This window comes from Physcomitrium patens, chromosome 6 (assembly GCF_059467195.1).
Source record: "Physcomitrium patens ecotype Gransden chromosome 6, ASM5946719v1, whole genome shotgun sequence".
NCBI lineage: Eukaryota > Viridiplantae > Streptophyta > Bryopsida > Funariales > Funariaceae > Physcomitrium > Physcomitrium patens.
In genome coordinates this window covers 15,433,255-15,505,343 of record NC_143415.1, presented here as the reverse complement: position 1 = coordinate 15,505,343, position 72,089 = coordinate 15,433,255, and the positions used below count along the sequence as shown (strand labels likewise).

The following is a 72,089-nucleotide window of genomic DNA, read 5'->3' as shown; positions in this document are numbered from 1 at the left end:
AAGGCGCGATTCGATAAGCAACATCGATTGAGACCAAAAGCAATCGAGGAAGGTGACTGGGTACTTGTTTATGACAATAGTCTGGATAATCAACATAGTACTTTGCGGAAATTTTCAAAACATTGGTTTGGACCATATGTTGTAACAACTGTTCATGATAATGCGACTTACTCATTACGGGAGTTAGATGGTACAAAATTGAAAATACCAATTGCAGGGAAGAGAGTAAAAATATTTAAACGAAGACACGCAGAGATGAATATGGAAGACCTTAATGAAGGTACAGAGATTCCGCAGCAAGAAGATGAAAGTGATATGGATAATGAAGGTGACGAAGACGAACTGGACAAAGACGTAGGGGATATATTCTGAATCAAACAGCAATTGGGTAAATTGGTGCATACCGGAGGATGCACAGGTTCAGAGGGGGTGGATGTCGTGTTGTAACACGAGTATACAGTGAAAATAAAAAGAAAGGGGGATTTTATTAATATTCAGTTATCTCGAATATTGGGAGCATCGACCAACTCCAGTACAAATACTGAGTGGTCAGGTTTAGTGACTCCGTTACAGTCAGCCGGGGCATACTGGAATGCCCCATTCGATTCGAATAACGGGAGTCAGTAGGAAGAGAAGGACCAATTTGACCCAATTACGGGAACATCCAGGTTATTACGGGCATCTTTCCCAATATAGGACCTGAATTGGTCGGGCGACTCAATGAAGTCCCGATTACGGGGTTCGATTCTGTTTCAGGCTGTCCTGTTCTCTGTGCCGTCTCAGGGAACGTTGTTTTCGGTAAATGGATTTCTTAAAGGTAAAAACGGAGGAGAAAGCTTGAGGTGGGAGCCAATTCCGGATCTAAGACGGAAGATTGAAGAAATTCAGAGGATAAGGTTAGGGGGAATGGGAGGTTTTTGAAGATCAAGGGAATTAGAGAGAGGAGCTTCATGCTTCGGGTCGGGGAAGGAAAGACATAGGATTTGGATTTTTCTTCTTCGTAGAGTTTTGGGGAAGACTGAGGCTATCGCTGCTGAAGTCAGTGTTGTACTGGTGAATCGGGATTTTTAAATGAAGTGGGTTTGAATACTCTTGACTGTTTTGTGAAATCGAGTTACGTCTGTGATTGAAGGATTAAAAGGGTGTCTATAGGATTGAGTATGCGGAGTGAATGAAATTTATTGGGTTAATCTAACAAGACAGTCAGTGGATACAAGATCGTAAGTACAAAGGAGTATTGAAGGTTAACAGTTTGGGTTGTACGGGGTTCTCTGTAACGTCTAGAGACCTACCGGCTGGGGCAAAAAGGACTCCGACAAGCAGTCGAAGAGCACCCGTATAGATTTACGGTACATTGTTGCAGTCGTTTATATTCCAGCAGTCAAAAACTGATAGACTGCTTGACTATCGACGAATCTCCATACTACCTTCTACAGCCAGACGCCCGGCGCGTTCTCGAGCAGGAAAGCACGTAATACGACACCGTAAGGTCGATGACGAGGAATTTTTGATCTTAAACAAATATCACATGATTGTACAAAGTCTTTGACTGACTTCCACATTTGTGGCCACCAAAAATCTCTTGATATGAGTTCCAAAGTCTTATTATATCCAAAGTGCCCTGTTGCTGGAAAGTCATGATGTGCTTGAAGAACACGTAAACGTGCTTCTCCTTCTGGAACATATAGGCGTGTCACGGCCATAATCATGTAAGCTAATAATTACATATAGAAATAGGTAGAAGTAAGTAAAAGTAGATAAAAGTAAGTTAATTGTATAATATTTAATATAGAAGCTTCCTAGAAACTTCCTAGATGCTGCTTTGACTTCATAGGTATCTTTAATTGACTTTTTGGATTAGAAACGTGGTCAACAAGTTGGCCATGTGCGACACATGTTGTTAGCTTGAAGATCAAGCTAACTATGTGGCCCACACGTAGAAAAACTTGCCTTGTAAGTCAAGGCATGTGTCCTACAAAGTCAACACATATTGGAGGTCCTATAGAACGTCGCCACATAGCCCCTAGTTAGATAATATATATAGAGACAAGAGTGAAGGCTTCTTCACTCTTGTCAACTCCTTTCTTGCTTCTAGTCCAGGTTCAAGAGTCTTTAGTTTCTTGTCTTGTGGCAATAGCCATTCCAGTTTCCTTTTAATATACCTACTTGTTTATATTTTGACTTATTATATCGAGATAGCCTTTTGGTGTATATTTTTCCTCATCGAGTCTTTGTCCTTGACAGATTGACAAGAGTACACTTACAATATCAGAGCTTTGTTTTTTCTTGAGTAAGAGTGGATTACCCCTTTCTCTTGACAAGACATAAGCGTATTAGAAGTTTGCGGATTACCCACTTCTAAACTGATATTGTTCTTAGTATCTTCTTTGTTATCAAGTCTTTCTTTTCTTTTGTCTTGAGCAATATCAAACAAATTTTTCTTCTTAGTGTCATTATGGCAGAGCTTGTTGAAATGAAGAGTGCAATGGCACAAATGCAAGAGCAAATGAGGGAGTTAATGCTTGCGATGCATCAACTCAATTCACCAACACAGAAAAGAACAAGAATAGCAGAAAGTGGAGATATAGAGATGATCGGAGCTGCTTCAACATCTACAACAAATCACGTTCCTTCTCCAATTGTACAACATCCTATAAGCACTAGAGAACCAAGAATTGCCTTACTTGAGAAATTTGATGGTACGAGATCAAAGTTTCGAGGGTTCATCAATCAAGTACAATTGGCAATTGAACTTCAACCGCAAAGCTATCCAACTCCAGGATCACAAGTCAGGTTTATTGGCACTCTACTTTCTGGTTTTGCATTATCGTGGTTTTCGTCTTTTCTTGAATAACGAAATCCAATATTGGACAATTTGGAAGCTTTTTTGGCGGAGTTTCGATCTATGTATGGTGAACACGATGCAACTCGTGTTGCTACAAATAAGATCCGAATTCTGCGACAAGGAAATCGCTCAGTAACAGTATATGCTTCACAATTTCGACAACTTGCAATTGACATCAAGTGGGATGATGCTGCACTCATCAGTCAATTTCTTTATGGATTGCAATACGAAGTAAAGAAATTGATGCTCAACTTACCTGATCCTCAAACTTTGAGTCAAGCAATCGATTTTGCGGTAAAATGTGATAATCGACTTTTTGAATTTCGATCTGAGAATCATTCACGGGAACCTCAACGTTATTACTTAATGGCAACATCAACATCTTTGCCAAACGTACATTCGGAAGTAGAAGACATGCAAATTGACGCGGTACGTTTTAAACCTCTAACTGAGCAAGAAAAGATTCGTCGTCGTCAAGAAGGATTATGTTTATATTGCGGAGAACCTAAGCACAGTGCTCAACATTGTCCAAAGAAACGACGCAACTATAAAATAAGGGGTACGACGGTCAAAGAAGACAACATGTCGGAAAACGGATTCGTCCAGCTATAATAGGGACCGTGCAGCTGGAACCTTGTACAATTCCTAATGAAGGTCCTATCCTCTCCTCAGAACCCTCTCCTTGTTTTATAATAGACTTATATTTAGGACCTAAGAATTACAAAGCCTCTACTTTATTATATTCGAGAGCCTCAGCATGTTTTTTAGATGAACAATTTGTTAAAAGTCGTAAAATACCCTTTGTACAGAAACCTAAACCAGTACATGTAGAAGTCATAGATGGTCGTCCCTTGTCTTCTGGAGATGTCACTCATGAAACTCATCCTATAAAAGTAACAATAGACGGTCATGATAGCTACATAGCTTTTAACATAATTAAATCCCCGTCCAATCCAGTTATTTTAGGTTTATCCTGGCTAGAAAAATATAACCCTCGAATAGATTAGAATTCGCGTAAACTTGACTTTTCCAAAAGCGTTATTAATAGTTCTACGAACCAAGTAAAAAATTATAAGTCTAGTACAGTAAAACCCGTACTGATAGGTGCAAAAGCATTTATACACGCAGCAAAAGAAGGATCAACTTTTGCTATTTATGCTGCACCTATTTCTGAAAACGTAAAGACTTCAAGTAGCATTCCAAGTCAATATCAAGAGTATCAAGACGTTTTTGAGAAAAAGAATGCAGATATTCTTCCTCAGCATCGTCCATATGATTGTTCAATCGACCTCAAGGAAGGAACTCAGCCACCATTTGGACCAATTTACAGTTTATCGCAAGATGAGATGGCTGAACTCAAGACATATATTGACGAGAATTTAGCGAAGAATTTCATACGCCATTCAAAATCTCCAGTAGGAGCTCCAATTCTATTCGTAAAGAAAAAAGATGGATCTTTACGAATGTGTGTTGGTTATCGAGGACTCAACAAGATCACAATCAAGAACAGGTATCCATTACCTTTGATATCAGGACTCCTTGACCAGTTGAATCAAGCTAAGATCTATACAAAAATAGATCTAAGAGGAGCATATAATCTAGTACGGATCAAAGAAGGAGATGAATGGAAGACTGCGTTTCGAACCAGGTATGGAAATTTCGAATATAATGTCATGCCCTTTGGACTCATGAATGCACCAGCTGCTTTTCAACATCTCATGAATGATGTATTTCGTGAATTCTTAGACAATTTTGTCGTCTGCTATCTAGACGATATCCTGATCTATTCCAAGAACGTCGAAGAACATGAAATACATGTTCGTCAAGTATTACAAAAACTTAGAGATACAGGATTGTACGCCAAGATGGAAAAGTGTGTATTTCACACTACTCAAGTTGACTTTTTAGGATACATCATTTCAAATGATGGTCTCATGATGGATTCTAAGAAAGTCCAAACAATCGTGGATTGGAAGATTCCAAGGACAGTAAGAGATGTTCAATGTTTCTTGGGATTTGCCAATTACTATCGGATCTTCATCAAAGATTTCTCACGAGTTGCAGCTCCACTTACACGCTTGACTAGTAAAGATAAATTTCAATGGAATCAAGAAGCGGAAGCAGCATTTGAAGCCTTGAAGACATCGTTTGTCTCTGCACCAGTCTTATATCGTGTTGACTTTTCCAAGGCATTTTTTATGGAAACAGATGCATCAGATTTTGCCTTGGGTGCGGTTTTATCACAAATGGGAACAAATGACAAACTCCATCCGATAGCTTTTCATTCAAGAAAATTCTCAGCAGCCGAGATCAATTATGAGATCCACGATAAAGAACTTCTTGCGATCGTGGATTCCTTTCAAAAATGGCGTCATTATCTAGAAGGCGCTTTTAGTCCAGTCACTGTGTATACAGATCACAAGAACCTCGAATATTTCATGTCAACACGCGTGTTGAATCGTCGTCAAGCTCGTTGGAGTATGTCTTTGTCAAGATTCGAGTTCATTATCACTTATCGGCCAGGAAAACAACAAGGTTTATCCGATGCCCTATCTAGACGTTCTTATTTTGCACCAAAAGAAGGAGATGCAGCTTTTGAGCAACAAAGAACGGTCCTCTTGAAACCGGAGCAATTTCATCTCCGAGCAATGAAATCAACATTGACTGTTGATTCAACTTTTCTCAAGCAAATCCAGTCCAGTATGTCCTCAGACCCTCTTGTTTATGATATCGAGAATAATTCTTTCAAGTCTCATGATCCTTCTAAGTTTGAGTTCAAGAATAATCTATTATATTTTGAAGGACGCCTATATGTTCCAGAAGGAGAAGCACGTTTACGTGTTCTTCAAGCACGTCATGACTTTCCAGCAGTAGGGCACTTTGGATATAATAAGACTTTGGAACTCATATCAAGAGATTTTTGGTGGCCACAAATGTGGAAGTCAGTCAAAGACTTTGTACAATCATGTGATATTTGTTCAAGATCAAAAATTCCTCGTCATCGACCTTACGGACTTCTTCAGCCATTACCTATACCAGAACAACCATGGTCTTCTGTTTCTATGGATTTCATCACAGATCTTCCAAGCTCAAGATCTTATGATTCTATATTTGTGATAGTAGATCGTTTCACCAAGATGGCACATTTTGTGCCATGTACAAAATCTATCACAGGTGAAGAAACAGCTAAGCTTTTCATTGATAATATCTATCGCTATCATGGATTACCTAAAGATATCATATCGGATAGGGGAACTCAATTTGTGTCAAGATTTTGGAGGACCCTTTTCAAGATTTTAAAAGTGGACATAAAACTATCTTCGGCTTTTCATCCTCAAACTGATGGACAAACAGAGCGCGTAAACCAAGTCTTGGAGCAATATTTAAGGTGTACTATCAACTACCAACAAGATGATTGGACAACCCTTCTGCCATTGGCAGAGTTTGCTTATAATAATACGGTACATTCTTCCACGCAACAAACACTTTTCTTTGCCAATTATGGCTATCATCCACGACTTGATACTTTTGATTTTTCAAAAGTTGATAATCCTGCAGTAGAAGATATGGCAAATCGGTTGTCAGAGTTACATGCAATAATGAAGACACAATTGAAGGAAGCTCAAGAACGACAAAAAATAAACGCAGATCTATATCGTAAGGAGCAACCACAGATCAACGTCGGTGATAAGGTATGGCTACTTCATCGCAATATCAAGACTACTCGACCTTGTGACAAGTTGGACTATTGTAGGCTTGGCCCCTTTTCTGTTTCTGAACAGATCAACCCAGTCGCATATCGGTTACATCTACCAGAGTCAATGAAGATCCATCTTGTATTCCACGTATCTCTTCTTGAACCATATAAGACAGTGGATATACAAGGAAGAAGACAAATGCCATCGCCTCCTATAGAAGTAGATAATAATGAAGAATTTGAGGTGGAAGAGATATTAGACTCAAGGCGGCGCCGAAATAAGCTGGAATATCTTGTTCATTGGCGCGGATATGATATTAGTGAACGCACATGGGAGCCATCCAGGAATCTAGCAAATGCATCAACTAAAGTCAAAGTTTTTCATCAACGACATCCATCAAAACCAAGATGAAAATCTCTCTTATAAAAGAGACAAGATTGAGGCAAGATAACATTCAATTTCCTATCCTTGTTTGTAACTTCTTTGCATTTGTGACGCTAATTAGTTGGAGAGCCAACAAGCAGCAGATTCAACTCAAGAACCTTCGTTTGCTGACCTGCCGGACGAGACATTACGATTGTCACAACCTTCAAGACGACGCAATCGAGATGAAGATCTTCAAGAACGACATGTTCTTCCTCGAACAGATGGTGAGATACAACGCGTTTGGTATCATGATTTGGGAAGGGACTCCCGATGTTTGGTGATTTTGCTAGAGGTAGGAACAACTCCTGATGGTGTTCCAAATATTCTATTCGAAGGAAGTTACGAAGGCCTCAACAATGATCAAATAACCGAGTGGTCTTCCCGCCCTGGTATGGGACACTATTGATGGTTGAGAGGCCCTATCAATCATCTTCGAAGAGAACAGAGATCAGAGTATGTGGCGAATACAATTCGTCGCATCATAGATTTCCTCAACATATGATGACCGCTCCTCGTGGAACTCGTCTCTAGAAGGGGGGGTAATGTCACGGACATAATCATGTAAGCTAATAATTACATATAGAAATAGGTAGAAGTAAGTAAAAGTAGATAAAAGTAAGTTAATTGTATAATATTTAATATAAAAGCTTCCTAGAAACTTCCTCGACGCTGCTTTGACTTCATAGGTGTCTTTAATTGACTTTTTGGATTAGAAACGTGGTCAACAAGTTGGCCATGTGCCACACATGTTGTTAGCTTGAAGATCAAGCTAACTATGTGGCCCACACGTAGAAAAACTTGCCTTGTAAGTCAAGGCATGTGTCCTACAAAGTCAACACATATTGGAGGTCCTATAGAACGTCGCCACGTAGCCCCTAGTTAGATAGTATATATAGAGACAAGAGTGAAGGCTTCTTCACTCTTGTCAACTCCTTTCTTGCTTCTAGTCCAGGTTCAAGAGTCTTTAGTTTCTTGTCTTGTGGCAATAGCCATTCCAGTTTCCTTTTAATATACCTACTTGTTTATATTTTGACTTATTATATCGAGATAGCCTTTTGGTGTATATTTTTCCTCATCGAGTCTTTGTCCTTGACAAGGCGTCCTTCAAAATATAATAGATTATTCTTGAACTCGAATTTAGAAGGATCATGAGACTTGAAAGAATTATTCTCGATATCATAAACAAGAGGGTCTGAGGACATACTGGACTGAATTTGCTTGAGAAAAGTTGAATCAACAGTCAATGTTGATTTCATTGCTCGGAGATGAAATTGCTCCGGTTTCAAGAGGACCGTTCTTTGTTGCTCAAAAGCTGCATCTTCTTCTTTTGGTACAAAATAAGAACGTCTAGATAGGGCATCAGACAAACCTTGTTGTTTTTCTGGCCGATAAGTGATAATGAACTCGAATCTTGACAAAGACATACTCCAACGAGCTTGACGACGATTCAACATGCGTACTGACATGAAATACTCGAGGTTCTTGTGATCTGTATATACAGTGACTAGACTAGAAGCACCTTCTAGATAATGACGCCATTCTTGAAAGGAATCCACGATCGCAAGAAGTTCTTTATCGTGGATCTCATAATTGATCTCGGCTACTGAGAATTTTCTTAAATGAAAAGCTATCGGATGAAGTTTGTCATCTGTTCCCATTTGTGATAAAACCGCACCCAAGGCAAAATCTGATGCATCTGTTTCCATAAAAAATGCCTTGGAAAAGTCAACACGATATAAGACTGGTGCAGAGACAAACGATGTCTTCAAGGCTTCAAATGTTGCTTCCGCTTCTTGATTCCATTGGAATTTATCTTTACTAGTCAAGCGTGTAAGTGGAGCTGCAACTCGTGAGAAATCTTTGATGAAGATCCGATAGTAATTGGCAAATCCCAAGAAACATTGGACATCTCTTACTGTCTTTGGAATCTTCCAATCCATGATTGTTTGGACTTTCTTAGAATCCATCATGAGACCATCATTTGAAATGATGTATCCTAAAAAGTCAACTGGAATAGTGTGCAATACACACTTTTCCATCTTGGCGTACAATCCTACATCTCTAAGTTTTTGTAATACTTGACGAACATGTATTTCATGTTCTTCGACGTTCTTAGAATAGATCAAGATATCGTCTAGATAGCAGACGATAAAATTGTCTAAGAATTCACAAAATACATCATTCATGAGATGTTGAAAAGCAGTTGGTGCATTCGTGAGTCCAAAGGGCATGACATTATATTCGAAATGTCCATACCTGGTTCGAAACGCAGTCTTCCATTCATCTCCTTCTTTGATCCGTACTAGATTATATACTCCTCTTAGATCTATTTTTGTATAGATCTTAGCTTGATTCAACTGGTCAAGGAGTCCTAATATCAAAGGTAATGGATACCTGTTCTTGACTGTGATCTTGTTGAGTCCTCGATAATCAACACACATTCGTAAAGATCCATCTTTTTTCTTTACGAATAGAATTGGAGCTCCTACTGGAGATTTTGAATGGCGTATGAAATTCTTCGCTAAATTCTCGTCAATATATGTCTTGAGTTCAGCCATCTCATCTTGCGATAAACTGTAAATTGGTCCAAATGGTGGCTGAGTTCTTTCCTTGAGGTCGATTGAACAATCATATGGGCGATGCTGAGGAAGAATATCTGCATTCTTTTTCTCAAAAACGTCTTGATACTCCTGATATTGACTTGGAATGCCACTTGAAGTCTTTACGTTTTCATAAATAGGTGCAGCATAAATAGCAAAAGTTGATCCTTCTTTTGCTACGTGTATAAATGCTTTTGCACCTATCAATACGGGTTTTACTATACTAGACTTATAATTTTTTACTTGATTGGTAGAACTATTAATAACGCTCTAGGAAAAGTCAAGTTTACGTGAATTCCAATCTATTCGAGGGTTATATTTTTCTAGCCAGGATAAACCTAAAATAACTGGATTGGACGGGGATTTAATTATGTTAAAAGCTATGTAGCTATCATGACTGTCTATTGTTACTTTTATAGGATGAGTTTCATGAGTGACATCTCCAGAAGACAAGGGACGACCATCTATGACTTCTACATGTACTGGTTTAGGTTTCTGTACAAAGGGTATTTTACGACTTTTAACAAATTGTTCATCTAAAAAACATGCTGAGGCTCCCGAATCTAATAAAGTAGAGGCTTTGTAATTCTTAGGTCCTAAATATAAGTCTATTATAAAACAAGGAGAGGGTTCTGAGGAGAAGATAGGACCTTCATTAGGAATTGTACAAGGTTCCAACTGCACGGTCCCTATTATAGCTGGACGAATCCGTTTTCCGACATGTTGTCTTCTTTGACCGTCGTACCCCTCATTTTATAGTTGCGTCGTTTCTTTGGACAATGTTGAGCACTGTGCTTAGGTTCTCCGCAATATAAACATAATCCTTCTTGACGACGACGAATCTTTTCTTGCTCAGTTAGAGGTTTAAAACGTACCGCGTCAATTTGCATGTCTTCTACTTCCGAATGTACGTTTGGCAAAGATGTTGATGTTGCCATTGAGTAATAACGTTGAGGTTCCCGTGAATGATTCTCAGATCGAAATTCAAAAAGTCGATTATCACATTTTACCGCAAAATCGATTGCTTGACTCAAAGTTTGAGGATCAGGTAAGTTGAGCATCAATTTCTTTACTTCGTATTGCAATCCATAAAGAAATTGACTGATGAGTGCAGCATCATCCCACTTGATGTCAATTGCAAGTTGTCGAAATTGTGAAGCATACACTGTTACTGAGCGATTTCTTTGTCGCAGAATTCGGATCTTATTTGTAGCAACACGAGTTGCATCGTGTTCACCATACATAGATCGAAACTCCGCCAAAAAAGCTTCCAAATTGTCCAATATTGGATTTCGTTATTCAAGAAAAGACGAAAACCACGATAATGCAGAACCAGAAAGTAGAGTGCCAATAAATCTGACTTGTGATCCTGGAGTTGGATAACTTTGCGATTGAAGTTTAATTACCAATTGTACTTGATTGATGAACCCTCGAAACTTTGATCTCGTACCATCAAATTTCTCAAGTAAGGCAATTCTTGGTTTTCTAGTGCTTATAGGGTGTTGTACAATTGGAGAAGGAACGTGATTTGTTGTAGATGTTGAAGCAGCTCCGATCATCTCTATATCTCCACTTTCTGCTATTCTTGTTCTTTTCTGTGTTGGTGAATTGAGTTGATGCATCGCAAGCATTAACTCCTTCATTTGCTCTTGCATTTGTACCATTGCACTCTTCATTTCAACAAGCTCTGTCATAATGACACTAAGAAGAAAAATTTGTTTGATATTGCTCAAGACAAAAGATAAGAAAGACTTGATAACAAAGAAGATACTAAGAACAATATCAGTTTAGAAGTGGGTAATCCGCAAACTTCTAATACGCTTATGCCTTGTCAAGAGAAAGGGGTAATCCACTCTTACTCAAGAAAAACAAAGCTCTGATATTGTAAGTACACTCTTGTCAATCTGTCAAGGACAAGAACTCGATGAAAAAAACAGTTCAGACAAGTAAGCCTTCACTCAAAGAAAAGTAACAAAATATGAATAATAAGTATGTATATTGAAAAGAGAAACTAGACTGGCTATTGCCACAAGGCAAGAAACTAAAGACTCTTGAACCTGGACTAGAAGCAAGAAAGGAGTTGACAAGAGTGAAGAAGCCTTCACTCTTGTCTCTATATATATTATCTAACTAGGGGCTATGTGGCGACGTTCTATAGGACCTCCAATATGTGTTGACTTTGTAGGACACATGCCTTGACTTACAAGGCAAGTTTTTCTACGTGTGGACCACATAGTTAGCTTGATTTTCAAGCTAACAACATGTGTGGCACATGGCCAACTTGTTGACCACGTTTCTAATCCAAAAAGTCAATTAAAGACACCTATGAAGTCAAAGCAGCGTCTAGGAAGTTTCTAGGAAGCTTTTATATTAAATATTATAGAATTAACTTACTTTTATCTACTTTTACTTACTTCTACCTATTTCTATATGTAATTATTAGCTTACATGATTATGGCCGTGACAGCTTATTTTGAAAGCTACCAACACATGATTAACTTATTGACCAAGTTTCTATTCTACCAATCAACTACAAACATATGTAAATTCAAAGCAACATCTATGAAGCTTCTGTAAAAAATATTATAAAATAAATCTATTTTTAATTACTATTTAATCATATAGATAAATATCATAGTAAATATATATGTGACATGAAGTCCATTCTACATTGCAAAATCTAAGTCATTCTTCTAGTTCTTTACAAACAAGAATTATTAAATCAACCACAAGTTTGTTAAAATCTATATAAAAGAAAAAGAATATAAATACTAGTGTAATTGACATCACCAAGCCTACCTTATTTCTATTAATATAAAAGCTCTTAATTCTATTGAAGAAGGAATAGAAAGGACTGATGCTCAAGAATAGCAAAAAACAATCAATGTTAAAATTACATCGTTAAATAAGAATAATACAAAAAAATGATAAATTTACTTTCTAATAAAAAATCAATTAGTTCAAAGTGGATTTTAAAAATAAAAACTAAAGGTGGTAGAAGTATTGAAAAGTATAAAATAAGGCTAGTTGCAAGTGGTTTCACCCAAATTGAAGTTATTGATTATATAGAGACATACTCTCTTGTAATCAAATTTAACTTCATCAAATTTTTTCTTACTTTAGCCACTCAGTGTAATAAAGAAATATATCAATTAGATATTAAAATAATATTTTTAAATGATTTTATCAAAAAAGACATATATATGATTACTCTTGAAGGATTACCTTTTACACATACTAATAAGGTATGTAAGTTAAATAAATTTTTATATAGGCTTAAACAATTATTTAGAATATGGTATCAAAAATTAGATTAATACTTAATTCTTCACAAATACCAATGTTTAGAATCATATGTAAACATATACATCAAAAGAAATAATAACAACAAATAAAATATCAATACATACTTCAAGATGATATTTTACATGGTTATTCTAATGGCGACTGAGTAAGTCACAAAGACACCCCTTGCTTCACCTTTGGATTTTGCTTCTTATTAGTTAGAGGAGTTATCTCTTAAAGCAATAAGAAAAAAAAATCTATTGCTTTATCATTCACAAAATTAAAATATATGGTTTCAATAAAAACAACAATTGAAGCCATATAATTAAAAAAAATTATTATATAAACTTGGATTTTTTCAATATGAATCAACCACCATATATTCAAATAGTCAAAGTGCCATTACTTTCAATGAAAATCTCAAATATCACTTTAAAAGCAAATACGTGGATATACAATATTATTTCATTAAAAAAAAGATCTTTATTAAAGAAATCAAATTGCAATATGTACCAACCACACATATGATAATAGATATATTTACAAAGTCTCATCTTAAAGAAAAACATTTCTAATGTCTGTTTCAATTAGACATGTATCTACTTCTTCTAAATATAAAATAAGCAAAATGTTCTACGATCATTTAAGCCTTATTAGTCTACTTAAAATAATAAGACTTTATACATCTATATTTTGATACATCATGGAATGTGAGACAATCTAGTAAGATAACTTACTCCAATTCCATGAAATATCAAAATACAAACAAAAAACTTATCTATCCAAATTTCCAAGAGAAAAAAAAAGCAAGACATGTCATGACGACCTTAGAAATACCCTATTGCAAAGCTTCTAGTTGCACCTATTGTTGAGCCTACCATTGCACCTGTTGCAGACCTTGCCATCAAGATGATTATATCCATGGCCAATTTTGTATAGACGCCTGCTCTAGAGCCTGTAATTGTATCTATATTTGTAATACTTCCTTCAATAGCAGCAACACCTCCTTCAATAATAATTAAGAAACGTACAAATAGAAAACAAGAGGCAATAAGCAAATCAACAAAAGAAGCCACATACCTTCATAGAATTGAAGTAGTAGTGGGAGAACTCTACAAGAGCTCTTCAACATCGCAAGACCAAAAAAGAGATTGAAATCTTGAATTTTTCACACATATCCATTTTAAAAATGGATGAACTCTTAATATGGATGAAATTTATTTTGAGAATAAAAATTAATGTCCTAGTGGGAGTATTGAAAGAATTATTCTATATAATAAGGTAATGTCAAGGACAAGAACTCGATGAAAAAGTAATTCAGATAAGTGAGCCTTCACTCAAAAAAGGTAACAAAATATAAATAAACAAGTATGTATATTGAAAGAGAAACTGAAATGGCTATTGCCAAAAGATAAGAAAACTAGAGACCCTTGAAACTAGACTGGAAGCAAGAAAGGAGTTGACAAGAGTGAAGAAGGCTTCACTCTTGTCTCTATATATACTATCTAACTAGGGGCTACGTGGCGACCTCCAATATAGGACCTCCAATAAGTGTTGACTTTGTAGGACACATGCCTTGACTTACAAGGCAAGTTTTTTCTACGTGTGGGCGACATTGTTAGCTTGGTCTTCAAGCTAATAATATGTGTGGCACATGGCCAATTTATTGACCATATTTCTAAAAAGTCAATTAAAGATACCTATAAAGTCAAAGCAACATCTATAAAGCTTTTAGAAAGCTTCCATACCAAATATTATAGAATTAACTTATTTTTATCTATTTTTACTTACTTCTACTTATTTATATATGTAATTATTGGTTTACATGAGTATGTCCATGATATTACCCTCCCTCCCTTTCTAGGGGCGAGTTCCACTAGGAGCGATCATCATATGTTGAAGAAATCTATGATGAGACGAATTGTATTCGCCACATACTCTGATCTTTATTCTCTTCGAAGATGATTGATAGGGCCTCTCAACCATCGATAGTGTTCCATACTAGGGCGAGAAGACCACCTAGTTATTTAATCATTGTTGAGGCCTTTATAACTTCCTTCAAATAGAACATTTGGAACACCATCAGGAGTTGTTCCTACCTCTAGTAAAATCACCAAATATCGTGAGTCCCTTTCCAAGTCGTGATACCAAACGTGTTGTATCTTGCCATCTATTTGAAGAAGAATACGTCATTCTTGAAGATCTTCATCTCGATTGCATCGTCTTGAAGGTTGTGACAATCGTAATGTCTCGTCCGATAGATCAACAAATGAAGGCTCTTCAATCGAATCTGTTGGTTATTGGTTCTCCATCTCTCGAGCGTCACAACTACAAAGAAGTTATAAACAAGGATTGAAAGTAGAATGTTATCTTGCCTAGATGTTATTTCTTTTATAAAGAAGGTTTTTATCTTGATTTTGATGGATGTCGTCGATGAAAAGCCTCCACCGCCTTTGCTACATTTGTAAGATTCTTTATTGGCTCCTATATACATTTATTAATATCATATCCGTGCCAATGAACAAGATATTCTAATTTGTTTCGGCACCGCCTTGAATTTAAGACTTCTTCTACTTCAAACTCTTCATTATTGTCCACTTCTATAGGAGGAGGTGGAGCTTGTCTTCTTCTAGGTATGTCCACTATCTTGTATGGTTTAAGAAGAGACACATGGAATACTAGATGGATTTTTATTGATTTCGGTAGATGTAAACGATATGCGACTAGATTGATTTGTGCAGAAATAGAAAATGGTCCAAGCCTTTGATAGTCCAACTTGTCACAATGACGAGTGGTCTTGATATTGTGACAAAGTAGCCATACCTTATCACCCAAGTGGAATGATGGTTGTTCCTTTCGATAGACATCCGCATTGATCTTTTGTCATTCTTGAGCTTGTTTTAACTGTGCCTTCATCGTTGCATGTAGCTCTGACAAATGAATTGCCAAATCTTTTGCAATAAGATTATCAACTTTTGAAAAGTCAAAAGTATCAAGTCATGGATGATAACCATAATTAATAAAGAAAGGTGTTTGTTTTGTAGAAGAATGTACCATATTATTGTAAGCAAACTCTGCCAATGGCAAAAGAGTTATCCAACCATCTTGTTGGTAGTTAATGAAACATCTTAAATATTGCTCCAAAACTTGATTAACATGCTCCATTTGTCGATCAATTTGAGGATGGAATGCTGAAGCTAGTTTTATATCCACTTTTAGAATCTTAAAAAGAATCCGCCAAAATCTTGATACAAATTGAATTCTCCTATCTGATATAATATCCTTGGATAATCCATGATAATGATAGATATTGTCAAGAAAGAGCTTAGTTGTTTCTTCACCAGTGATAGATTTTGTACATGGTACAAAATGTACCATCTTGGTAAAACGATCTACTATCACAAATATAGAGTCATAAGAACTTGAGATTGGAAGATCCGTGATGAAGTCCATAGAAACAAAAAACCATGGTTATTTTAGAATAGGTAATGGCTAAAGAAGTCCAAAAGATCGATGACGAGGAGTTTTTGATCTTGAGCAAACATCACATGATTGTATAAAATCTTTGACTGCCTTCCACATTTGAGGCCACCAAAAATCCTTAGATATCAACTCCAAAGTCTTATTGTATCCAAAATATCCTGCTGCTGGAAAGTCGTGACAAGCTTGAAGAATACGAAAATGTGCTTCACCTTCTAAAATATATAGGCATCCTTCGAAATAGAGTAGGTTGTTATTGAACTCGAATTTAGAGGGATGATGAGATTTAGAAGAATTATTCTTGATATCATGAACAAGAGGGTCTAAAGACATACTTAATTGGACTTGGTTGAGAAAAGTTAAATCAATAGTGAATGTTGATTTTATTGCTCGAAGATGAAATTACTCCGGCTTCAAGAGAACCATTCTTTGTTACTCAAAAGCTGCATCTCTTTCTTTTGGTGCAAGATAAGAACATCTAGACAAGGCATCGAACAAACCTTATTGTTTTCTTAGCTGATGAGTGATGATGAACTCGAATCTTGATAAAGACATGCTCCAACGAGCTTGACGATGATTTAATATGTGTGCTGATATGTAATACTCAAGGTTCTTGTGATCCGTATATACGGTGACTGAACTGGAAGCGCCTTCTAGATAATGACATCATTCTTCAAAAGAATCCACAATTGCAAGAAGTTCTTTGTGATGGATCTCATAATTGATTTTTGTTGTTGAGAATTTTCTTGAATGAAAGGCTATTCAATGAAGTTTATCATCTGTTCTTATTTGTGACAAAATCGCACCCAAAGCAAAGTCTGATGCATCTATTTTCATAAAGAATTCTTTGAAAAAATCAACACAATACAAGATTGGTGCAGAGACAAATGTTATCTTCAAAAATTCAAAAGAAACTTCTATTTTTTGATTCCATTGGAGTTTGGCTTTACAAGTCAAACGTATAAGTAGAGCTGCAATTTGAGAGAAGTCCTTGATGAAGATCTAATAGAAGTTGGCAAATTCCAAAAAACATTGGACATCTCTTACCGTTTTTGGGATCTTCTAATCTATAATAGTTTGAACTTTGTTAGGATCTATCATAAGTCCATCATTTGAAATGATGTAACCTAAGAAATCGACTTGAATAGTATGGAATATATACTTTTCTATCTTGATATAGACTCTCGCATCTCTTAATTTTTGTAACACATGACGAACATGAAGTTCATGTTCTTCTGGATTCTTAGAATAGATCAAGATGTCGTCTAGATAATAAACCATAAAATTATCCAAAAATTCTCAAAAAACATCATTTATTAGATGTTGAAAAGCTACTGGTGCATTTGTAAGTCCAAAAGGCATGACGTTGTATTCAAAATATCCATACCTAATTCGAAACATAGTCTTCCATTCATCTCCTTCTTTGATGCGTACTAGATTATATGCTCCTCGGAGATTTATTTTTGTATAGATCTTAGCTTGATTCAAGTGATTAAGAAGTCCAAATATTAAAGGTAGTGGATACCTATTCTTGATGGTAATCTTGTTGAGACCTTGATAATCAACACACATCCACAATGATCCATCTTTTTTCTTCACAAATAGAATTGGAGCTCCTATTGGAGATTTAGAATGGTAAATGAAATTCTTGGCTAGATTTTCTTCAATATACTCCTTGAATTCAATCAATTCATTTTGTGATAAACTGTAGATTGGTCCGAATGGCAGTTGTGTTCCTTCTTGAAGGTCAATTGAACAGTCATAGGAACGATGTTTTGGGAGTGTATCTGCATTTTTTTTTTCAAATACATCTTAAAATTCTTGATATTGGCTTGGAATGCCACGTGAAGTCTTTGCACCATTAGAAATGGGTGTGGCATAAATAATATATGGTGATTCTTTCATAGCAGCATGCAAGAAAGCTTTTGCACCTATAAACACGAGTTTAATTGAACTGGACTTATGACTCTCTACTTGATTAACTACACTATTAGTTATACTTTTAGAGAAAGTAAGAGTTCGAGAAATCTAATCTATTTGAGGGTTGTATTTTTCTAACCACGATAAATCTAAAATGACTGAATTAGAGGGAGATCTAATGATATTAAATACTACAAAGCTATTATGATCATTGATTATTACTTCTATAGGAAGGATTTTGTGAGTAATATCTCCAGAAGATAATGGACGACCATCTATGACTTCTACATGAACAGGTTTAGTTTTCTTTATTAAAGATATGCTATGTCTTTTAGTAAATTCTTCATCTAAGAAACATGTTGAGGCTCCTGAATCTAACAAGGTAGAGGCTTTGTAATATTTAGGTACTAAAATAACATTTAATGTAAAACAAGGAGAGGGCTCTGAGGAGAGAATAGGACCTTTATTAGATGTTGTGCAAGGTTCCAGCCGCACGGTCTCTATTATAGCTAGACGAACTTGTTTTTTGACATATTGTCTTCTTTGATAGTCATATTTCTCATTTTGTGGTTGCATCGTTTCTTTGGACAATGTTGAGCAGTGTGTTTTGGTTCTCCATAATACAAACATAATTCTTCTTAACGACGACGAGTCTTTCTTGCTCAGTAAGAGGTTTGAAATGTACTACATCAATTTACATATCTTCTACTTCCAAATATATGTGTTGAAGAGGTGTTAGTGTTGCCATTGAATTTTAGTAACGTTGAGGTCCACTTGTACGGTTCTCAGATTGAAATTCAAAAAGGCAATTGTCGCACTTCACAGCAAAGTCAATTGCTTGACTCAATGTTTGAGGATCAGGTAAGTTGAGCATGAATTTTTTTACCTCATATTGTAATCCGTAGAGAAATTGGTTAGTAAGTGCATCATCATCCCACTTGATATCAGTTGCAAGTTATCGAAATTATAAATCATACAACGTTACTGATCGATTGTCTTGTCGTAAAATATAGATCTTATTGATTGCAACACGAATTGCATTATGTTTTCCATATATGGATTGAAACTCAACCAAAAAAGCCTCTAGATTATCCAATATTGGATCTCGTCATTCAAAAAAAGATGAAAACCATGATAATGTTGAACCTGAAAGAAGCGTACCAATGAATCTAACTTGTGATCTTGGAGTTGGATAGCTTTGGGGTTGATGTTCAATCACAAGTTATACTTGATTGATAAATCCTCGAAACTTGGATCTGGTACCATCAAACTTCTCGGGTAGGACAATTCTTGGTTCTCTAACACTAGAAGGGTGTTCCACCATAGGAGAAAGGATATGATTTGGTGCAGATGTTGAAGCAGCTCCAACCATTTCTATATCTTTACTTCCTGCCAATCTTGTTGCTCCTTGTAGTGATAAATTGAGTTGAGGCATCGCAAGCATTAACTCTCTCAATTACTCTTGCATTTGTGCCATTGTACTTTTTATTTCAATAAGTACTACCATGATAATACTTAGAAAAGAGAAGATGTCTAATATCACTCAAGACAAATAGAAGAGAGGACTTAAGAACAAAGAAAATACTAAGGACAATATCAATTTAGAAGAGGGTAATCTGCAACTTCTAATATACTTATATCTTATCAAGAAAAAAGAGTAATCTACTTTTAATCAAGATTAGACAAATCTCTGATATTGTAGGTGTACTCTTGTCAATCTATCAAGGACAAGAACTCGATGAAAAAGTAATTCAGATAAGTGAGCCTTCACTCAAAAAAAGGTAATAAAATATAAATAAACAAGTATGTATATTGAAAGAGAAACTAGAATCGCTATTGCCAAGAGACAAGAAAACTAGAGACTCTTGAAACTAGACTGGAAGCAAGAAAGGATTTGATAAGAGTGAAGAAGGCTTTACTCTTGTCTCTATATATACTATCTAACTAGGGGCTACGTGGCGACCTCCAATATAGGACCTCCAATAAGTGTTGACTTTGTAGGACACATGCCTTGACTTACAAGGCAAGTTTTTTTTACGTGTAGGCCACATTGTTAGCTTGGTCTTCAAGCTAATAACATGTGTGGCACATCGCCAACTTGTTGACCACATTTCTAAAAAGTCAATTAAAGACACTTATAAAGTCAAAGCAGCGTCTATGAAGCTTCCATATCAAATACTATAGAATTAACTTACTTTTATCTACTTTTACTTACTTCTACCTATTTATATATGTAATTACTAGTTTACATGAGTATGTTTGTGACAGGTAATTTCATGTATAGAATATTACCTACTATTTACAAAATAGTCTACTTATCTACTAAGTATTTACGAAGAGTTGTGATTCTTGGTGTCAATCTTCTACACACAATGTATTCTATAACATTAATCATATATTAATACATATAATGTTTCCAAAAGTGGCGATTCTTGAGATTCGGGAGTACTTGAAGTCAAAAAGCTCCCCTTCCTGATAATCAATTCGTGTTTGATAACACTTCCCTTGTATCGAGGTTTTATTTTTCCCACTATCGTTCCTGCTGTGTCTGTGAACTCGGTGATTTCGTCTGCCTTTTGAAATTCGAAGGAGTTACGCTTCGATTCAACAACTGTTTTCCACAGGGAGGGTGAGTTTTGCGAATGGCCCACCACGTACCGGTAGAACCTGAAAGTCCACCCAGGGACGCATCGAAATGTCCTACATGACTGACCGTCTTAATTTTATGTGAAGTTCATCCTCAGTTGATTAAGGACATTGAGTGCGGAGGATACGAAACAAGGAATGCTGTGCATGGCTTAAGGAGACACTGAGCATCTTTGCGGTTAATATGTACTTTCAATTATCATCTATCGTAACCAGCAAGTGTTCGCAATATTGCAAATATAGAAAAGCGAATTCTGCTGCTTCACCTGCTTAAACTGTTTTCAATGTGATTGTCATGAATTAGAAAGACTTTAGAATTAACAATTCGATTGCATGGGCTCCTGATTGCATGAGCTCCTGATTGCAGTCGACGATGAAGCTTGTTCCACTTTTACGGGTGTGATGAGTGTCTGATCTGCTCGCATATGGGACGCAGGGGTGCGGCAGCCTGACTAATCCTTTTAGGTCCGTTTAATATCCACGTCAGTCCAAAGTCCATGGAATCCGTATGGGAAGGCATATTTTGCAGGCAACTGTAACCGGGCCACAACAGGATTCTCGCTTCCGATGTTTCTCGCATCCAATATTACCAGGTAACAAACTTCCTCCTCTGCAGAATACTGCAAAGAGACAACTCCAGATCCTCAGGATGGTGAAAATGGCATCACAAAATATTGTTAGACGACGAAATATAATATACCTTCCACTGCATTTGGGACTAACCTGTACAACAATCAAGTAACCATCGTCTTCGACGAAGTCAGGGCTTCCAGGTGGTGCAGATCCTGCTCTTGGAATAAAGGTAGGTTCACCCACAAAATTCCTTGGTCCTGCCCACCATGATTGGATCTTTCCATCTGGAGCGTCACCACTAATTTTTAAAACCGTGTCAAATGGAAAGTAAGGTAGTGCTTTTCTGCGTCCTGAGGCGCCCACTAAATAAGTGTATTCATTCTTTGAGCCATACAATTCCGGATGGATGGCTGGAAATTCACATGCACATGTATTGTTCTCGAACTTCTCATATTTGGTTTCGATTTCATCGCCCTCAGTGGATAACAGGGTGGACACACGGATAAGTTGGACTGGATTCTTCATGCTGTGTGATGCACCTCCGTTCATTTTGTTCATCATTGTTGGGTCAAGCCATTTCTTCTGCCATTTATACCCTGCAACAGCCAGAGATGCCTCAGTCATCCACGAGACTTAGAAGAATTCATTAGGGGATAAAATTATTTTAAAAGCTGAAATGGAAAAATCGATTTGGTACATACCAAACATGTTACTTAGGGAAAACCAATCATAGGAGCATGCTGTTCCATCAAGAGTAATTCGGAGGTTTCCATGATCATCTGTTTCTTCAAAAGAGTTGGCAGTATGTACGAACCAAAGTCGCTCTGGGACCTTGACAGGGGTTCTCCAATTCCTCTTGGAACTGTTGGTGACGTTTATCTCCCTGGGCAGGAGATACATGGGTGTGTACGGGAGAGCGTCGTCCAAAGCTAGGCAGTTGATCATCGGTTGCATCCCAGCAACGGATTCTAAAAGATTTGCTGCAGAATGGCTCACAAAAGCAAGGAAGATTAATTTGTGCACAAACTTAGAAGAAATGAGAGCTTCACGGATGGAGCTTCCACATAGTAGAGACAGACGTAGTTTTCACTGATCCCACATCCACTAGTCATGTTCCTATGTGCATCTTTCGAAGGTAGATAAGTCAAATCATCGCATTCCAACAGAGAGAATTCTGGAAACAACGGAAGTCAAGTTACCTGGACTGTTGAGTTTGACTTTGTTTGCAAGCAGCACATAGTGGTTGTTTGTGAGACCCCAGTCGTGAATCATAAGCTGCTCATCTAGAGTGAAACTCTTTCTTTGGACAACTTGCATAGAAAGGTCCATCTCGTAAACTGTGAAAGTGCTTTTGGGAAGGACCATATCCTCGCGTCGACAAGTCATCACCACAAGTCTCTGCCTTTTGACGTCCATCTTAACATGAGAGAGCATCCGTTCTTTGGGCATTTCGAATACACCTGTACCAAGGACAGATGTCATTCCATAATTTCCTTCCTCACTATGTAAAAGTGAAGCTTGCAATCTCAAGAAGTATTTTGAATACTTTGAAGTTAAAAAAACTAGTGTAGCATCATCAGTGTTGATTGAAGTACCCTTAAGTACGGGTTGGATAAGCATTCCGACCAATTCTACTGCTGCTCTCTTTGCTGATCCAACAAGACCGTCGAGGTTGGTGCATGTGTCCTTTATGGCGCTCCATGTGTGCTTCCCAACGAAATTGGTATCCATATAACTCAACTCGCTTACACTGCAGCCAAGAAATCCGGGCTCAGAACGCAGTATACAAATATTTCATGGAAAACCAAACTATCAAATAAGTTCCTAAGTTGACGATGTTTCATGGTTTCAACATAAGGCAATCGTCATGGAGAAGTACGGACTGAAAGACCCAAAACATGTTGAAACAGCAACAACGATGCACTCTGGTCTAGGCAATCGACAAGCATTACTTGAAAAGGCCCAACGTCTGGAGTGTTTTTGAATCCATCTCGTAGGGATTTCCTCCCTCATACATACACATTAGTTTCCCAGCCCATTTCAGGACGCTGGTATTTGCCACGTTCTTCATAACCTTCACATTGCCAAATCGATCTCCGCCTCGCAGCTGTGAAAACGGACCACGGTACTGGAATCTCCATGTTTTGCTTTCGTCGTCATATTCCTCTTTTCTGGCTTCGCTATTAACGTATCTAAGATTATGTACATGAAGGGGAGACAGTAAGTATTCTGTCAGTGGTATTCAAATTGCGTATAACACAGGTAGTGAATGTCATCGAAGTTATGAATTATGTGCAAGACAAGCAAGGGAGTTGCAGCTTACTTTGCTGAATAGATGACTGGATTAGAGCCATCAATGACAAACTTTCGGAGGTAACCGTGGCCATCAAGAGGGTGCACTTGAGAACCATGATCATCTGTCCGAATTCCGGGACCGCACAAGTAGTAGACACCCGATAGTTGAGGTGGGATGCTCCCCTCTACCAAGGTAAGAGAAATGGAGTCCACCTCGTTGCGTTGGGATTTGTACAAAAACTGGTAGTCCCAAAAAGCGTCCTCTTCATCATTCCGTTGGATATCTCGAAACTTGGGAGTAAGGTCTGTTTCACTTAGTAGATCTCTCTCCACCAAGACCGATGATGCTTTCCAATGATCTGTAATCCAACCAACAAAGAAAAATGTTTCGTCAAACTCATCGTCACGTACCTATTGCATCCAGATAGACAAGTTCTGAACAGTACTGGGATCGGCGACATCCAAGTATCACAAACAATATGGTCGTTTTGGTCATCGAATGTGAGAGTTAGTCAAGTAACAGCACAGGATTGCCGAATGGTTCCCACATCCAACTTGTAACAGCTCTGGAAACGTCCAATCTTTCACAAGACACGATTACTGAATTCCGGGTCACTTGGAACTCTTCATGCACGGCAAAATCTGAGATGCGCAACCTCTTGATTACGCTGTTTTCATCCAGACTTTCATAGAAAGCGCACCATCATAAGTTGATCCACATACCAGTCAGTGCAGGTAGATCCATCGCTGGTGCAGCATTGGAGGTATCAGTTGTTAATGCGCTCCGAATACAGCGAGTAAGTTTATTATCATTAGGCGAGATCCTCCGGCAGTTGGCAGCTTGTTTCTTCTGAAACCTCCACGTCTTCGAAGCACTTCGTCGGCACAGACTGTGGTAAATGCTCGGCCTGAAGGATGCAGTGACAACGTCCATGGCTTTGAATCGATGTGTGGCAGCTAGGTGATATCATGAAAGTTGGCCAGACATAGTCACGTCATGTTCAATGCTTGCTCCCCGCTATCGAAGTATGTGAATAATAACAGTCCAAGGTCGGGTCTCAAAAGGCATGGACAGCCTCAAAGGTGGCAACGCCCGACTTTTAGAGCGGCAGACTGATAAACTTGGCTCAACTCACGATCAATGTTTCTGGAAGTAGGAAAAGAATCTGGCGAACAAATATAATATTTTTTGTATTAAATTGCAGGATGTTCGCATCTGGATATCATTGTAAGCAATTGACAGGTCGAGGGTCAAACCTAGTAATGCGTACCAGATGCTCGCCAAGCGCACAGCATATTTTTTGTTTCACTCTCCTCCTTTGACATTTTTTTTCTTTTCACGATCCGTTTCTGTTCTTTGTCTCATTTTAGGATGCAGACGGAATGACAGCCATAGTGAGACATTCTAGTAAAAACAGTTGTTAGAATTAACGTCCAAATTTCAGGGAAATTAAATTTAAAAAATCTGGAAACTTTGGATGGTGTAAACCGAAATCTTGCGTAATATCTGAAACTCCAGATTTTATTGATTTTTTTACTTTAAAAACATTCTGAGTCACCAAATGACTCCCTAAACCAATGCTCAGGAGCCGCCTATTTTGGACAGCTAAAACTCTATGCTTAGATTTGCATGATATCAAGTCATTCTGAAGTTGACGCATCTTCTCCGGAATCGGCATGTAGAAAAGTTATTCAATACAAATGAAGCAATCCCATAAGCTATCTCTCCTACATTTCTCCTGAATTAATGAATAATGAGCTGTTGGGTGTCCCTTGGCCTGCAAACGGATGACCCGCATGCTAACATTTCCCGTTTGTAATTCTACTTCGCCGAGTCTGGGTCTGCATGCAGACTAAGACGTGCATATCGCGACTCACTTACAAGAGTCGTTCACCCCACGCAACCGTTCGAAAATTAGAAGGATTTCTGAATAAAGCACAAATTGAGCTGCCTCTTTGGAAAACTCTCCGGGTGAGTTAGTGCGACTTCTGGACTTACTGAAGCACATCATATACTCTTACTGAAGCACATAATGGCTAGAGGATATGATGACTTGGTAAACAGAGTAATGACAATTTAGGGACGTGTCATGCGTCCTCCTACATTCCCTAATAATGGCGAGTAATCATTCTATTTTGTTTCTTCGGAGGACTGGTCTGCCTTTCTCCAGGTTTGCTTGCGCTAGCGATCGCCTAAAAAAGAGGTACCGAATCCTTTTGGCCGGTGGTTCCTGGTCCATTGACACAACTCCACATCAGTGGGCTACTAATCAGTCATAGCGAAGGATCCAGTCTGGTGCGGTCTGGACAGAACTCTGGAGCAAGTCGTTGGATCGGTGCACGAATGGATCACGCATGGTGAATGCAATTTCCCCTGAAGGATGCAGTGTTCTCCACCAGCGATTGATGCCGTGGGACCTGATAGCAAGGCATCCAGGGCGACTTGGATGAGCTAAAAAATAGATCCGAGGAGAAACATACACAATAGCACATCACCGAACCGTACTCTAGCCCATGTGTCGAATTTGCGAAATCTGCGCGTCGAAAAGTTCTTCATAATTGAAATTTAATCTGCAATGTCGCGTTCTCGAGCAGAACAGAAATTCCTATCCCGATGCTGGGCCTCAAATCCAGACCTCTGAATCTGCGGATCCTTCGGCTGCCTACAATTCAAGATGACCACTGTTAATCTCAGGCCGATTCCCCGGGTACAAGACGGATCTGTTAGCGATTTTGCTCGCCTCTTCACGAAACACCAACAGTAACTAGCATCTAAGGGGTACCACCCAAGGGTATGAAACTACCAACAAGCCCCGCATGCCCAGGTATGCTGTAGCGTCGCTCTGTAGTTTGCGTGCACTGCCAAACCGCCATTCTAACTGCCATGCGCTGAGTGTGCAAGGATTACCGCGGCAGTGTGACCATGCGGTCCAAGGGTTCAGGAATTCACTGCGTCTTCGATTGCCGTCGATCCGAAAAGAATGAGGCATAAATTCTCGTCCCCCAACCGACTAAAATTAGACCTCGGGCTCAGTGCGGCGGGGCCACATTCCAAAAACCATGCCCAGCGGTTCGTTCAACGTTGAGCCAGTCGATTACCATTCAGCGGACAGAGAATCTCAAGGTTTAGCCTTTTGATCTAGGCCTTCATGCAGCAGCAGCTGCAAAACATCAAGTGGGGTTGTAATGTGAGCGCGACAGCGAGATCAGCACAAGTGGGGGGAGACAAGCTCTTCACATCTTTACGACAGATGCAATGCACAGTCGTCTCTCTCCTCCTGAGCCCTGAGCCCCACTCTCATCCCGACCCTGGCTCTTCGGCCCGTCTTTCACCCTGTCTCTCGCCCTGCCTTCTCTCTATTGGGTGTCAAAAGGTGGGCGAAAGCGAGTTGGTTTCAGGGTCCCCCAGCTCCCCTACAAATTCACTACCACCAAAGGCTCTTTGCCCGATGTTTTCATCGTTTTTGCTACTCATGGCTGCTTGTCGTCCAGTAATTGTGAGAACGAATTGGATCCATACACACATACATGCACACACACCTTCAGATAGTTTCACTGTGGTTCTTTTGATATTTCTGTTTTACCAGAGATGTACCATGTCTCAGATGTATTAGTATTAACATTAAAAAAATTGTGAATGTTTACTGATGGTACCATAGATGTGCCGTGTCTCAAACGTTCTCTTAGTAGCATTGAATTTTTTAATAAAAAAGAAGAGAAACAGACAAGAATAATTCATATACTTAATTAAATAATTGAATATATATATATATTTAATCATTAATGCTACAAGTATATACATATATAAACATATACAAACATGCATACACATACAAACATTTTGAATCAATCATGTATTTGTAGCTTGATTATGTGGTTTAAAAATTTTTTTTGTTCATACAATAAGTTTAAAATAAACCTAAAATCTCTTGCTGATTTTAAAATAAGATATAATTATATCAATAAAATGATACGATTTTTCATCAAATAAATTAAATTCAATATTTTCTTGTCTTCCAATAATGAATAAATCAACATCTTTGAGTACATAGTGTTATAAATAAGGTCCAATTTGATTTATATGTATATATATATATATATATATATATATATAAACAATACAATTTACTTATATATATATATATATATATATATATATCAAATTGCTCCTTATTTAAGTAATATCAAATAAATATTAAAGTTAAAATTGTATTGTAAAAAAAATATTAATATTAAGTGGAAGTAGATAATAGTAAGAAACATATAATTCCAATGCATATTTTATACTCAATATATATATATTAAGAGGTTACAAACATGGCACTTTTGCAAAACCAAATAACTGTGATTCAACACTTGATATTTCCACAATCACCATTTAAACTTTATTAACTCTTGATACCCCCCCCCCCTCCCCCATTCAAACTTTATTATTCCCTGATATGGAGTCAAAGAGGGAAAAGAGCTGATGCAAGTGAGGTGGTTTTTGATATTCCCCTCTTTTGATATTTTAATTTCAAAATCACCTACCTTGCAAGGTGGGTGATTTGGTGAAGTATCAAGTGATATTTCAAACTATCATGGGATACTTTGAGCTTGTATCAGTGGTGAAATATCACCCCAAAAAATCCATGCTTGAAACCCTCTATTCTACATTAAATTTTACAAATGTATTATTAGCATTACTAAACTTATTTAATTAATTTTTTTGCATAAAACACATATGTGATTACTTATGTATATAGTTGTGCGATAATAAACAAAAATAATATCTTATATTATAATATTCATGTTAGTAAGAAAAGATCAATGGCATACCCATACTGGAAGCCCTTTCTTTTAAAAGTCACTGAGGAGAAATGTCCTATTAGTCAGACATTGTCCATGTGAAGCCAAGCTCAATAATGAGTCACACAGCCATCCATGTGATAGAATAGTCAACCTTATTCATTTACTTCACCAATGAAAGAGGAACTTACATCCAAACCTAAATTCAATAGCCATTAAATGATGCCTGAGCACTGAAAGAGGTTATGGTTAAAAAATGAAAAGCAAGAGAGGGCAATGAACCTGGAGAAAACACGAAAATACAAATGTGGGTTAGTTGAATACCTGACAAGACAAGACAAAACTGCAAAATTATTTGTAGATATGGGGGTTTGGACGGCTATCAGAACCATGTCCCTAACATATTCGTTGCTTGTGTACAAGCAAATCTTTACCCGGATTTTGTATGCCGAAGCCTTTAATGTGGGACAGTTTCACCGAAGAGGAGACAAGATGAGCTGATCGTATAGCCAGCTCCATACTGTCTTTGGCAGCACGGGGGCTCGGGATACCGGTCTGACACGAATGGTGGAGTACCCCGGACATGTGCCTGTTCTATCACTCCATGTTCCTGGAATCCGTCGCTGAAGATGTGGCTTATTGATTCCTGCTGGATTGGAAGATACTGGATTCCATGGTTCCGCGATTTCATCGTGGCACCAAAAATAGTTCTTAATTAAAGCATCCTGCATGCGTTTGTCCTGAAGGTGCTTCGTCGTGCTCCTCCGAATTGTCCTGAAAGATGCCGAGCTCCGGTGATCGCTAAATTCCAGGGGTGAAGGGGTCTTACTGCACTCTTGAAGAGCTCGAGCTAGTGCATCTTAGTCTGGCCCAGCGCACCCCCGAGGAGTAATGAATCTGACCTTCTCCGATTCGTATTCGTACTTCAATGTTTTTACTTTGATAGAGGACCCACAGTACTGACCACCTGACTATTGTAGGTGTTTTTGCACTTAGTTGGCAGGCTGTTAAACGAGCTGTCGACTTTGAATTGTCGACGTTTGGTTTTCATGGATGTTTGTGTGCATTGTGTAGACAACTGAAATTGTCGTCGTCGGAAAGAGCAACGCACAGCTTCAAATGACTTCTGCGATGTCACGACTTGCCCCACCGACTTGCTCGACTTATCAATCCATTACTGTGATCGATGATCTGCACCAAAGATCGACGCAACCTAGCACCCGATGGTTACAACCAGCCACGCGTCTGAAGAACCATGCCTTGGCGTCGCGCAGAAGAAGTAACCAAAGCATCCGTATGCCCACAATTTCGGCCAAATCCTCCCCGGACCGCGATCAGAGAACCAAAGCTATCGCGCAAACCGTCCAGAGTGAGTCAATTCCTGCAGGTGACTACTACCCAGGCTCAAATGCATGGCAGACTGTGAAGCAAGATGAGTGGCAGGGCGAGATGGAGGTGCAAGGAGAAATACCCTCATGGCTTGTAAGTGCTCCTTCCCAGTCACAAACTAAATACAATTGGTTTCGAAGACAGCATATTTTGACTAGTTTGTCGCAGGGCTGTCTTGCAAGGCCAACTCGCTCACATGCTATCTCTTGGATATCTTTCAGGATGGAACTTATCTCAGAAACGGACCAGGTTACTTCGAAGCCGGCGGAAAGGAATTCCCTCACCTTTTTGACGGGTTTGTGCCGTTTCACTCTCTATGTTTCCTGTCTCTCCATTTCTCTTCGGCCCTCTTATTCCTTTCACAAATATTTGACAATGTAGAGTTTTGTTGAAAGTATTAACAACTAGCCTTGAATGTACAGTTATTCCACTTTGATTCGCCTCAACTTCAACAACAGCAAGCTCATTGCTCACCATGCGCAACTCCAATCCGAAGCTTACAAAGCTGTCAAGTCCAGTGGCAAGGTCTCCTTCCGCGAGTTCGCAGTGACCCCGAAGCACAACAACGTATTCGAATGGATGGGTGAGGTCGCCGGGATTGCAATGGGAACCACTCTCACCGACAACGCCAACACCGGAGTAATCAAGTACGAATATCGATCTAACCCACCCAAAAGTATATTGCGGTTTGAAACCTTACGGCGAATGAAGAATCTAACCAAGCCGGGATCGTGCGAGATTGTGCAGATTGGGAGACGGTAGAGTGGTCTGTCTTACAGAAACTTGCAAGGGCTCGATTCAGATCAACCCAGACACCCTGGAAACCATCGGCCAATTCAAATACACGGATAACCTCGGAGTAAGCTCGCCCGAAGACTGCAGCAGTGATTTTCAACTCAGTCAAGCTACCTTTATCATCTTACTATCGCGTTACTAAAGACCTTGTTTCTCCCACAGTTAAACATTTTGAGGTTCTAGCATTAGTCATGTGGTTTTTGGTTGGCGATGTCTGTGGCAGGGCCTCATCCACGCGGCACATCCCTATGTGGACGAGAACGAGATGATCACCCTTCTCCCCGACTTGCTCAACCCCGGCTACACAGCGGTGCGGATGGTGGCTGGGACAAACGAGCGTGTTCCGATTGGACGGGTGAATTGCAACGGACCTCAACCTGGATGGGTTCACTCATTTGCTGTGACGGAGAATTACATCGTCGTTCCCGAGGGCCCACTTCGGTATTCCGTCCGGAATTTGCTCAAGGCTGAGGAAGCCGAGTATTTCAAGTTTGAATGGCTTCCGGAGTCGGGTGCATGGATACACATCATGGATCGATTCACTGGAAAGATTGTAAGACTTGAAAATCCTCGAAAATCTTGTGTAAAATTACGATTTACATAAATCTTTCAAGTGTAGGTAGAATCCTGGAATCCTTTAAGTGCGAAATCTATTGACTTTGATCGTCGAAACGTGTGCATGCAGGTTACATGCGTTGAAGTGCCGAACTTTGTGACGTTTCACTTCATTAACGGATACGAGGACGTTGACGAGAATGGCAAACCTCAAATTATAGTGGACTGTTGCGAACATCATGCAGACCCCGTCATTCTCAAGCGAATGAAGTTGAACGAGTTGCGGTCGTATCCAGGGAAAGTCCTGCCAGACGCGAGGTAACGCAGCACACTAATTGCCCCTCCAAACAATAGCACGATTGCACATACATGCTGTGTGCAGTTGTGATCGAACAAGTTCGTGATATACGTAAACAACAGGTAATCATCTGCAATGTTGTCCATGCTCACAGAGTTGGTCGTTTCACTATCCCACTTGATGGAAGCAAAACCGGGACGCTGACAGCTGCAGTCCCAATTGAAGAGCATGGAGCAGGACTTGACATGAACACCATTAATCCTGTCTACACGTCCAAGAAGTATCGTTACGTTTATGCTTGTGGTGCTTCACGACCCTGCAACTTTCCCAACACCCTCACCAAGGTGCACTAGACTAATTCAAAAAGTTCATTTCACTCTTGTTTTGCTAATTCTTGTTGTACAATCAGAAATCGCCCTCTGCACTTGTTTTATAAACCGACTGCGTTCTTCCAGATCGACTTGGAGACAAAGACAGCGAAGAATTGGTATCACCCAGGGGGGATTCCAACGGAGCCTTTCTTTGTTCCAAGGCCAGGAGCCACGGAAGAAGATGATGGTACCAGGCTTATTTCTTGATTCATTTATGCACGTGCTAGAGCTTCATGAATACCTGATGATATGTTTTGTTTTCGGAGAAAGGAACAGATCGGTCCTGGGAACAGACTACTGATTGCATCATAATCGTTGAATGCAGGAGTCCTCATCTCCCTTGTGAGTGACGACAGCGGTGGCGGCTTCATTCTAATCCTGAATGGATCCGACTTTACAGAGTTGGCTCGAGCTGATCTTCCTTATGGTTTACCATATGGCCTTCATGGATGTTGGGTTCCTGGACAATCTTCCAGACTGAGGATCTAGACCCTTCACACCATGAATATGCCCAAGGGCGTTCTTAGAAATGGTATCAATCAACACGAGATGCAATCAAAGGTGGAGCAATTGCATTGCTAGCGTAGATGCATCCAGTTAACAACTACAGATAACATGTAGGTAAGATATGTAAGTTAAGCAATAATGATATGTACTGATTCTCTAGCAATGTTAAATGGAATTCCCAAGCTTAACAATTTGTGCGGGGCCTCAATTCTAATCAGTTGAAAACTAGAATCGAATAGATTTCCTAGTATTCTAAGCTTGGTCTACAAAACTATAATCGATCCTCCCACATCCATGTTTACAAGGTAGCTTCAAGTAAAAGTAAATCAAGCATAATGTTCGTTTGGAATCAAGAAATTAAAAAAGGAGCGGTAATGCCCTTTGAATGGAGTCTTAGTTCCGTAGCGAGGGAGATCATCCATTTCTTGAAGCATAAAAGACCCTTGTTAGTTACCAACAACCTGCACCACCCTGATTCAGCAGTGTCCACAAAAGGATACTCTTTCACCAGGCTTGTACCAGAAGAAGCCATCGTTGTGAACTAGGCATGCAGCTAGGATACCCCTTTGTATACACAGCGTTACGAGAAAAAATTCCCTCAAAATTCCCGTTTTCTTAATCAGTATGGTGCGTCCTCCGAAGTATTCCAATCTTCGTCTACATAATAGTTTAAGAACGAAAACTAATGTAGAAGAATCGAAAGAGCACAGTCTGTACTGTTAAAAAGCGCAGCTCAAAACAACTCATGGGAAACATCGCATTTTCTCGTCACAGGATTGGTCGGTATCTATGTTGTATATTAAATAAAGAAATGCTCAGCCAATAGACATCATCACTGCATCTAGACTTGTGAGTTGATCTACTCAAACCCAACATAGTGTGAGTACTCAGAATACTGGCCCGACTGTAAGCCGATTGGGGCGCGCAAAAGTGCGTCAGGAATGCCAAATCCATCAACAAGAGATCCAGCTGCCCCTTTTAGTTCATAGCTCAAATATTCTACGAGTCGGTGAATGGCCTGAAAAGGACAAGAAAAGGATGGACGGAATTAAGAACTGAATCACAGTTCAATTTAATAAAGAAAGCACAGCGCAAAATAAGATGCAAAATTTCCAAATCAAAGCAAATAGAAAAAATGAGACTCATCGAACACTTTCAAGAGCAACGCAGTGTTCACGACCGTGAAAGAGTTCATGCATACCTTAGCCTTGTTCGGAGAAACATAATCTTGGTTACGGTACGTGCCAATGTCCTTCCAAATTCGGTCCAAAGCATACAAGTCACGCACCATGTTCAAAACTTTCCTAGTCTGCCTGTCCTCACACCTGAGAATAGGCAACAAAACTTATCTTAATTACCACAAATAGATAATTAAGGTATTCGTCATGGAAGTACAGCAGAAAAGATCTCAAAACCCTTGCGGAATGATGAGCATTTCCACCATAAATGGGGAGGAGCAAAACCTTTCAATTGCCTCATTGAATTTTGCAAGGATGACTGACTCAATGTGAGATTCCGCCAACGTGAGCAGGTGGTTAAGACACCGGTTCCAGGCCCCAAAGCTACCAAATCGTTTTGAGTGCTTCCTCAAACGCAGCGCCGCCGTGTGAAGCAACCTTGCAGTGCGATACTGCATTCAAAGAAAAATGTGATCGTAATGAGATGAACGAACATTACCGTCAAAAGTGGTGTAAACAATCCCCCAGTAAAACGACGAATCACATAGTGCACGCCTAAGGAGATCGAGAAACCAGACGTTACCTGAAAAGCATCCAGTTGAAACCGTGGGTCTCGTAAATGAGTGTAACCTTCTCGGTGTGTAGCCACAGGATTTGTCTGGGACAAGTTCGACATGGAATCCCTCAAGTATGTCCAGGTTACACTCAATGCTCCACCTGTAAATTTTCTTTTGTATTGTTTCAATAAATCACCTGCCACCTGAAAAAATTGAACGCCACAACTATCATTTGAAGTAAAGAAATTCTTGGTTTTAAGTGTTACTTTGAGTTAACAAATTAAAAATTTCATAAAATAGATGAGGAGCAAGCCTATCGAAACCCTCCTAAAAATATCCTTCAATTAACAACTAGCGCTTGATGTGCTTATAGAACGAGATAGTTTAGGAGAGCGTGACAATAACCCTGGCGCACCTGTTGTAGAAGGACTGTATTGTCACCTTCGAATGTTTGAAAAATATCGTGATCATTCCTAAGTGTACCAAAGCGATTTACAGCTGCATAACCGTGTCCACCGCAGGACTCTCGACAAGTATTCAATGCCTTTGCAGTGTAGGATGTAATATATGCTTTAAGTCCCGCGGATAGAGCGTGGACATCAGCGATTATCTCGTCATCGTGCGTTTTCTTCATTTCAGCATATCGCGCGACCTAAAAAGGTGGTGGAGACTCATGTTGTTAGAATACTTGTCTTGATGAGAGAAAAGAGAAATCAGTCGCATTAGTTGAGAACCAGTTGACCAGCTACCAGGTGCATAGTATTCCAAATGAACTGCCTTGGATTCAAAAACTACGCAGATCCACATTGAGAATCAAGAGAGAGACAACTTCAAGAGACAGTGCAAAAGACCACCTTGGGAAAAGTAGAAAACATCTAATAACCAACCATCATTGCCAATCTCTAACTCATTATACTGCAAATTTCATACAAATACACGCGGAGTCTGATTTTCGGTCGTAGTTACTTCATGTCTTATCATAGTTCAATAGAGTTCTATGACAATGCGACAAAGAACATTTCAACTTACAAGGTACTCTGTAGCGAAGTGAAATGCATATGCTGAAGAAAGCATGGGCATCAGTTTCTGTTGTTGTGATTGATAATCCAGAATGCTGACTTCTTCCTTGTTCGGAGGCCCAAACTGTTGCCGTAGCAACGAATACCTGTACCCATAGAAACTTCCAGTCAACAACTTTAAGTTGGCTGGACGCCATAATACTAAGACCTTGACCAAAGAATGCCAAGTTTCCTTGACACCCATATAAACAAACATCTTTCCATCGGTTACATCATTCCTACGGCTAGGAGTAAATAGAAGGTAACGAACCAGCAGCCTTACGTTCACAAAACACTTGCTAAACCGTCACATCAGACTAATGAATAATTTCAGAAATGGCTTCTCGCCGAGAAGCACGCATAGCGTCCATTGCAACAATTTTAGTTGCAATTCGATGCTATACCTGATAGCAACTGTGGATGCAGCCTTCAGCACTCCGACAGAACCATACGCTAAACCCACCCTTCCACCAACAAGCTCTCCCAACGTTGCCGCGAACCGTTTGTTGATAGTCGGGAGTTTGCTAGTGTACCCTCCATCTCTAGATACATCTCCGAATCGATTCAGAAGGTTATCTCTAGGAATACGAACATTGCGAAACCTTAGCGCTCCGTTATCTACCCCATTTAACCCGACTTTGTAACCGCAGTCTCGTATCTCAATTCCAGGCAGCACTGAATGGTCTTCCATTGACCGTATGGGTACAATGAAAGCATGAACACCCATGTCTGTGTCCAGATGAGAATCAGGACAAGGCAGCTTCAGTCGCGCAAAAACTGACGCAAACTTCCCATGAACGGCAGCGTTACCTATCCACCATTTCGTTGCTCCATCGTTTGGAGTGTTGATAACAAATTCATCAGTCATGCGATCGAATGTAGCAGTTGTCTGAATGCCTTGCACATTGGAACCTGGAAGGAGCAACGCTTCTGGTTACGTCAAAATGGAGCTCAAACCAAAATATTTACAGGTAAATTAATACTGTCTAAAATTAATCAATGTGGTAAAAATCAATCATTTTTTGCAGAAACCTGTATTCAACTACAAGTCTCCTGCAATTCTCACTAATTTGAAACGAAGTCATTCATGTCTTCTTTTCTTCCAGTGAGGAATTTTCTACTGACACGTACCATGATGAAGTTCAGTCATGGCAAAACACCCAGGAAATTTCAAATTGGAAATGCCCTCCAAATACTTGTCTCGATGCTTTTGCGTTCCTAAATTAACGACGGAGCCTCCCCACAAACTGAAAAACATTCACATATGTAGAAACTATCAGCCTCTGCTGCAGCTGGATGGAACTGCTCAGGTCCAAATCTCGTAATATTATTTACGTCATCAGGAAATGCTTCAAAAGAATCATTAGATCACCTGAACTGAACTCCCAGCTTAACCCCTAAAGATACGTCAATGAAACCAATTGCCTCCGTAATTGTGAAGTAGCGCGCTGGATCCTCCATCAATAACTTCATGGGATGAATACTTGCTTCATTGACAAGAGCTTTCAGTTGCTTAAACGCAAGCTCCCGATGCTCAGCTTTAGCTATCTCAACAGGAGTCTCCAAGTCTGGACGGCTGATAAAGAAATCAAAAATCTTCTGCCTGTCAGCTGGATAGCCACCTGCACAAGACCATAATACTTTGAGAATTCTGCAGTCTCATAATCACCACTCCAATCATTAGGTCTCAACCCAGGGTTAAGACTACATCTCAAAGATATTGGTATCATTGGACTAGGATCTACAATGTCAGTTGGAAATACACACTGAAGAACCAAAAGCACCACGAAAATCTTGTGATAAAGGAAAGATTAGCACTGCATGTGATTGATGTAGAGATACAACCAAACTAATATAAGATAGCATCTGAGGGTATACCTGCCATGAGATTGGCGAGAATTGTGGGATTTACAGACCGCTGAAAGGGTTTTGCACATACTTCCCGACTGACCTTTTCTTCCTTCGCAAGATTTGCTTCACAGAAATGCGATGCGAGCCTGTCCAGACGCCTTTGGGCCACCTCACTGGCAAGCAACCCACGCATCTCATCCATCTGTTTCTCCAGCTGTTTTGCCGTCTCCTCAAATCAATCGTAGTAGTCCTGTGATGTATTCATAAGACAACCTTTGAATCCCATATAAGATGTACTCGACCCTACTTTGTAAAAAAGCTGGACGAAAATAATGGACTGGACTTGATTTCACTATTACAGTTTATCACGTTTCAAATTTCAATGGCATCGATCGAACGAGACTTTTGGTGAGCCTGTCTCCAACGTACATGCGTCAGTAAGTAGTCAAAGAGGAAAGAAGGAGCAAATTTAGAAGTAAAATAAAAAAAACACATGAACAAACCTATACATGACACATCCATTGCGAAAAGTAACGAAACAGCCAGTTTGATATTCCCATTAATGCAAGTAACATGACAAAGTAATATTATTGACGCAAGTTTGTCTCAAACATCGTGTCGTCCAATATTCACAATACTGACGGAATGGTTCCAATGACACTTCCAACCGGAAAAATCTACATAAATACTTGAATGAGAGGACTTTGCCTTGCTAATAAATACAGAAACCTAAAACAAAGGATAGCATCAAGAAAAAGGCGCTGCAAGATTGAACCACATCTAGAGGTGCACCCGATGCGGTATAAAAAGAGAAAACAACAACTTCCCCACGCGCAATGTGCAATGACATAGCGATGACATTCTTACTGAAAATGTTGGTTTAGTTGATAAATTTTCCTCAAGGACGGATCGCACAAATCATCTTTTACGAACTCACTACTGGAGGAATGCATAGAAATTACTCTTCCTTCAGAGTTGTAAGGAACTATGGGTTCACAATTGCGCTGCGGCCACGATCAACTCTACCAAACAACCTACAACGAAGCTCGCCGATCACAACTCTTATTATGGGCAAACAGCAAGCGCAAAGTATACACAAGCTGAAAGCTTGATCCAAAAGGAACATGTATGCAATTTCAAAAACTCCTAGTGAGCATTTGAAGATGTTCTTCAACAAAATATTGCACTGTTCATTCAAATTTAGAAACTACCTTGCACAGATTGTCAGGTTGACTCAAGCCGCCGCCGCCGTCACTGTGGAAGCGAGGACCCGATCGAAGACGAGAGCAACACCACAGACAGCAAGCATCTTTCCGCTGTAATCTGCAAAGAATGAACGCTAGTTGCAGGAAACGGTGGGACGTCTTCCGGAAGATATCTTCAATGAATCTTAACAGAAACCTACTTTACCACCGCAAACTCTTGATAACGATCCGCCGATTGTGTTGTGATAAGTATGCGAGCCGAAAAACTTGCAAACTATCATCCACTTTCTTATTCGAAAATATGAGCAAGTAGCGCACACAGACATTATAAAATAAATTGAAAAAGAACAACTACTTCTCGGATTTCTAGTTCCGGCTTGATATGTCATGTTGGCTCCGTTTCTCCCGGCGTAGATGAGAATTTTCAAGATCAAATTCTGCATGTCCAACTCGCGATGAAACACGGGAAGGATCCAACTCTTGCACTTCTTGCACAGAGAGACAAGCTTCTTCAAAGACAGAACTCGAACAAACCATGCATTCCAATCTTTAAATAACACTCGGAAATTGACACAGATCCATAACGTTCACGAAAAGGCAACTCCTAATTTGAGTCGAAATCTGCGGAATACGAGGCTCCTGTTGCGCAACGACGAGGCGCGGTCCCCCCCCCCATTCAGCTTCCAAGTCCAACGATCGAACAACCCCCTACTCAAGGTCCCGCCTATGAAATACGACGGCGTCCTTTGGACGGAGGTGGACCCCAGTGACCTCAAACCGAGACTTGACAGCACGCCAGTAAGCGCTTTTCACATTAAAAATATTCCTCGCACCCAGCGGTGGATGACGTGGAGGGGGACCACAAACGGAAATAGGGCTACAATTACACCTGCCCCTTCATGCATCAGCGCCTTCCACAGTCTGGTCATCACTATTCTTACCGCCCCTTCAACATATATACATATATGGACAAATGAAAGTAAAATACAAAACCTCTGAAGGATCCATGAAAATATAATAACGAGAATAAGTATTTAATGAATAGTTTCAATTGGAAGCAACTTTGGGCATCATTCCCAGAACATAACTCTGAACATGGTCCAAGAGTTTCAACACCATGATGTGATGCTTGTGGCTACTATGGAGGATTCCCTTGTCCATTTGGGCTTGGTTTAGGGAAATGGTGCATGGGATTAATGAGAGCCATCATGGCTTATCCCTATCTCTCCACTCATGCTTCCTTCCACCTTGTCCCTCCTTCAGGTAGGGGTCTGGTCTTGATGGGGACCACCTTTTGCTTTTTTAAAAAAAGGAAAAGGTTTGCAAAGAATGGTGTGGTTCTCTAGGGTTTGACTATATGGCACGTTGTGTTGACTTTCCCCTCCCGATTCAGGTTTGACTGTACAAACAGTTGTATTGCACTTTCAATTTTAATTACTTTTTTTCTAAAAAGTGGAGCCTACTCACTTGAATTAGGCCTGTTTTCAATGAAGTTTTGCAAACAAGTTTCTAAAGTATTTGTCCATATTTAATTAGTCCAAATAACATCAATATTTTAGTGTGGAAATTACTCTATACTTCTACTTCAAAAATATTTTTTTCTTTAAATACATATATTGCAAACACAAATTTCTTAATAAAAACCAAATAGTGCAAAATCATTTAAAACAAAGAAGGATGAAATATGATTTTTTTTTTCTATATTTATATAAAAAAATCTTCTAAGGTTCCTATTTCTTAGGAGTAGAAGATAATTTATCAAGCAAAGATGTAATCTAGTCCCAAATTCTATGAGCTTGAGATCTCTTTCAAAAATTAAGTAAATTTTACATAATTTGTGAGACTTACAAAGTGAGCAATAAATTTCAATACTTAGGAAGGTTTTTTCTTGTTGTGTATTTACGACCATTTTTAGATATTTGATTAAGAAATAAAATATTTTCTTTTAAGTGTACAAGGTTTATTCCATACATTGTGCCATTTAAACAAGAAATTAAGATTTGACATAGAATTCTGCTTGGTGGTACTTAAGTTTTATTAAAAATAATCTTAGCATAACAAAGTCCTATCAAATGTTGTTGAATAGGTTATTAGTTTTTCTTCAATTAACTATGAATCTTGTTTAATTTCTACATATTAAGAAAATAAATAAATATTAGTAAAAATAGATAATTATTTTGTAAATTATATATTCCAATTTAAGCAATAATTTTGGATGGATAAATTCTATCTTGCATTGATATTGTTCAATGTCTTAAAAAATAATCATGAATCAAAGTTTAAAAGTAATCATCATAAGTATTAAATTTATACAATGGTCTTGCTTTATTCAATGGTAAAAGATAGAAGTGATCTTTAAATAGTTTTTTAATTCTTTGAAGATTATTGAATATAAGATTTTTTAAAAAAAATTCCATGTAAAAATTAATAAGAAATAAATTCTAGATTCCACCTAAAGAATTAATTCTATACATCTATTAAGTATAAAAAATATTTGATAATTTTTTTTATTATTTAAAAATAAATTAAATTCTTTTCATGCTTAAAATTAGCTTCTAAGAAAAAAAAAGATTTAAAGAGACTCCAAATTTTTTATTTTTATTTTTAGTGAATATCTTTTTAAAATAAAAAAAAAATATCACAAGTCATTTTAACCATATTTTCATTACTATCGACAATAAGTAGAATATTTCTAGAAAAAATATCTAATATTTCAAATTGCATCTGAATTCTTTCTTAAAATTTATTAGAAGCATATTTATCAATTAAAATAATAAAGTTTCTTAGAATTTTTTTAAAAGTAATTTAAAGGACTTTAATATCTATTAAGTGTAAAAAGAAGTAATAGTGATGAAATAGAAAAGAATCTAAATTAAATAATTATAAATGACAATATATATATATATATATATATATATCCATGAGAATCTATCCATGTAAAAGTCATAGATAGTTGTCTTTTGTCCTTAGAGATGTTATCCATGAAATTATTCTTAAAGACGTAGCAACAAATGGTCCTAAGAGTTTAGTAATATTTAATGTTATTAAATCTTTGTATAATCTAGTCATAATAAATTTATTATGGCTAAAAAAATATAATCCTTGGATGGATTAGATATCTTATAATCTTAATTTTTTCATTAATATAACCAAAATTTTTGCTGACTAAGAAAAAAGTCATCAGTCTAATATAATCAAATTTTTATTTGTAGGTGCAAGAGCTTTTATACATATTATAAAAATAAATAAATAAATAAATAAATAAAATCATCTTTTATAATTTATGTCACTTTTTTTTAATAATAAAAAAAAATTAAGAAATATTTTAAGATAATATAAAGATTAGTATTTTATTTTTAGAAAAAAATTTTAGATATTTTTATTAAGTATGGTTCTTATGATTTTTTAATTTAGCTTAAGAGAAGGATCTCAACTACCACTTGGATCAATCTACAACTTATCACAAAATTAATTAATTTCACTCAAAGAATATGTAATAGGATATAGATAAGATAATTGTATAGATAATTAGAACCAAAGAAGTTTCTAAAATTAGAATTAGGCTAGTAGACTAGATAGAATCCACCATAGAACATTCTAAAAAGAGTTTAAGGTGGTTATTTAGATGGGGCCTATTATAGAACTTTCTAAAAAAGCTTAGGATAATTGTCTAAGTACGGCCTATTATAGAATCTTCTAAAAAGAGATTTAAGGTGGTTATTTAGATCGGATTTATTACCTAAAAACATTCTAGAAAGTCGAGAGTGGTAGGACAAGGTATAAATAGGATTGGCCAAGGCCTTATCAGATCAGGTATGACTTTGGATCCTTTTTCTTAGTAAAATTTGATTTTGAATCTTTTTGTTTAGTTTAGTTCTTTTCTCTTTTGTTTTTATTTACTCACTTTTGTCTTTTGTGTCTAATTTTGTTTAATTCTGTTTAATTTTGTTTTCATCTATTTTGTCTTATTTTGAGATGAGGCTTTATATTGCTATGGATTAGAAGGATCTTGGATTTTGAGATAGTCTGGTTCTGTTTCATTGGTATCAAAGCAAGTATTAGATTGTTTTCTTTTGGTAGTGTGTTGATAGTCACCATCTAATCTAAGGTCAATCTTTGTGGTTATACTAGGTATTGATTTGAGGCTACCACAAGCTACTCTTAAAAAGTCAATCAGGAAGTGAAAAGACATTACAATAGTAGAGTCCAGTGGAGAAATCATAGTATAGGAGATATGGTAGAGGAATCCCAGATGGAAGCTCAAATACAACTCTTCTTATGCTAGATAGCTACTTTATAAGGACAAATAGAAGTCTTGAGGATAAGAGAGTTAAAATCTATTAGATTGAAATTGAGTAAGTCTAGTACATACTCTAAAACTTCAAGACAAGAAGGTGTATGTCAGTGGCTCTTCAATATACAACAATACCTCCAACTATCAGGGCCAAATACTACTGAAAGAATTATATATATAGCCAACTATTTGAAAGGTGCAGTGTCGTAATATGTAAAGTCTTGCTCAAGAATGTTCCATGCACCTGGCTGTGGAAGGTAGAACGGAAATTGCAACAATAAAATCTTAATTCTAATAGAATATTAACAATGCTAAATAAGCTTTAATCAAATTCAAAGAAATTCCAAAAGAATTCCAAAGAAACAATAAGAAATCTTAAAGAAATATTAAAATGATTACAAACATATCTCAAATACATCTCAATTCAATCTTAATTTAATCCTAGTTGAAATCTTATTAGATTTCATTCAAACTTTATGCCAAAAACTAACTAAATTTTAAATCCTAAACAAACTCAAATAAAACCCTAAATCCTAAATCAAATCTTGATTAAATCCTAACTAAACCTTAAATTCTAAATCAAATACTAAACCCTAAATTAAATCTTGATCAAATCCTAACCAAACCTTAAACCTTAAATCAAATTCTAACCAAATCCTAAATCTTAAACCAAACCCTAATCCTAAATCAAACCTAAACCAAATCCTAATCAAATTCTAATCCTAAATCAAATCTTAATCAAATCCTAATCCTAATCCTAAATCCTAAACCAAACTCTAATCGAATCCTAATCCTAAATCAAATCCTAACTAAACTCTAACCCTAAATTAAATCCTAACCAATCCTAAATCAAATCCTAAAACTTAAACTAAATCCTAATCCTAAATCAAATCCTAACCAAATCCTAAATCCTAAAGCAAATCTTAACCAAATCTTAAATCCTAAATCCTAAATCAAATCCTAATCCTAAATCAAATCCTAATCAAATTCTAATCAAATCTTAATCCTAGATAAAATTCTAACCAAATCCTAATCCTAATCCTAAATCCTAAACCAAATCCTAACCCTAAATCAAATCCTAATCCTAGTAATTTCTACAATAGATTTAAATCTCAATAACTAATGAATGAACCGTTGATCTTAATACAAATTTTACAAACTTCTTAAAAACTAAGTTGAAAATAAGCACAAATTTTTTGAAAAAGATCGAAATTATCAAATAGACGATAACCTCAAGAACATGTTTGGGTATTTTCTGGCCTCCTTCTCCAACCTTGATGCTAATCTCCTAAAGCCAATATCTCTCTTTTTCTCCATTCAATTGATCTCAAAATTCTTATACACATAGAAAAATAAGTCTAATATCCTCTCACATAAATTTCACTCCAATCGAATTAGTAGATTGCAAGAAATCTTAAAAACCCTGACTAGACGTAAAATTCTACTTTCTGAGAACTTGACTTATTTAAACCTCAATAATCCTCAATTCAACCATTAGATCGAGTAAATATTCACAACACCTATTATGCACAACTATAACCATCAACCTACAAAATTTCACTTATAGATCTATTATAAAACACTTGAAATCACTAGAAACATTAATCCTATTTTATTTCACAAAATCCAAGTCATCCAAAAATAATCTTAACTTTGTAAACCTCTTACAAAGTCATAATAATTCCAAATTGCCCAAAACCAATGCTCATAGAAAGCTTATCCAATCTGCTATCAAACTCTATTCTTTGATTTACAAAAGAACCCCCAAGTTGCTGTAGGTACTCAGTTTTGTGCCTTAGGATCTGATTTCGACCCAGGTTGATAACCACCCTTCCTCAGGTATCAATAACTAGTTTTTTTAGGTAATTTTTGCTAGAATTTACTCTTAACTTCTTCCTAAAGATATCTATATTATTTATTTTTCTAATCTACCTTATTTTGCCTTATTTTTGGTCCTACAAAGTAAATAGAAGCTATTTTTTCTAAAATGGCATCATTACTACTAAAAGTTTTACTACCTTCTTATCTTTTATCCATATTTTTCTACTTTATCTTTTAACTTGGCTCTTTTATAATAAGATCCATATTATTATCTTTCACCATATAGTCATGTTAGAACACGACAACGATAGCCATTTGGTGACAACATCAACTTCAAAGCTATGGAGCTCAAGGTAGATTTTGTGATTAGGAGGAGTTTGAGACAAAGTTTAGGAATCAATTTTGGTCCATCAATATAGAAAAGATAGCACTCAATCACTTGGTAAATCTTACACAAGCTAGATCAGTGCAAGTTTATGTCTTCCGATTGAAGTCCCTATATCTTTAAATTAGCAATGTTTCAGAAGTAGAGATGGTGGATCACTTAGTATGAAGTTTGAAACTTGAGGTTGAGCGAGAGATGGAGCTAAGGAATCTATAAACATTCAAAGAGGCAATTTGGATTATAAAAAGAGTTAATGCTATAGATTTAAGAAATCATAGAGCACGACCTATAGTACAAAGTCTTATGCCGTTATTTAATACTATGACACAACAACCAATTTCAATGGAGATTGATGTCCTACAAGGATCATTGATACCACAAAGACAAAAAATATTGATACAAAAGGGATTGTATTTTTTATTGTTAGAAGCTAGGCCATGAAATCAAAGATTATCCATAACATCAAAATTTAAGCATCAACAAGATAAGGTGGATTCATAGTCTTAAAACTCACTAAGTCAATAATGAGTCAAAGCAAGAAAATGAAGCTCCCTAAAAAAGGTGGCGAGGGCCAATATTAAGAATAGTTGCTATTTGTTAGAGACAAATGGCATGGCCTCAAAAAACTATAAAAAGAGTCAACTGATACATTTAATAGGACTAATAACAAAACAACTATGTCGAGTATTTATAGATTGTAGCTCTACAAAAAATTACATCTCAACTAAAATTATTGATCGACTTAGAATTAAAACTAAGACAATCGAAAGAAGAAGTATATACCTTAGAGATAACCAAGAGAACATATTGAGTAAGACATGTGAAGAAGAAACCTTGAGATTGACAGATTCCTATATCTTAAGAAAGAGATTCAAAGTGACAAAACTAAAGTATGATATTATTTTTAGTATGCTATGGCTAAAGATGGAAAATAAGTAAGTTGATTAGATAACAAGAATAATTTCTTTTAAAGATGGAAAATCAAAGTGACTCTTTATACATCTGCATCAAGTGAAGAGGAAAGACAACTTCCAATCAAAGACTTATTTGTAGGGACGATCTTTATGAAGAAGCAAATATAGTATAAGTAATCTATATATATAGTGGTTCCAAATCTTGCATCACTGGTAAGAAAGACAGTCAAAAAGATAGAATAGACAGAGCAACTCATATAAAAATATCAATATGTCTCTCCAATTGACATATCTAGTGGCTTATTACTTCATCAAGATGCCTCCTTTCAAATAGAACTATTGTTTGGATCTAAACCAACAAGTCGACCAATTTATTGTGTAGCACCAAAAGAACTTAAAGAGTTGCAAAAGACATTAGAAAAAATCTTGGAAAAATGCCTCATTTGTGAAAGCACATCACCATAGAGAGTACCTATACTCTTTGCACTTAAGAAAGATGGAAGACTTTGCCTTTGCATTGACTATCAAGGCCTCAATAAGTACAGTGTTAAAAATACATATCCACTTCCATGCATGGATGAACTTCTTTATCAACTTTGAGGTGCAACCATCTTTAGTAAATTAGATCTTTACAGTGGTTATTGGCAAAAAATTATTATAAAAGAGGATGTGGAAAAGATGGCATTTAGCATGTGCTATAGACATTTTAAATGGCTTATTTTACCTTATGGCATCACCAATATTTTAGCTTCTTTTATAGATCAGATAAACATACTATTTTGAGACCTTTTAGACAAGTATGTACTTGTCTTTATTAATGATATCCTCGTATATAGTAAAATCCCTGAAAAGCATGAACAACACCTACAAGAAGTAATGCGCCAACTACAAGATAGTTGCTTCTATTACAAGTAATCAAAATGTGAACTTTCGAAGTTGGAAGTCACCTTTTTGGAGCATGTGGTGGCCTCCAAAGGCATGAATATAGAACAAGATAAGTAATTTGCTCACATTGATACTTCATTGACAAACCTATTGGAAAAGTTTGCACCATTTGAATGGAAGTTAGAGCACCAAAGCACCTTTGATAAGTTGAAGGAGGCACTCATTACTGCTCCAATATTGCAACTGTATGATCCTAATCTTCTTTGTATGCTTGACTTTAATGCTTCCAACTTTGTTATTGTAATCGTCCTTCAACAAAACTTTGGTAGGAGCCTTCAACATGTGGCATATGAATCATGCAAGCTTAGAAAAGAGGAGCGCAATTACTTTGCATATAATCAAAAATAATTAGCTATTAAAGATGCGACTAAGGTGTGGTGATAATATCTATTAGAAAAACGAGTGGTTGTTTGAACTGACCATTAATCCTTGTTATATGATTTGTATCTGAAAAACATGAAATCACAACATCATCATTGAAAAAAATAGTTGCAACTTTTTGATATCAAGCTTGAGTACAAGCAAAGGCAACAACATACTCTGCTAGATAGCTTATTACAGAGATTAGACTTGAAGGACAAATCAAGAAATAAGGCAGAAGTTGATACTATTAGTAATGTCATTTCAGATTTAACCAAAGAGACAAAATAGAAGGAAGCTACGCATTAGAATGTTTATTTTAAGATGGTTAGAAATTAACTAAAGGTGGATGATATACAATATCAAAACTACACTCTTAGTGATGGTTTGCTCTATTTTAAGAAGTAAATTTATATATCTAATAATACTAAACCCCAGACGTGCATATTTTAGGAGGGACATGATATCTCAATATCTAGACATATGAGATGAGAGAAGACTGTAGAATAGATCTTAAGGACATGGTTTTGGACAGGTTTAGATTAAGATGTTCAAGCCTTTGTATACTCTTGCTAATCATATCTACGTAAAAAAGCATGCAATGCAATGTCTCTACGATTATTGCAGCCAATTTGGCTATCTACAATACATTGGAAGCAAATGATTATGAATCTCATTATGTTGTTATATTACGTATTATCTTGCCTGAGATAGCATGTCTGCTACTAAATTATCTTTTCCAGCAACATCCTTAAATTCCTAATTTAATGACTTAATATAAGTAATCCATCTTAACATTACAATATCTGGTGTTGAAAAATAATAATCATTCCAAGTAATGGCAAGCGATCAGTTTCAATTACTACTACTGCACCAATCAAATAATCCCTTTCAGCTTTCATAGCTGAAACAACTCTCCAAAATTCTCTTTTGACTTGCGAATATACATGTTGATGAGTACTTAAAACTTTAGCTCCAAATCAAACTGCAAATCTATTTCTACTTGAATCATTTTGACCCACAGCCTATCCAATACCAATAGGACTAGTATCCACATTAAGAATTACTTGTTTATTACAGTCATAATCAATTCTTCTTAAAATTGGAGGTATCACCAATAACACCTTTAGCTTTTGCATTGCTTGACTATGCTTTCTTTTCCATTTAAATCGATAACCCTTACGTAATAATTTATACAATGGATCTGCTACATATCATAATAAGGAATCCATATATAATAAAATACATAAGCCCCTAAAAACCTATGTACTTCTGTTAAAGAGTCACATGAATCTTTTATCTTTCCAATTGCATCAACTTTGCTTGGATCTGGTTTTCTTCCATAAAACCCACACAAATGATCAACAATAAGAACTTCTTGCACTCCAAATGTAGATTTTGCTTATGAAAGTGTAAGATGAACCTCTTCAAGTCAAGTTAAAATCTTTTCACAATCTTGTATATAATCAATAACATATTTGCGACACCTTCTCTCATCTAAAGTTTCATCTTTTTCTGCTTCTTTACATCCTTTGATATGAACATCATCTAAAAAAGGCATAGTTTTTTCAAGAATGAAGTCTCTTAATACCTTGTTCATCCTATTCTTCATATGTGCAATTGAGTTATTAGCACCTTGTAGGAGAGTATACATTTTAAGTAATCCAAGTGGGGTTCTCATAGTTGTTAGATCTCTACTCCCATGCGCAAGTTGAAATTGATCATAATCCAAATATAAATCGCCCATTGAATAAATTGCCCTTTCCGCAAACGCTTCTGTAAACTCATCTACTAAAGATCTTATACTTGTATTTTTTATAGTTACTACATTCATTGGCTGCATATCTTGAATAAAATATATTGATCCATTTTTCTTAGGCACCGTAAACCAACGACTAGAATATGGAGCAAAAGAAGGCTCCAAAATTTTCATTCGCATCTTTTCTTTCAATAATCCCACCAATTTAGGTAAATGTACCCTCGATACGGAAATTGGCCTTAAGTTCCAAGGCACATGAGGTACTGTAAAGATAACCATAGAAGCAATAATATTAGGATCTACACATCCTATTTTACGAGACCCAAAGGCAAATGATTTACCTCATTTTGCAAGCATTTTTTTAAAATATTCAATTTTTGTTGGAAATAAAGAACCATCACATCCAATCTTCCATTCTTCAAAAGTCTCCTTTGTAAACTGATGTCCAATCTTCTTTGGATCTCTTAAACTCTCTTCTTTAGATGCTTCTTCCATTTGTTCCTTAGAATCTTTAGGTAAAGGTCTTGTAATAGATTTTATCTTTTTATCTACTATTTTATATTTTATCTCTACAATAACTTCTAGTGCTTGAAAAGATTCAAGTATAGTATAAACCTCCCTTGAGTGAATTTCTAAAATCTTATTATTATCGCCTAATCCAATAGATGTAATTAATTCCAAAGAATCTTCCAATCCATTTTCTTCATAAATACCTAAAATCTTCTCATCATCTTCAAATGTCCCTAATTTGCATAATTTCCTTTTAATACTATATAATCTTTTTCTTTCTTTTCTTTTAAAATCATCAACTTTCTTATATATAATATTTCTATTCCCAAAAATACCAATAAAACTCACATCAAAGGTACCTTCATCTCGCGAGAGTACCTCCTCTTTTGTACCTCCATAATCCCGCTTTATAGTGGTACTTCCCCAAAATCCTTAAATTCTTCAACAACCTTTGGTAATGGTTTCTCCTTCAACCTATCTCGATTTTATTCATGATTAGGAGGTACTGTTAGAAATTGTACAGCTTTCCTTCTATCTTTACTACGTACCCTTGCATAAGCAGAACCATTGTCAAATACTTTTGTTTCCATCTGTATTGTCGTAATATAAGGTTTTCTTAAAATCAATAGATAAGACATTGTATCTTGAAGAAAGAAATGTTGTTCTGTCGCAACATCTCTAATCCAAATTTTGACATTTAGATAAGTTCCATATAATTCACCTTATGTGTTATTAGCTGTTCATAGTATCCATCCATGTTCCATATCAACTTGCCATTTCCACTTCTTATAAAGTTTCTTAGATATAAGCTTTATTTCAGAATCATAGTCAACTAAAACAACAATTTGTTCTTCTATATCTCCTACTTTCACCAATACTTCAGTAGTTGCCCTTGTCTAATGTTTTCGAGTATAATGGCTTGAAGCTTCCATTTCCTTATCACTATAATCTTCAAAATGTACTCGTTGATTATATCCATTCTTTTCATTTATTGATTGCTTGTAACCATTATCAACCTCTTCTTCATCTTTATATAATCCTACATCAATAGCATGACTCATTCCAGCTTCGCCAATTAATTACCTCTTTCGCTTAATGCTGTCAATGATAACATCATAAAACTCCTTCTTTTTAATTTCCAAAATTTCTTTCAATGTAAATTCTACCTTAGCATTTAATATACGTTCTTCCAACACCCCTTTTAAATTTGTTGCCGCTTCAATATCAAAAAGTAGCTTATAAGCAATTGATTTAATCTTATCTTTTGTCTCCTTTGTTTTTTGTTCCAATGATGCTGAAGTATCCTTTATAGGCAATTCTTGTGAAGCCGCCTCACAAACCTTGTCTCCTTGAGTTTGCCTCTTAAAAGAATTTCTTTCTCTTGTATCATCAAAATTTCCTTGTCTCTTTTCTTTTATCAAAGCTTCATGTTGGCTCTTAGCAATATATGTATGAACTGAAAGAGATTCAATAAGATCTTTCCAACCTCTTGCACCTCGTATTGCAGCTGCAGTCCTCAATAATGCTTCCCGAGGCATTTTTCCTTTTTGCATCGTGGAAATAGCTGAAGCTCATAATTCACTAGTTTTTATACTTCTACCAAAGTCATCATTTACTCTAGTACCATAACTTACACTTCCTCGTGTTGCTATTCCATATTCTATTAAATAATCTTGAATCAATGCTTTCATACCTCTTTGCCAAAATTGGTTTGAAGGAGATCCTGTGTATCCTTTAATGCTATCTTTTCATCTTTCCAATAAATAACTCCTTGCTGCACCATATTATTAAATTCACTGCAATCCTTTCTAGTATGTGAAATGTCATCACAACAAATACATCTTTGTACATACCCTTGTTTTGAAACATTCTTCAAATTGTTTGTAGAAGTATTTTCTTCAAGTCTTGTTAAATTGATTTGAACATCTCGCATTCCACGTATAATTTCTTCAATTTCCATCTTTTCTTTCTTTGATAAAGATATCAAAGGTTGAACAGTAGGCATTGTCAGTCGTATTGTATGTACTAGATTTTTAGGTGCTTGTACTACTTTTGGAATATTACTCCTACCTTTCCTCTTTTCTCTTTTTACAAGCAAATCCACCGCATTTTCAACATTTTTCTACTTTGTTGTCAATCCTTCATCTTCTTCTTTCTCTTCAAGAAGCAACTCCAATTTCCCTTGTAATTTTCTATCAGCAGCTTGAAGAAATAATTCAACCTTGTTTGGCTCTAATTTCAATTTTTCTATCTTCAATAATTGAGAATACTGCCTTTCAAATTCTCTTAGTAGCTTTATTGCTTATAAATTCTTATTAAGCCGCTCAATCCATTCTAGAAATAATTTCTTAGTAACACGATCATTGTCCTCAAAGAAATATTCATCTTTTAATGTATGTGAAAAAATCTCCCATGAATTTCCATAATGCTCCATAATTGATGTAATATGCTCTCTTATTTTTGGTATCATGGCAAGTCCAAATAATTCAACCATCTTCTTCTCAGAAACCTAATTTAATTCCATTTCTTGAATATAATATCATAAATACTTTGAAATATCCCTTCCATCAAATTGATCAATTTTATTGACCACTGCTTGCAATGCTTTGGTTGCCAAAGCTTCTTTGCGATCATTGCTTTGTTGTTGCTACATAGATAGTGATAAGGCTTGAAACATACTAGCAGCAGATGGATCTATGTACATACCTTGTCCTTTATAAGAAACCCCACCAGAAGCTCTACTTGAAGTTTATCCCAAAGCTCCTTCAAAATTTTTATTCTCGTTCTCCATAAAATAAAAATGAAAATAAACGAATTCCAATACCTCCCACCTCAAGTGTTTCACATCGGGTTCACCACTTATATCGTATTACGTGCTATCTTGCTTGAAAACACACCCGGCGTCTGGCTGTCGAAGATAAAATAATGTTTTGTAAGTATCCAAGTAGTCTAAAAGGTTTCAACCATCTAAATACAAACTATTTTGGATTTCAATGTAAAAGCTTAATCCCAATACAAAGTGCTTAAAAATACTATTTTTAATAACTTCAAGTTATTATAAGCACAAATTCTTTTGTTATTTTTTAATTTTATTTTTTCATTTTTATTAGTATTATTTTTTTATTATTTTATTTTATTTTATTTTATTTTATTATTTTTAATTTTTTTAATTTTTAATTTTTAATTTTTAAACCTTAACCCTAGACAATGAGCTTTGGTAAGTTGTAATTCTCAATTTGACTATCCGATTGTTGTAAAACTTCTACTACTAGTGTCTTTGCAAGTCTTTTAAATGCTCAAGAAGTTTCAATCCAATCCAACTTACAGATTGCAAGAAAATGCCGTAAATCCACATTGATGTCCCTTGACCCCCACTTAGAAAGTTGATGATGAACTTTGAATTGCAATTTCTCCTTCTCCAACTATTAATTCTCATTCAACTTTATATACAGCTCTACCTCTAAGTCCCTCACTTGCCACGTCAAAATTCATCTTATTCCAGCTGATAGATCTCAAGATATTATAGAAATCCTAAACAACTCCAATATGCAGACTTTTGATACCTCTTTATACTAATGATCAAATATCTTCTAGCCGTACCATTACATTAACACAAATTTTTGCAAGTACCTGGCATACTCGACCATCTAAACATCTCTAAAATTTCAACTGCAGATTTTTTTTCAATTTCACAAAACAATCAAGAGTACTAGCCTTAACTTTATTGCAAAAAAATCCAAATCACCAATACAAACAATGACTTTGAACAACGATTGCAAAGTCCTGCCAAATCCTATGAAAACCAAGTCTTACACCTTTTGAAGGAGCTTGAAGCTAGCTCTTCGATCCCAAAATTCCGATCTCCAAATGCCCTCTTTCTTTCCCACTCTTTTTCTTTAACTCCGTGAGGTCTCCTATTCTTCAGCCTTAGACTCAAAATTGGAACTATATATTGCACTTCCATGGAATTCTCGCCTCTAAGAAGATCTTTCCACAGAAAAGAACGTTTTTTCCAAATGGCATAGAAAACGGAACAGCTTGAAATAAAACTGAAGCCTCCATAATCGGGACCTCATTAGGTTGTCCAACCGAGTCAAGTTTCATATTGGGTAAGAGGCCCATAACAGGATCTGGATTGGATGTCCCTGTGATTGGATCAAATTGGTCCTTCGCATCAAGCTCATCTAAATGTTGAATAAGTCTTTTCTCCTTTTGTCGACTCCTGGTAAGAATGGCTTAGACACATTCCACCTGATTTACTGGAGCATCTTGAGATCCTCGATTTATCTTCTCAATTTTTTTTCTTGGCTTTGGATCTGCTGATCTCGATTATTGAAATTAAACGGAGCATTACATTATTGATAAGTATGCCCCGATTGCTTGCAATTCTCTCACACTAGCGTATAATCATCACTGGCTTTGGGATTGAGACATTCACTAGCATAATGACCAATCTGTTTGCAACGGAAACAACGAAGTGATCTTCTTGCACCCCCATCAGGTATATTGGGTGTCTCCACTGGTATATACCTACTAGACTTATTCCATATAGGGTTAGAAAATGATCATGGTTGTGCCATTGGTATGGATGGTACTTGGTTCGACGATGCCGGTGGAGCATATTGCTGATGTCACATATGGTGGTATAGCTTACAATGGGATGACATTAACTGGCCCCTAAATATTGGCATTGAAATTGGCCACTGTTTCTAACATCCAAGATGACTAAATAATAATAAAATTCTTTTCATTTATATTTTCACCATATAGTCGTATTACAACATGACAATGTGTTTGTTACAAATAACTTATTATCATACCACAATTGCCATCTTTGTGAAATGATTCTCAAAGTAACTTCACTTGGTCACAATGTGCTTGAATATTGATGCTTCAATGCTTACACAAGTCTTCTTTGATATCGTCTTTTGTCACCATCAATTACTTTATGTCATTGTTTCAAATCGGGATCCATGCTTCATGGGAAGTTTTTGGCAAGCATTGTTCAAGATATTAGACACACAACTTTTCATGTCTATAGCCTTATATCCTCAAATAGATGGACAAATAGAGTATGCAAATTATACCTTAGAAGACATATTGTAGATATTAGTGATTGTTCATCATAATGATTGAGATGAATACTTGATGCCTTTAGAGTTAATTTATAATGATAATATTCAAGCAAGTACCGATCGTTCATCATTTTTCATGAATATTGGTCAACATCTAATTATACCAACAACTCTCCTTTATCATCAATAACCTGACAACAGAAGAATTTATAAAATGGCTTATAACAGTGTCGGGGTAGAGAGAGTTTGCCTCAAGAAAACATTGGGCTTCTAGTTGTCACTAATTATTCAATCAAGCTTGAAAATAAGGGAAGCCCTAAGTTTATATATAATTTTTCCCTTTTTGAGTAATTACACCAAATACACAATCCTCAAGTAACCCACAACTTCCAAAATATGATAAAATCTTCTAAAACCTTATTTATTCTTATGTGGAGATTTTTCCAAACTTCAACACCTCCTATCTCCTAATCCGACCGTCCAAAAAAACTCAAATTTTACATGAGGTATTGATGTATTCTTATTAACTTCTACAACAATTTTCAACCGCAAATTCGTTGCAGATCTTGAGATATCTTGAAAACCCTAACAGTCGCTTTAAACCCTTGTCTTTATACATCCGCGTGCAATTTTCTTTATATCTCACAAAATATAAGCTCAAATGCCACGAAATTTATATATATAGTTCTTTAACAAAAAAATTTACATTCTTCAAAAAGTTTACGCCACAAATTCATCCGAATACTCAAGTTATGGCTCCAACCATTACTACAAACAAAACCACTTACTTACTGCCTTTGATTTGGAAGCGCCGCCTTCAACTCCTTACAACTCTTTCATATGAACTCCAAAAGCAATAATTCTTTCATAAAAGATGTAGGCCTTTAAATCGCCATTCTAATCGCACCTTTCGATCTTCAAAACCTACTGTAAAACTCTTCGTACTCTCAAAAGAGTAACAATATGTCTTAAATAAACACCTTAACTTCAAACGGCTATAACTTTTTCACCCTAACTCCAAATCCTCTAATTTTTGTACACAAATTGTACCTCAAATCCTAAACTTTACAACCCTAGCTTGTAATCTCCAAATGCCTTCTTTGAAGTCGCCAAAATTCTTGTTAAGGTCGCAAGTAGCCTCCTCAAAGTCCATTGGGTGTCATGGACACAGAAATACAGACTCGAGATCTAACAAGAAATTCAAGAAGAACTAGCAAGAACTAGATTAATCAGATGAGAACAACACTAGAGAGGTGAGCTAGAGCTCCAAGAGATGTGTTGTCGAGACTGAAGAACTCTTCAGCCTCGATTCCAATATATACTTCTATTTAGGAAGCTTCTCAAGCAACTTCTACCAACTAGGAAGCTTCTAGAAGGTTTTAGAGACTTGCTTCTAGAAGGTTCTAGAAACTTATCTCTAGAAGGTTCTAAGGACTATGCCTCTAATAATTTCTACCAACTAAGAAGCTTCTAGAAGGTTCCAGAGACTTGCTTCTAGAAGGTTCTAGAAACTTGTCTCTAGAAGGTTCTAAGGATTATGTCCCTAACATCACCCCTTCCTTTAGCTTCAAAGTCTCTGAGAAGCAATGTTGTTGATCAATACCAATGTAAGAAAATGAAGATCTATTGTATAACGTCTGCTATGAACTCCAACTGTTGTTCATGAGCCAAGTGGTTCATCGACCCTTGAAGCCAACGGTAGTGGCCCACTCCTTCAATTTCTGACCAAGCATGAACTTATGTGTCCTCATTATGAAATTGTCGAGCAAACATGCCTTTTGGCTGACGATCGTAAGCAGGCTCGGACTCAAATACAATCACCAGTGATCGGTTACTCGGTATCCTCCGTCGTCGTCGTGGTGTAGGCAGTTCTTCATCTTAGGGTCGCCTTCGTGAGCTAGTCGGTTGAGATAATCTGACTAACATAGTATCTATCTCTCGGCTATCCATATCAGAAGACCAAACTATGGCTACTGAAAAAATTCTACTTTATCTTGGAGAAAATAACTACATCAACTACGAATTTTGGTGGTGCTTTCTTCCTTTCTTATATTCTTGGATAAGCAAGCTTCAGAAGAAAGCTATCATCGAACCGGCTTAGGTTTATGAAGATGTTGTTGATGAAACTCTTATACCTTTTGCAACGCATTGGCGAGATTTTCAGTTGGCTCCCACGTTTGCTCATTAATGTCGTAGCCGCACCAATGAACAAGATACTTCAACTTGCCCCACCTTCGCCGTGAATCCAGTACCTTTTCAACCTCGTATTCCTCCTGGTTTTCGATCTCAATACTAGGTGGCGGACATTGTACTCTTCCAGGAAAAGACGACTCTCGATAAGGCTCTAACAGAGAAACATGAAAGACTAGATGTACCTTCATAGAAGCCGATAATTCCAGATGGTACGCCACTGGATTGATTTGCTTCTGGATGATAAATGGTCCCAATGTTCGATAGTCCAACTTATCACATGGTCGCTTGGTCTTGATATTCCGTCGAAGAAGCCATGCTTTATCTCCAATTTTGAAAGTAGGTGCTTCATTTCGAAATCTATCTGCAGACGCCTTGTAGGATTCTTGAGCGGATTGTAATTGAAGCTTCAATGTATTTTGAAGCTCTGATAGTTATTTCGTAAATCCTTTAGTTGCTGGATTGTTATTTGTTGACAGACTCAATAAATCAAGCTTCGGATGATACCCATAGTTGAAAAAGAATGGTGTATAATGAGTCGACGCATGGAGGGTGTTATTATATGCAAACTCGGCTAACGACAGATATGTGGTTCAATTGTCTTGCTAATAGTTGATGCTGCATCGTAAGTATTGTTCGAAGACTTAGTTCACTCGTTCCGTTTGGCCTTCAGTTTGAGGATGAAAAGCCAAAGAAAGCTTGATATCCACCTTCAGTACCTCAAAGAAAGATCTCCAAAACTTTGATACAAACTGGGTTCCTCGATCTGATACGATATCATCTGGTAGTCCATGATATCGATATACATTATCAAAAAAGAGCCTTGCTGTGACTTCACTAGACGATGTCTTCTTGCAACGAACAAAGTGCGCCATCTTTGTAAGGCGATCTACTACGACAAAGATGTTGTCAAATGAGTTCAATGATGGAAGGTCCGTGATGAAGTCTATGGAAACTGAAGACCATGGACGACGTGGAATCGGCAATGGCTGTAGGAGTCCATAAGGCCAATGCCGAGGATTCTTGGATCTTGAACAGATGTCGCAAGAGGGGACAAAATCTTTCACATCCTTCTACATTTGAGGCCACCAAAAATCTCGAGAAATAAACTCCAAGGTCTTGTTGAATCCAAAATGTCCCGAAGCTGGAAAATCGTGGCGAGATTGAAGAACTCAGAGTCGTGCTGGTCCTTTTGGGATATACAACCGCTCCTCAAAGTATAAAAGATCTCCCTCCACCTTAAATTTGTCGTCATTGGCACGCTGCTTGATATTAATGGCTATTGAATCTTTAATGGTCACAGTACGTACCTGATTCAAGAAGTCAGCATCAATTGGCACAATAGTAGCGCAAAGCCGAAATTGCTCTAGCTTCAACAACGTCATACATTGTTGATCAAACACTGCTTCTCCAGCCTTTGGTACAAGATACGATGTCCTCGATAAGGCATCAAATAGTCCTTGCTGCTTTCTTGGTCGATAAGTGATAACAAAATCGAACCTAGATAGCAACATACTCCACCGAGCTTGACGTCGATTTAGAACTCGAGCCAACATGAAATATTCCAAATTCTTATGATCTGTATAAATTGTCACTGGATATGCAACTCCTTCAAGAAAATGATGCCATTTTTAGAAAGAATCTACTATGGCAAGAAGTTCCTTATCGTGGATCTCATAATTGATTTCAGCAACGAAGAACTTTCGAGAATAGAATGCAACCGGATGGAGCTTCTTGTCTTCTCCCATTTGTAAAAGTACAGCTCTCAAAGCAAAATCCAAACTATCAGTTTCTAAATAAAAGGCCTTTGTAAAGTCTGAGTGTACCAAGATTGGAGCCATAGTAAATGCGATTTTTAGGTCTTAAAATGCGTTCTCCGCTAGAGCTCTCCATTCCAGCTTATCCTTGCATGTTAATCGAGTGAGAGGAGCAGCAACTTCAGAGTAATTCTTAATGAAGATCTGATAGAAGTTGGCAAAGCCAAAAAAGTATTGTACATCTCTAACCGTCTTCGGAACCTCCCAGGACATGATTGCTTCCACCTTCTTGGGGTCTGTCTTCAAGCCTTTTGTAGTTGCAATGAATCCCAAAAACTCCATCTCTATTTGGTAAAATAAACACTTCTCCAACTTGGCATATAGTCCTCGCTCGCGTAGTTTTTCCAAGACCAAACGAACGTGCTTTTCATTCTCTTCTTCATTTTTGGAGAATATCAAAATATCATCCAAATAGATGACCACAAAATCGTCAAGGTACTCTCAAAAAATGTCATTCATCATTTGTTGAAAGACCGCTGGAGCATTGGTAAGACCAAAGGGCATGACATTATACTCAAAATGGCCATACCTTGTACGAAACGCTGTCTTTCACTCATCTCCTTCCTTGATTCATACGAGGTTGTAAGCTCCCCTTAGATCAATTTTTGTAAAAATCCTTGCATTGGGTTGTTTCCGTAACTAGACTGCATTGGGTTGCCCGACCAATGCAGGTCTCGTATTGGGTAAGAGGATCCGGATTAGATTCTCGAAATTGGATCCAATTGGCTCTTCGAACCAAGCTCACCCGTCACGTGAATTGGTCCTTTCTCTTCCTGCTCACTCTCGTTATTGGAATCGAATGGAGCATTTCAGTATGCCTCGGCTGACTGTAACGGGGTGACTGAACCTGACCACTTAGTATTTGCACTGAAGTTGGTCGTTGCTCCCAATATTCGACGTAACTGAACATTAATAAAAGTCCTCTTTCTTTATATTTTCACGATATACTCGTGTTACAACACGACAACGGTTCCTATTGTGGCTGGGCATCCTCGTTTTCTTGAATAAATGCACCCCTAGTCTTGATAATACGTCGATTTTGCTTCTTGGGACAGTTTCCAACTTTGTGGCCTTCTTCACCGCAATACAAGCATAGACCTTCCTCCATACGCCGCTTTTTTTCTTCTAGAGTAAGGGATTTGACACACCGCATCAATTAACATGTCTTCTACCTCTGAATGTGAATTCACGCTGCTTGTTGACATAGTTGGGATGTGGCAAACCGTATGTTATCTTGAACATTGGTCTTAGTGACGTTGAAATAGGCGATTATCGCACTTCACAGCTTGGCTAATAGCTTCGTTGAGCATTTGTGGATCAGGAAGAGTTAACAGCAAATCCTTTACATCGTCCCTTAAATTCCAATAGAATTGAGTCATCAACGCTTCTTCGTCCAAATTGATGTTGCATGCTAATTGCCTGAAGTCCGATGCATAGACTGATGTAGAGTGCATCTCTTGTCGTAGTGATCGGATCTTTGTTGTAGCCCATCGAACCTTGTCGTGTTCACCAAATGCTTCCGCAAACGCCTCCAAAAAGATTTCAAAGTTGTTTAGTATGGACGATCATTTCTCAAACAAAGGAGCAAACCATGATAGAGCTTGTCCTATAAGTAAGGTTCCAACAAGCCCAACACGTGACTCCTCCGTTGGATAGCCTTTGGGCTATAAAACTGTTATCAACCTGATTTGGTTGACGAATCCTCGAAACTTAGAACGCGTACTATCGAACTTGTCCGGAAGGCTAACTCGGGGCTCCTTATGTTGTAGAATCAGCAGTGCTTGTCAAACCTGAGGCAAAGTTGCTTCTCCAAGTGCAGAAGTTTGAGGCTGGTGCAACCTAGATTATGCCATCCCAAATGTTCCATCATTATGAAGCCTTACCACGACTCCTTCAATCTCTGTAGTTCTTTGCAATAACATAGAGAGGGCATTCATGATAGCATCTAACTTGGACTTTGAACTTTTCGTCATACTAATGTCTTGGCCTTCGGCCATTCTAAGAGAAGGACAGAAATGACTCTACAAGAAGACAATATTGGTTTAGAGGAGGGTACTCCGCAACCTCTAAAATGCCATAAGAGCTTTAAGAAAAGGGGTAATCCACTCTTTCCAAGAAGAATAAGACTCCGATATTATAACAAAAGAAGTATCAGTTTAGAGGAGGATAATCCGCAACCTCTAAAATGCTAGTACACTTCCAAGCAGAGGGATAATCCACACTCTAACAAAGAAGAAACTAGCTCTGATATCTGAGGTGAGTGCAGTCTCGACAAACTGTCACAGACACAGAAATACATACTCGAGATCTAACAAGTTCAAGAAGAACTGGCAAGAACTAGATTAATCAGATGAGAACAACACCAAAGAGATGAACTAGAGCTCCAAGAGATGTGTTGTCGAGATTGAAGAACTCTTCAACCTCGATTCTAATATATACTTCTATTTAGGAATCTTCTCAAGCAACTTCTATCAACTAGGAAGCTTCTAGAAAGTTCCAAAGACTTGCTTCTAGAAGGTTCTAGAAACTTATCTCTAGAAGGTTCTAGAAAATTATCTCTAGAAGGTTCTAAGGACTATGTCTCCAATATCTTCCGCCAACTAAGAAGCTTCTAGAAGATTCCAGAGACTTACTTCTAGAAGGTTCTAGAAACTTGTGTCTAGAAGGTTCTAAGGATTATGTCCCTAACATTGGGCATGGTATTCGACCAATAGGGATGAAGTTTCCCTTGGGCATGGTATCCGACCAATAGGGATGAAGTTTCCCATTCCTTGCCTTCATCTGACCATGCTTTGCTTTCATCCCTCCCAATTAGCCTCCTACTAGTTTATATTTTCATCCTTAGGTTTCCACCTTCTCCCAAGGCTTCATACTAAATATTTAGGCCATATATATATATATATATATATATATATATATATATATATATATATATATATAATTTAATGTCAAAATCAAAAGAAGTAAAGAAACAAAGTAAAGTTTCTTATATCAATTTTTTTTTAATCTACTAGCCAACCTAACATACATCTAGATTTATCAACATATAATATATTTTAATTAATTTTTACATATTGTAAGCATTTACAGTACGACAACGGCCTTATAAGACGTACAATAATGCCTCCTTATTGCATAAAATTAATAAAAGCTAAATGGATAACCATTGGCAATACAAGATCTTTTGGAAGGGTGATCAAGTATTATTTTCTAATGCCAACTTGCCACTTACTACGTCAATTCAAATCTGTAAACTAGCTCCTCGGTATCTTAAACCTTTTTAAATTTCTATACTAATTTCTGATATCGCAAATCGCCTCAAGCTTTTGCCACGTATTTGGATCTATCTAGTCTTCCATGTTTTACAACTAAAGGAATTTTATACTGACCCAAGGTGCTTTTTAGATCGACACTAACCACCACTACCACCAATTGTAGCTGATCATCAACAAGAATATGAAGTAGAGAGCATTTTGGAGCATCGCTACCTTTGTCATGGTAGTGGATGTCTACAACTTCAATACAAAGTTCTTTGAAAAGGTTATTTCATTCATGATACAATATAGAAGCTTGTACAAATTCTCACTTATTGCCAAGAGACAATTTGGAGATATCGTCAGAAGCAAAACGAGGACATTGTACATTAGTAGAAGGGGATTAATTGTAACAAGACATAGATAAGATAATTGTATAGATAGCTAAAATCAAGGAAGTTTTTAGAATTAGGGTTAGGCTAGTAGACTATGTAAGATCCACTGTAGAATATTCTAAAAAAAAATTAGGGTGGTTATTTAGATGCGGCCTACCATAGAACCTTCTAAAAAAGGCTTAGGGTAGTTATCTTTATAGAGTCTATTATCTAGGAACATTCTAAAAAGTCCAAGGTGGTTAACAAGGTATGAATAGGACTAGCTAGGATCTTCTGGGGCATCTAATAAGGAATGGCTTTGGATCCTTTCTCTAAGTAAAATTTGGTTTTGTATTTTTTTTTGTTTAGTTCAATTTTATTCTATTTTATTTTTTTTTTACTTAATTTTGTCTTTTATGATCTATTTTATTTAATTTCGTTCAGTTTTATTTTGATTTATTTTGTCATATTTTACAATGAAGCTTTATATTACTGAGGATTAGAAAGATCTTAGATTTTGATATAGTTTGGTTATGTTTCAAAATATATTGATGAGAACTTAGCCAAGAATCTTATGTGCCTTTCAAAATCTTGAGAATGAACTTTTATCTTATTTGTAAAGAAAAAAAAAAGATCATTATAGATGAATATAGATTATCAAAAATTTAACATGATAATCATTATAAATAGATATTTTTTATTTTTAAAATCAATATTTTTTTACAAATTAGATCAAATACAAATTTATACAATAATTGATCTCAAAAGAAAATACAACTTAATATCTATTAAAGGAGATGAACCATAAAGGTAAAATGAGACTAGATTATCTCTAAGATCTAAGATCTTTTCAATCCATAGCAATATAAATTATATTATAATGTAGAACAACATAGATCAAAATAAAACTAAATAAAATTAAACAAAATGGAATATGAAAGGAAAAACAAAGTAAAAAATAATAGAATAGAATTGAACAAAAAAATGCAAAATCAAACTTTATTTTAAAAAAAAAAGATCAAAGCTATATCTGATTGGATTTCCAAATGGCACTAATCAATCCTATTTATACTTTATTTAACCATCTTAAAAAAATTTAGAATATTCTTAATGGTGGCTCCACCTAAATAACCGCCCTAAGCCTTTTCTAGAATGTTTAATGGTGGATCCCGTATAGACCACCAATCTAATCCTAATTCTAGAAACTTCTAAAAACTTCTCAAACATGATTTCAATTAGCTATTTCTATACATCAACACTACAAATATCTTATCTATATCTTATTATAAAAAGTCATGAATTACAAAAAAAAAAAAAAAAAAAAAAAAGATCAATATATTCTTGTATCATTAAAAAGTAAATAAATTATTATTCAAAGATGATATAATATTAAAATTAAAATAGCTATTGTCAAAAAAAAAATCTTAAAATAATATTAAAAAAAAAAAAAAAAAAAAAACATTATTATGATAAAAAAAAGACCTCACTCTTGCCTCCATATATATTGTCTAACTAGGGGATTTATAGCAAAGTTCTATAAGACCTCCAACACCTATTTTACTAGCAAGATATTAATTTATTATACAAAATAAGTTTCTTAAATGTGTGCCACGTAGCAAATATATTCTATAAGTCACCAACATGTACAATATATGATAAATTTGTTGACAAATTTTTTCAACTAACCAATTATCTACCAACATTTAGAGAGTTATATCTGAATCTTTATAGCTTGTAAAAAAACATTATAAGATATTATCAAATTTTATTTATTCTTATTTACTTCTATTATTTGATCTTTATTAAGTTCTTTGTAACTTTTTTCAAATGAAACATTTGAAATGCTATTTGAAGTAATTCTCACTTTTAATAATATTAAAAATATTAAAAATTACTTCTAAAATTGTTAAATTAAATATGTTATATTTTACCATCTATTTAAAGAAAAATATATTTTTTTTGAAGGTCTTCATTTCTATTATGTTGTCTTGAAGACTATAATAATTTCAATGCCTCATTTGATAATTTAATTTATAATAGCTCTTGAATTAAATCACTCGATTATTGATTTTCTATTTTTATAGCACAAAAAATATAAAAAAATTAAAAAAACAATCAAAATAAAAGATAGAATGTAATCTTTATTAAGTATCATTTTTTTAAAATAAAAAACTATTTAATCTTTTATTTTGATATTGATGAATATCATTAATAAAAAATATCAATATTTTTTGTTACATTTATAAGATTCTTAGCTAGATTCTATGTATATTTATAAATATTATATTTGCTTCAATATAAATAATATTTCAACTTATGTTGATTTTGCCTTAAATCTAAGACTTCTTCAAATACAAATTCTTGATTATTATCCATTTCTATAAAATGAAGTGGTATTTGTCTTTTTTTAGAATATCCATTGTCTTGTATGGCTCAAGAAATGATTTATGAAAAAAAGATAGATCTTTATATAATTTTTAAGATAAAATCTATATACAACTAAATTTATCTGATCACAAATAAAAAAAAGGTCGAAGTCTATATTAATCCAATTTATTACAAAAATTGGTAATTTTAATATTACAAAAAAATAACCATACCTTAATGCCAATATAGAATTGAGATTATTTTTTATAATAGATATTTATGTTGATATTTTATCATTCTTGTACTTCCATTAATTATGCCTTTACTTTTCTATGTAATTTTAATACAAAGTTTTTAAAATCTTGTCCTACCGATTTATTAACTTTTGTAAAATCAAAAATATCAAATTATAGATGATATTTATAGTTAGCATAAAAAAAATTATTGAATTAAATAATATATTATGTTATTATAAATAAAATATTATAAATGGTAAAAAAAATTCTAATCATCTTTATAATAGTTGATAGTACATGTCAACTATCACTCTAAAACTTAATTTATTTGTTGTATTTATATATTAATTTGAAGATAAAAGATTAAAAATAATTTTATGTCTACCTTCAATACCTTAAATAAAGTTCTTCAAATTTTAAATATAAATTAAGTCCTTTTATTTAACATAATATCCCATGATAAACTATGATGGTAATAGATGTTCTTAAAAAACAAAATTGATATTTTTTTATATGTAATAGTTTTTTTATTTGATATAAAATATACCATCTAAGTGAAATGATTCACTATTAAAAATATATAGTCATAAAAAACTCAATATTAAAAGATCTACAATAAAATCTATTGAAAATAAAATAAAATAAAATAAAATAAAATAATTGTTGTACTATATATAATAGCTAAAGTAACTAATAATGAAACAAGACCAAACTATTTCAAAAATCTAAGATCTTTCTATTCCACAAAAAAATAATATCTCATGACAAAATAAGTCAAAACATACTAGAACAAAATTGAATGGAATTAAACAGAATAAGACATGAAAGACAACTGAGTAGACAAACATAGAACACAATAAAATTGAACAGAACTAAACAAAAGGATGCAAATCCAAACTTTACTAAGAGAAAGGATCTAAAGCCATACCTGACCAAATGCCCCAAAAGATCTTAGCCAGTCCTATCTATATCTTATCCTACTACCTTGGACTTCTTAGAATATTCATAGGTGGTAGATTCCAGCTAGATAATTACCTTAAATTCTTTTTTAGAAAATTCTATGATAGGTCCCATCTAAATAACAGCCCTAAATTCTTTTAGAATGTTTGATGGTGGATCCTACTTGGTCTACTAACCTAATTCCAATTCTAGAAACTTTATTGGTTTTAACTTTCTATATAATTTTTATTTTTTATTTTTTGTATACCTTGTTATAGTTAATTCTCCTCCACTAATGTTGAACATCCTTATTTTACTCCCAATGGTATTTTTGAATTGTTTCTTCATAATGGATGAGGTTTTGTGCAAGTTCCTATATTATATCATGAATAAGATAACCTTTCCAAAGAACTTTGTACTTAAGTTGTAGACGTCTACTACCACAACAAAGATAGCAATGCTCCAAAATTCTATCCGCTTCATATTCTTGTTGGTCATCAATTATAACAAGTAGTGGTGGTTGTTGGTTTTGATCCGAAAAGCACTTTAGCTCGGTATGAAATTTCTTCAGTTGCAAAACATGGAAGACTAGATGGATCCATGTATGCGGCAAAAGTTCAAGGTGGTATGCAGCATTAAAAATCACTATAGAAATGCAAAAAGATCCAACCCATGAAGGTGTTAGTTTATAGATTTGGATTGATGTAGCAAGTGGCAAGTTAGTGTTTGGAAGTAACAACTGATCACTCTCCAAAATATTTTATTTTGCCGACGGTTATCTACATACTACTTTTGTCAATTCTATGCAGTGTAGAGGCAGTATTGTACTTCTTATAAGACTATTATAAGCTATTATATAAATTCCTTTGTTGTCAGATTGTTGATGTCGATGGAACAATTTAGATTTTTTAGCATAATTAAATAGTGAATAATCGATACTTGCTTGAATATTATCATTGTAAGTAAACTCCAAGGGCGTCAAGTATTCATCTTAATCATTATGATGAACCACCAAAAATGCCCACAACATATCTTCCAAAGTCTAATTTACATGCTCTATTTGTCCATCTATTTGAAGATAGAAGATTAGAGACATGGCAAGTCGTGTACCTAATAGCTTGAATAAAGCTTGCCAAAAACTTCTCATGGAGCATGGATCCCAATTTGAAACAATCACATGAAATAATCCATGGTGACAAAAGACGATATCAAAGAAGACTCGTGTACACATTGGAGTATCAATATCTAAGTATATTGTGACCAAGTGAAGCTACTTTGAGAATCATTCCATAAAGACAGCAATCGCGGTATAATTATAAGTCGTTTGTAACAAACACGTAATGAGATTCATAGTCACTTGCTTGTAATGTGCTGTAGGTAGCGAAATTGGCTGCAATAATTCAAGAGATGTTGCATTGTATGCTTTATTACGTTAACATGATTAGAAAGAGCATACAAAGGCTCGAACATCACGATCTAAACCTACCCAAAACCATGTCCTTAAGACCCTTTCTAGAGTCTTTTCTCATCTCAAATGTTTAGATATTAAAATGTCATGTCCTTCCTGAAGTATGTATGTTTGAAGTTTAGTATTGTTAGATACATAAATTTACTTCTTGAAATAGAGTAAACCACCACCAAGATTATAATCTTGATATTATATATCATCTACTTTTAACAAATTACTAACAATCTTAAAATAAGCATCTTGATATGTAGCTTCTTTTTATTCTGTCTCTTTAGTTAGATCTGAAATGACATAACTAATGGTAGTAACTTCTGCCTTGTCTTCTAATTTGTCCTTCAAGTTTGATCTCTGTGATAAGCTATCTGACTCAATATGTTGTCACCCTTACTAATACTCAAGTTGAATGTCAAAAAGCTACAAGTGTTCTTTTCAATGATAATGCTGTAATTTCATGTTTTTCAGATGCAAATCATATAATAAAGGTTGATGGTCAATCCAAACAACCACTAGCTTTTCTAATAGATAAAGTCACAACACCTTTGTGGTATGTACAATCGCTAAATGCTCTCGATCATGTGCAGAGTAATTTCACTTTACCCTTTTGAGCTTACATGATTCATACACCATAGATTGAAGGCCCCTACCAAAGTCTTATTGAAGAACCACTCCAATAGCAAAGTCAGAAGCATCAATGTCAAGCATACAAAGGAGATTAAGATCATATGGTTGCAATATTTGAATAGTAATGAGTGCCTCCTTCAACTTTTTAAAGGCATTTTATTGCTCTAGTTTCCATTCAAATTTGGTACTCTTCTCTAATAGGTTTGTCAATGAAGCAATAATGTCAGCAAATTATCTAACAAAACAACAATAGTATCTAACAAGGCCTAAAAATGAGCAAACTTTAAAAGCATCTTTGGAGGTTGGCCAATCCTCCACTGCTTTCACCTTATCTTGTTCCATACACATGCCTTTGTAGGACACTACATGCTCCAAAAAAGTGACTTCTAACTTCCAAAGTTCACATTTTGATTGCTTGCAATAAAAGTGACTAACTTGTAATCAACACAACTCCTCTCATATGTTTTTAAAGATGGTATGATATACTTAAAAGAAAGTAGAGAAACATTAGAGATAAATTTTGGTAAAAGAAGAATGAAGGTATTTGTAGGAGATGCTTTGAAAGTGCATACAATTTCAAGCAATGAAGCATCAACATTTTGGGTGGGAGAAAATTCAAGCAAATTTTTAAATATAAATCTTAAGTATCAAGGAGAATCTAATTCTTTGTGATCAAGTGCAATAAATTATACTGAAAAGAAAAAATTTACTAGAGATGATTTAAAAAATATTGGCAATAATATTTGGAAAAAATAATTGGTAGAATGATCCAATAGATAGATTATTAGTTCATACTCATATTGCAAGGAGTCAATATGAAGCATTAATAGAAGAAAAACAAATGAGAGATGAAAATCATGAAAGGCCATCAAAATGAATTATGAGGGAAGAGAAAACACAACAATAAAAGAATCTTATATATGAAGAAACAACACAAAATATTTCTAAAAAAGAGAGGGAGATTGTGAAAGAAAAAGAAAAGAAAAGATTCCTGCTTATATATTACAATTAGATATTGAAGCTGCTATAGATTTGAACAAGGTATTAAAAGAGTGGATTTTAAATGGAAAGGTTGAATTCACAATTGATAAAATTCTAGAAATTAAAAAACAAGAGTTTCATGAAGTTATTATTGATACAATAAAAAGAAAATGGTAATCTATTGGTGATACTATGATATCTAAAGCATAAGGTACAAAGACAATAAGAAGCAATAAAGATGAGGAAGTTGAAATATAAATTATTGGAGATGTTTCACAAGTCAAATTTATAAAGAAAGAAGATATGATTGAAGCTTCTAGTCATTATTCTTGAAGTCATTAGATAAGAACTACTATAAAAACTTTAGTAAAATTGGAACAATTAGAAGAACCAATTATAACATTGATTGATCATGGTTTTAAAATCAATTTAATGTAAAAAAAATTATATAAAAGAAAAAATTGGCCTATTGATATTGAGCATGGGTGAATAATAAGAAAAGCAAATAATTCAAAAAGAGATTTGTATGGAGCTTGTCTAAATATCAAGGTAACAATATGAGATGTTATTCATGAACAAAATTTCTTTGTGCAAGATATATCTATATATCCTATTATATTGGAACAACCATATATTATTGTTACACGAATAGAGACAAAGGTTATGAATGATGGATCAACTTATGCAAAGATAAGAAGTCAAGATGGAAAGAAGGCGGTGCAATTTTTAACAATTTGTGTAAATCATGGAAGAAATCGAGATAATTTGAGAGAGCATCTTTTGCCAAAGATACACAAAAAATTTAAAGATCTTGAAGACTCAAAGGATTTTTATTAGACACCATTGTAAAGCGAGATTGCAATGATAAAAAGAATGAAGACTTCCCGCTTAGTAGAAAAGATGAGGATATTATAGGATTATCACAAGATAGATATATCTTATTCAAAAACATAAATAATTTTAGAAGGATAGATAAGAAAAATTTCAAAAATATAAAATATGAGTTAAAAAAATGTAGAATGATTGATGAAGATGAATACATATCAGGGTTATTTGAAGAATCTTGTTTCGGTGATAAGATGAATGATTTATAAATATTATTGAATGAAGATTTTGAAAGAGGTGATAAGATAATAAATGTATATTTTAAGCAATTTTATGATGGAATAAAAGAATATATAGATAAGTATGAAGTGAAAATAAATACAAAATATAAATCCATTGTAAGAAAGGTTAAACCAGTGGCATTGCCACTACCATTGGATTTTGAAGAAAGGATTAAGAGAGCTTCTATGCAACCAAACTTAAGAGCTCTAATGAAAATAGGTCATGAATTTAAGGATGATTTGACATTAGATGGTTTGAAAATTGAATGTGATAAATTTTTGACAAAAGATGAAGAGATATTTTAAAGAAATATTTTCACAACATGGTAAGGCATTTGCATTTGAATCACACGAAATAGGGTGCATTGATCCAAGTATTGTAGCACATATGGTTATTTTCACAATTCCACATGAACCATGGAATTTGAGGCCAATTCCAATTTCAAAGGCCCATTTATCAAAGTTAGTTGAATTACTCAATGAAAAGATTAAGATGAAAATTTTAAAACCATCTATTGTACCATATTTTAATCGATGGTTCATGGTACCTAAGAAAAATGAGACATTGAATTTTATTTAAGATATGCAACCAATAAATAAAATAACTATTAGAAACATGGACTCAAGTCCAATTGTAGATAAGTTTATAGAGGTATTTTCAAGAAGAGCAATTTATTCTATGGAAGATCTTTATTCTATGTATGATCAATTTTAATTGGCAATGCAAAGTAGAGATTTAATAATTATGAAGACACCATTAGGGTTGGTCAGAATGTATACCTTATCAAAAGGGGCTACAAATTTTGTGGCACATATGATGAATGGAATGCATAAGGTATTAAGAAATTATATTTCAAGTATAATAGTACCTTTTTTAGATGATATGCCAATTAAGGAATGTAAAGAAGAAAGAAAAGATGAGATTTTGGATTTGAAGGGATGTAAGAAGTTTGTTGCAGATCATATTGATGATTGAAAAGATTTTGATAAGATTAGAAGATGTTCATTTAATCTTATCAGAGGCAAATCAATGTTTGGAGTAAAGGAAGTTTTGGTGGTTGGACATTTGTATGAGTCATATTGATATAATTCAAATATAGAAAGAATTGATGTTATAGAAAATATGAGAAAATGTGCAATAACAACAAAAGTTAGAAGGTTTTTAGGAGCATGTATTTTCTATCATATGGATATCACATTTTGCACATGTAACAGATCTATTATATAAATTATTAAGAAAGAATCAAAAATTTCAATGGAAAGAAGAGCAAAGAAAAGCTATGAAAAAATTAAAAAACCTTCTTTGTTCACCTCCAACTTTGAAGAAAGTAAATTATGAGTGGAAGGCCAGTGGTATTAAAAGTAGATGCAAGTCCAATTGAAATAGGTTGGGCAATTAAACAAGATGATGAACAAGGAAATAGATATGTTATAAATTTGGAGCAAAGATTTTGAATGCTAGACAAAGGAAATATATACAAATCAAAAGAAAATTATGGGGTGTAGTAATAGCTATGAAAAATGAAAGGGAGTATTTGATTGATACATTATTAGTTATAGAAACAGATTGTCTACCTTTATTGGATATGATTACAAGTTATTCAATACTAGATATTCCAATATTAAGGTAGATTGCATATATAAAGTCTATAAATCCTAAATTCAAGCTCATTTTAAAAAAAGATAATGTGGTTGCAGATATGTCGCAAGCACGATATAATAATGATGATGATATGATTGATGATGAGAAAAATATTGGCACCGACCTTTATTCAACTTTGTGTGCATGAAGGGATAGATTGTATTTGACTATATCATTTAAATTATTCTCAAAAGAATTATATAATGATAAATGGTTGTATATAGGAAAATACTTAAGTACATTAATGCAGTAAGAAGGTTAGATGGATAAAGAATTTAAGAAGATTTGAAGGAAACATATGGATATTTTTTTCAAAGTGGATTTTTATAGAAGCATTCAAAGAAAAAAGATGGAATACCACAAGTTGTAAATAGTATTGAGACTCAATAAAAGATCATTAAAGAATTTCATGAGAGTCGATGGGCTGGACATCAAGGTATTTAGGCAATATTTACTAAATTGAAAGAAAAATATTGGTGGAAGGGCATGCATAAAGATATAGCAAATTTTATAGGATCTTGTAAAATTTATCAAGTATATTCAAATATTTGGCGTCGAGTTGGATTACACCCAATATATCCTTTAGCTTTACATTATAAATGGGTAGTAGATTTAGTAGCAATATCAATGGGACTTAGACAAATGAAGCATTTGGTACTTGCACGAGAAGATTTATCAAACATGATTGAATGACAAATATTAAGAACAAAG

The 72,089-nt window shown here is 35.7% G+C and overlaps 3 protein-coding genes across 3 annotated transcripts; 1 reads left to right on the top strand and 2 right to left on the bottom strand.

Moving 5' to 3' along the window:
- Positions 1-21,072: 21,072 nt before the first annotated feature.
- LOC112283396 (carotenoid cleavage dioxygenase 7, chloroplastic) lies at positions 21,073-24,879 on the bottom strand. The gene is made up of 8 exons (XM_024522015.3): positions 24,492-24,879; positions 23,797-24,127; positions 23,426-23,665; positions 23,069-23,223; positions 22,673-22,933; positions 22,175-22,453; positions 21,624-22,069; positions 21,073-21,520 (listed from the first exon to the last, which is right to left on the bottom strand). Exons 1-8 carry the CDS (start codon positions 24,700-24,702, stop codon positions 21,362-21,364), a joined length of 2,082 nt encoding a protein of 693 aa, XP_024377783.1. The 5' UTR covers positions 24,703-24,879; the 3' UTR covers positions 21,073-21,361.
- Positions 24,880-29,398: 4,519 nt separating this feature from the next.
- Positions 29,399-32,664, top strand: LOC112283943 (carotenoid cleavage dioxygenase 8 homolog B, chloroplastic). Its single transcript, XM_024523358.3, has 10 exons — positions 29,399-29,444; positions 29,631-30,038; positions 30,167-30,240; positions 30,368-30,592; positions 30,693-30,804; positions 30,964-31,293; positions 31,426-31,613; positions 31,748-31,937; positions 32,049-32,151; positions 32,290-32,664. The coding sequence occupies exons 2-10, from the start codon at positions 29,676-29,678 to the stop codon at positions 32,451-32,453; spliced, it is 1,749 nt and encodes a 582-aa protein (XP_024379126.1). The 5' UTR covers positions 29,399-29,444; positions 29,631-29,675; the 3' UTR covers positions 32,454-32,664.
- Positions 32,665-33,247: 583 nt separating this feature from the next.
- LOC112283942 (acyl-coenzyme A oxidase 2, peroxisomal) lies at positions 33,248-38,805 on the bottom strand. The gene is made up of 12 exons (XM_024523357.3): positions 38,676-38,805; positions 38,327-38,438; positions 37,143-37,365; positions 36,637-36,886; positions 36,396-36,511; positions 35,669-36,176; positions 35,236-35,371; positions 34,622-34,858; positions 34,233-34,409; positions 33,935-34,101; positions 33,673-33,796; positions 33,248-33,489 (listed from the first exon to the last, which is right to left on the bottom strand). The coding sequence occupies exons 3-12, from the start codon at positions 37,315-37,317 to the stop codon at positions 33,331-33,333; spliced, it is 2,049 nt and encodes a 682-aa protein (XP_024379125.1). The 5' UTR covers positions 37,318-37,365; positions 38,327-38,438; positions 38,676-38,805; the 3' UTR covers positions 33,248-33,330.
- Between the last annotated feature and the right edge of the window lie 33,284 nt (positions 38,806-72,089).

Excerpts from the sequence above, each read along its gene's own strand:
- LOC112283396 (XM_024522015.3), bottom strand. The coding sequence starts at position 24,702 with ATGGACGTTGTCACTGCATCCTTCAGGCCGAGCATTTACCACAGTCTG. Across the intron at positions 23,224-23,425 it reads CAGACGTTGGGCCTTTTCAA|TGTAAGCGAGTTGAGTTATA; the intron begins GTAATGCTTGTC and ends TCTTGGCTGCAG. Across the intron at positions 22,070-22,174 it reads TTCCCTAAGTAACATGTTTG|GGTATAAATGGCAGAAGAAA; the intron begins GTATGTACCAAA and ends TGGCTGTTGCAG.
- LOC112283943 (XM_024523358.3), top strand. The coding sequence starts at position 29,676 with ATGACTTCTGCGATGTCACGACTTGCCCCACCGACTTGCTCGACTTAT. Across the intron at positions 30,593-30,692 it reads GCCAACACCGGAGTAATCAA|ATTGGGAGACGGTAGAGTGG; the intron begins GTACGAATATCG and ends GAGATTGTGCAG. Across the intron at positions 31,938-32,048 it reads TTCCCAACACCCTCACCAAG|ATCGACTTGGAGACAAAGAC; the intron begins GTGCACTAGACT and ends GCGTTCTTCCAG.
- LOC112283942 (XM_024523357.3), bottom strand. The coding sequence starts at position 37,317 with ATGGATGAGATGCGTGGGTTGCTTGCCAGTGAGGTGGCCCAAAGGCGT. Across the intron at positions 34,410-34,621 it reads ATACAGTCCTTCTACAACAG|GTGGCAGGTGATTTATTGAA; the intron begins GTGCGCCAGGGT and ends CAATTTTTTCAG. Across the intron at positions 33,797-33,934 it reads TTCAATGAGGCAATTGAAAG|GTGTGAGGACAGGCAGACTA; the intron begins GTTTTGCTCCTC and ends GCCTATTCTCAG.